This window comes from Equus quagga, chromosome 15 (assembly GCF_021613505.1).
Source record: "Equus quagga isolate Etosha38 chromosome 15, UCLA_HA_Equagga_1.0, whole genome shotgun sequence".
NCBI lineage: Eukaryota > Metazoa > Chordata > Mammalia > Perissodactyla > Equidae > Equus > Equus quagga.
In genome coordinates, this window is record NC_060281.1 from 76,635,184 (window position 1) to 76,706,669 (window position 71,486).

General features: G+C 49.8%; 1 long non-coding RNA gene across 2 annotated transcripts; it reads left to right on the forward strand.

Moving 5' to 3' along the window:
• The first annotated feature begins 26,488 nt into the window (after positions 1–26,488).
• On the forward strand, positions 26,489–42,207 carry LOC124226168 (uncharacterized). Of its 2 annotated transcripts, XR_006885217.1 has the most exons (5): positions 26,489–27,876; positions 28,234–28,337; positions 36,754–37,051; positions 38,430–38,624; positions 42,052–42,207. It is a non-coding gene; the product is annotated as an uncharacterized LOC124226168 (long non-coding RNA). The 2 variants fall into 2 exon arrangements; XR_006885216.1 differs by having other exon boundaries at positions 26,489–28,337.
• The last annotated feature ends 29,279 nt before the right edge of the window (positions 42,208–71,486 follow it).

Below are 71,486 nucleotides of genomic sequence, written 5' to 3' on the forward strand. Positions count from 1 at the left end.
AGGAAAGGAGATGCCTGAGCCCCCTCCCGCCTGCAGCCCTTCTGGACTGCCCATCCTCTCGCCTTCCACGCCCTCTGGATTTCATAACCTTCACGAGGCCGTTTCCCAGAAGGCGCTGACTGCCCGATTCCCATCCTTCAGGCTAGCTGGGCAGGAAGGCCAGAAGTGGAGTTTGTCCCCGGCCTGACGTGGGTAACCTTGACTATAAAGAAACCACCACAATACAGATGGCCCTGAAATTTCAAGCGAGGCGACCGCAATATGCAGATCGGGAACTCGGAGCCGCGCGTCCATTGGCTGATTCCTGCTGTGACGTCACAAAGGGCCAGCCCCAACGTGGCCAGAAGTGCTGCGGGCAAGTTTCTGGACCAGTTGAAAAGCTTTTATTATTTTTGTGTGTGTGCGAGCCCTTTTTTTTTTTTTTTTTTTTTTAAATCAGCTGGTGCTGGTTTCCTGCATTTCCTGTTAGGGGGAAAAAACCGTTTTCATGTACAGCGAGAGCTGAAGGACTCAGGGCCAAAGAGCGTTTTGTTCTCTGTGGGGCGGCTCTGTCTCTTTACTTGGGGTTGACCAGTGTTGTGCACGAAAATGACATGCGGAAAGCTGTAAATTCCGAAAAGCTCTGGGGACCTCAGGACCCTCTTCAGCGTCGTGGTTTCCAAGAAGCTCCAGACTGACCCAAACCCTGTGAGTCAGCTGGTGGAAGTTTTGGGCTGTGATCTTGACCCTAAACCTAGAGATGCAGGCACGGGAGGTTGAGGCCTCCTTCCCGCCCCCCTGAATTTTCCCTACCTCTCTTTGCTAGGTTCGTTGCAAACGCTGAATCAAGTTCCCTGGCTCATGAGCTTCTGACAGTCTCCCACCCAGCGTGAAGTTCCCAATTTCGATGTCTGAAGAGCAGAAGTTTATCACAGCCCAGAGAGAAAGATTATGGCAGGATCACAAAATAGATACCTACAAGCTTTGCACGTCCAAGGATTGTCTTTCCCAAACAGTTGCCCTTGAAATGTCTGGCGGCAACTGTGACTGCCTCTTGGTCCCGTGAAGCCACTGGGAATTTTTCCAACATCTCTCACCACGGGGAATGCCGCCTCCCCAGACTGGCACAGACAGAGATGTGACACAACTGAAACTTTCCCTGGGGGTGGGCTGGGGTGAGGGGACACTCTGCGTTGTTGGTTTGATTTGCCCAGATGCCATGTTACCTCCCGGGAATAGCATCCATTTTTTTCCTTTGGGGAATCATCCCAACCTCATTGTCAGTCTTTGTTGGCATGGAGGGGATCCCCTGTCCCAGGCCTGGCCCATCCCTGTGTTCCATTCTCCTGGATACTCAGTGATTAGATGAGGACCAGGCACGTCGCACACATGGCTGGTGATGGTCAATCCTGGGACCTCATGGGAACTCTGAGAATCGGTGCTCTCTCTTCTCAGTGGGATTGCTAAACTGGTGAGACGTAGCCAGGGAGCTAACGGTGACCATCTTTGCCCCAACAAAGAAGGAGGCTATTCAACCATGAAGTCAATACAAAAAAAGATGGGATAGAAGAGAGAGACAGATTTCTGACATTGTTTGAACACCTGGATCCAGCTGTGCCTGAAAGAAGACCCTGTACCTTTTAGTTAATGGACTCAGTACATTTTCATTTTGATGTAAGTCTGATTGAGTTGAGTTTCTCTTAACTCAGCAAGAGTCCTCACTTGTACATCCAATTGCAAGCCAAGTGTGACCCTCGAGGGTGGGCTTAGGGCCACAATAGGCTCCTCCCTGTATGGTTTCATGCTGATTCACTTCTGCTTCTCTAACACTTGGTAGGGGAGGGGAAGAGTTGGCATGACGGCACATAGATGACAGATAGGGGAGATTGGTTGTTGTGGAGTAGGACAGCTCAGGGATCGAATGAAGAGGATTGGAGTCAGAGCTGGGCAACTGACATCGCCTCTCTGAGCCCTCGCTTCCCTCCTCTGTAACAAGGGGGTAATAAAAGTCTCTGCCACTTGGTGTTGTGTGGAGGTTTTATGCACAGCGTCTGGGGAGATGGGCTCCCTGCTCCTGGCCTCTGGTGCAATGTAGGGGCGGCGAGCCGAGGGCTCTGAAAGCCTTCACTGCGGTCGTAACCAACAGCTCTGAGCCTCTGTTGACACTGCCGGCCACGAGCACCTGCCGAGCCAGCAGCCTGCACCTGCCACCCGCCACTCCAGGAAGGGATTCCGACCCCACCAGAGCAGGCGGCCTCCATTCTAGGCCGGATCTTGGCTGTGTGCAGAGTCTGCGAGCCCGCCCACCTGTTCTGCAACCCCAGCTGGGCTCCGTCTTTGCCCGTCCCACTTCCCCTCTCCAGCTTCTGTCCTTGATCGGACGCCTTCCTTGTCCTGGACACTGTGCTAGGAACCCCAGGGTGGGCAAGGGAAGCAGTCTGCCTGCGTGGAGTGCCTACCACCTGCCACACAATGCTGAGTGTGGGCATTGCACGCGCTTATCCCCCAGCCTCCTGAACCCTGAGAGTTGTGTGAAACACCCATTTTACAGAGGAGCAAACCGAGAGCAGTGCCCACTGAAGGTGATGAGTCGGGGTCCAAATGCTGGCGTATTTCTTCAGAGTGTCTCTTCCCTCTGCTCTAACTTGCTGCCCACCACAAAAGAGATTACGTCATGGCACAATGTTGCATTAAAAACCTGGTGCACAATTGCACTCATGGGCCTTTATCCAGAGAAATAAAAACCTATGTTCCCACAAAGACCTGTACACAAATGCTTACAGTGGCTTTATGCATAATCTCCCCAAACTAGAAACAACCAAAATGTCCCTCCATTGGAGGATGGATTAAAAAACCTGTGGTCCATCCACACGCAATAGAGAGGAATGCATTAGTGATAGAAAAACTTGGACGTATCTCAAGGGCGCATGCAAAATGAGTGAAAAAAAGCCTATTGCAAAAGTTTGCATACTATATGATTTTATTTATATAACATTTTCAAAATGACAAAATAGAGAATAGATTAGTGGTTGCTAGGCACGGGGGAGAGGGGAGCGTTAGCTATAAAAGGGGACCAGGAGGAAGCCTCTGGTGACAGATCAGTTCTGTATCCTGATTGCAATGGAGGTTGCACAAATCTACATGTGGGCAAACTGCACAGAATTATCCACATACTCACAAATGAGTATACTGAAAACCAGTGAAATCTGAGTCATTGGTCAATTGTACCAAAGCCAGTTCCTAGCTGTGGTATTGAACGATGGTTCTGCCAGATGTTTTCACTGGGGGAAACTGGGTGGAGGGTACATGAGACCTCCCCATCCTTTATTTGAAACTCCCTGTGAATCTATAATTATTATTATTTTTTTTAATTTTAAGGTGAAAAAACTCCAGCACAATGCCTAGCACATAGTAAGCGCTCAATAAATAGTAGCTATAAATCCTACTAGGATTCCAGCCCTTATGTAGCCCTGTTACAGAACAGGGAGTCAGACATATTAACCGACTCGAGTACGGGTGAGGGAAAGCGGAGACATGCGATAGAAATACACTGTGAGCCACACATGGAAGTTAACATTTTCTAGTAGCCACATCAAAAAGGTAAAAAGGAGCAGATGAAGTTAATTTTAACAAGATATTTAATTTAACCCAGTAGACCCCAAATATTATTCCAACATGCCATCAATATAAAAATTAGATATTTTACATTCTTTTTAATTTTGTGCTACCACGTTGAAATGTGTGTATATAAGTATAGCACATTTCAATTCAGATGCTCAGTTTTCATTGAAAAGATGATCTGTACTTCGATTTCATAAACTTTATGGCCGGAAAAGTAGATTCAGATCCTGCAGTTGTTCCAAACAGACTTAAAGTTTTCCCATAACTGAATGCAGTCTGAGTTTTGTTTTTAACTTCAATTTCAAGTAATTAAAATTAAATAAAATAAAAAATTCAGTTACGTCGTCGCACAAGCCACATTTGAGCGCACTTTTGGCTATTGTGCTGAGCAGGGCAGAGAAAAGGGGATGTGTGCTAGAGAACGGATTCCAGGTAAGATTTTTAGGGAAGTGGTGGCATTTGAGCCAAAGCTTAAAGGATCGCTATGATTTTACAGGGAGAGACTATGTCAAGTACGTGAAACATCGTGGACAAAAAGAAGCAGATTTTGCTGGTTGCCCACCCAATATCTATACCCCTTTCTCCCCGTACTTACTAGACTTTGATTTTTGGAAGCAGTGGCAATAAACCAGCTAAAAAAATCTACATTTCCCAGCTTCCCTTCCAGATCCCGTTGCCAGGCTATTTCTGGTCAGCAGTGTACGGGAAGTAGTGAGTTCATCTTCCAGGAAGGCTCCTTAAAAACTGGAGTTGACTCAGCTCACAGAGCCTTGTGCCTTTCCCTCTTCCTCTTTCTGCACGCCTGGAATGAAGACCCAATGGTCGGAATCACAGCAGTCATTTTGTGACCTTGGTAAGAGAAACCATGCATTAAGGATAACAGAGAAGAAAGACAAAATGAACATGGGACATCGATGATTTGGGGGCCACACCATGGCAGCCTTGGAGTTCTTTTGAAGTTAGAAGAAAATAAACCTCTATCTTTTTAAACTGCTGTTATGTCAGGTAGCAACCTGGCACAATTCCTAACCAATCAAGGTGTGAAAGTGTCAGGAGAAAAGTGGATAGTTTGGTGTGACTGGCATTTGTTAAACCATCTCAGGAAAATTATTTATTTATTGAATACTACTCACAGGGCTTAAAAAGTATAATTTATGTAACCACTACCACGATAACATTTTACTGATCAGGAAACTGAGACACAGAGAGGTTAAGCCACTTGGTCAAGGTTGCACAGCTAACGGGCGGTGGATCTGGGCTTCCAGTCCAAGCAGTTTGACCAGAAGGGCTGCTGTCTTGAATGGAAATAAAGGAATTACGGCTGAATAATGGGAAGGAGTTTGGTCTGGGCTCACACACGTGAACCTTGGCCTAGATGCTCAGACCCCACTCGCTTCAGTGCCCGAGGCCCGTGTGGGTCTCTGAACACCAGTGGCAGCTAATTGACTTGGACTCACCATGCCAACATGTCCCCCCGCTTGACGGCCCCCAGACTCCAGGCCATGCTCCCGCCGACTGTGTTAACGGCCTCCTGGAGGTGACCTCTTGGCTACATACCGTGTTCTCCTCATCCCAACCCAGCGCCGGCTCAGCCAGGAGCTCCCTCATTTCCACCCCGGGGGGCCTACAGCATGATGGACTCAGGTCAGCCTCGCCGGGGCTGCCGTTCAGCTGGCAGGCAGTGGTCTGCCGTGTTGGGCGTCCACAGCTGGTGTCTGTTCTGATTGGCCACTGGCCATGCCGTGCCACCTATTAAAGATGTTTAATATTACCCCTGCCGGGTCAGCAGTTACGGGATCTTGGGCAAGTCACTTCCCGGCCGAGTTTTAATGTGCTCATCTGTAAAATGGGAGCATAACCCTCCCCTCCCGGGGTCAGGGAGACAGCGAGGTTGGACCACGTCTGTAAAGAACTTAGCAGCATCCCCAGCTCCCACGCTTGGTGACTGGTGGTCACTACCGTCCTGCTGGCGGTGACCTGATGTGGGCAGGACAGTGCTCTCGCTTCCTGGGTCCTGAACCCGATACGTGGGGCATCCTTGACATGGAACGACCACAGTCTCTAGGCTCTAAACCTGTCTGGTGTGATGGAGGGAACTTTTCTTGGATTTAAATGATCTGGGGTCTGGTTCCAGCCCAGCGGCTGATGTGGGACAAGCCGCCACTGCCATCTCTGGGCAGCTGTCAGGGAGGGGGTTGTAGCAAAGGCCCCGGGGCCAGGCGGGCTGTGCAGGTGGGAGAAGCTGGGCAGGTGGGATGCAGGATTCAGACATGGAGAGGGGCTGAGGGAGCAGGCATAAGGCATGGGGACAGAGAGGGTCCGCTCTTAAAGGAGGCCAGTCCTAGCAGCCTGGGGTATCTCCTGGTGACCATGTGAAGGGAAAGGAGGTGGACATAAACATCCATTAAGCTCTTACTGTGTACCAAGCTCTCTCTGTATATGGGCTTATGTAATTTTTATAACATGGTTCAAGGAAGGCATTTTAATCCTCATTTGATAGACAAGGAGATTAAGGCCCAGAGACGGAGGTGAGTTTCCCAAGGGTCACACAGCTGGAAGGCAGCAGAGCCAGAATTCAAACCCACCCCTGACTGTCCACAGGAGTGTCGTTTCAGCTCCTTGAAAGATGCCCAAGTCACCCACCTCGGAGTTTTCTCTTGCGTGTGCCGCTCCTCAATCTCCAGCCTTCTCCCCAGCCCCCACCTCTTCCTAGGCTGGCTCCTTCTTGCCCTGCGGCCTTCAGTTTAAAGCCTTTGGGGAGGATTTCCACGCCCCTCCCGCTGAGCAGGCCGCACCCGTCAGCGTTGTTCTCGCCCATCGAGCTGCTTGCCGCATCCAAGTCCCCATCACTTATTAACTTTCTGTTTGTTTCCTTTATCTAATCAAGGGCTTTCCTCTCAAGGAATTCACATTTAAACGGAGAAGAAAGGCACCGAACCCAGCAACAAATAATTATCCAGGGTGGGAATAAGTGTGAGAAGAAAGTAAAACAAGGCAATGGGATAGAAAGTGACCGACAGAGGAAGGGAAATTCAGATGGGGTGGTCAGAGAAGGCCTTTTGAGGAGGTGATGGATTTTTTCTTTCTTTTTCTGTTTCTTTTTTGGTGAGGAAGATTGGCCCTGAAGTAATATGTGTTGCCAATCTTGCTCTTTTTGCTTGAGGAAGATTGTCAGTGAGCTAACAACTGTGTCAATCTTCCTCTACTTTGTATGTGGGACGCCGCCGCAGCATGGCTTGATGAGCGGGGTGTAGGTCCACACCAGGGATCTGAACCCCGAAACCCTGGGCCGCCAAAGTGGAGCACATGAACTTAACCACTCTGCCACTGGGCCGGCCCCAGAGGTGATGTTTGTTGATGAGATCTGAGAGTTGAGAAGGAGAGAGTCATCTGAAAATCCTGGGAAAGGGTGCTCCAGGCAGAGGAAACAGCATGTGCAAAGGCCCTGAGGTGGGAAATGAGTTTGGTGTGTTCAAGAGATAGAAAGAAAGCCAAGTGACTGGAGCTTCGCAGCCCAGGGGAGGGTGACAGGAGTTAGACAAGGCCAGGGACCAGATCATAAAAGGCCTTAGCGGTTGAGATAAGGAGTTGGTTCATTGCTTACGGTTGTCTCCTAACTAGACTGGGAGCTCCATGAGGGCAGGGCCCTTGTCTGTCGTGTTCATGGCTGTATCTCTAGACTCTTTGTACCTGCAGGTCCTCAGTAAACACCGGCTGCATCAATGAACACAGTGTTAACGCACTGCCTCTTACAGTCTCCATACGTCTCCTGTGTGTTTTTTGAGCACCTTCCCCACCTGCCATGCCCTGGCCTTTCCTTTGGGGTCGCATTCCTCCCATACCCTAGAGTTGAGGATGCACCCCAACCACGTGAGGTCATTCACTCACAAAGGCTCAGGGGTCCCCCTTCCAGGACAGCTGCGTTTGCACAGCATGTCTCTGAGAGCTCCGCCAAACTCTGTGCCATCAGATGGTGGAATTCCAGGCCCACGTGTGTCTGTGCTCATCAGCACGTGTGGACACTTCACGTCCTGGCGCCCTCAGATCAGTGCAAGAAGGCCACCCCAGCTGTTAGGAAACTCGCTCACGTCAGTACCTCGTGGGCCTCTCTCTGCACGGGGCCCGGGGGTGGAGAGTGGACGAGCTTTGCTGGGGAGGCCCAGGCAGGGTCAGGACTCTGCGGCTGGGGGGCCCCCAGTCAGGCGCGGCTGTGCCCTCCAGCCCCGCCTGGGCGCTCAGCGCATCCCGCGCCTGTTCACCGTGTTGGGTGGCACTTACAAACGGTGGACACCCGTGGTCAGTGGGAGAACAGGGATGGGGACAGCCCCTGAGCTGCGTCTGAGTTGTCGCAGAGTTGACTTAACAATCCTCATACGTCCTCCCCTCTCCTGGAGCACAGGTGGCTTCATAAACACCAGGCCAGGCGAGCGAGGAGGGAGTGGAGGTAAGCGGCGCACCCTGGGTGGGGGAGGAGCGCGCGGTCCATTAAGGGGCGCCTGAGAGCAGGAGTTAATGGTCCCCCCAGGCCCGGGAGTTAATTCGGCCTTGAAAATAGTTCTTGAAAGCCATTTGCCGACAACTTCGGCCCAGCCATGTGCTCGCCGGGCGCATGTCCGCCCACCCACCGCCCTCTTGGGCTGCCTCTCTCCAAGATGCTGGCCCAGGAAGGCGCTGACCTGGCCCTGGGCTTCTCGAAGTGGGGAACATACTCCTGTGTCCACCGCAAGGCTGGGACTAAGGGGAGGCGACTGAGGCACCGGCCTCTGGCCCAAAATTTAAGAGGCCGCCAAAAAACTCAGTAATCAAGATAAAATATTTAATGTAGGGGCTGGCCCCGTGGCCGAGTGGTTAAGTTCGTCCGCTCTGCTGCAGGCGGCCCAGTGTTTCGTTGGTTCGAGTCCTGGGCGCGGACATGGCACTGCTCATCAAACCACGCTGAGGCAGCGTCCCACATGCCACAACTAGAAGGACCCACAACGAAGAATACACAACTATGTACCGGGGGGCTTTGGGGAGAAAAAGGAGAAAAATTTTAAAAAATCATTAGAAAAAAAAATTTAATGTAATATTTTTTCAAAAATTAAGATTAATAAAAACCTCCATGATGAACAAATATCAACATTTATAATAAAGACAGGGATCTTATCCTCACTCAGCCGACTCCAACCCTCACTGGAATAAGCTTGACCCCCACTCACGTGACCTTGACCCTCACTCATATGACCTTGACCCTCACCACATGACCTTGGCCCTCACTTGTGTGATTTCCATGCTCATTCATCTTGCTATAGCCCCAGTCTTGACGCAAGATGATTTTTGGTGGTGTCTATGTGAACATTTTAAATCTCAACATTTAGCAGCTTTTTTTTAATTATGGCAAGCGATCCCAGCTTTCCATTCATGGTAGGGAGATGACATTTTTCTTTCAAAATACATTAATTTCAATAAATAAAGAACCAAGTCCATTTAAAGAAATTTCGTGGGTAAATAAGGGCACAGGTGGTCTGTGGATGTCGCTAAGACCCTGGCGGTGGGATCTTGGGCAGAGGCTCCAGCGGGGACCCCCTGAGGGCGGGGCCAGGCCAACCTTCTCTTCTGCTCCTGCTTGTATGAAGGCGACTTCTGATTAAAGCAGGTCCTGAACAGGACTTCTCAGGAGTGTGGGCTTGACAGCGCCTGAACCTCTCTGAGCCCCAAGCGCCTTACCTCTAAAACAGCCCACAATCCTGCCCCAGAGGCCGGGAGGTTTCCGGGTGACGGTTATAATGTGCCGAGCAGGCATGAGCAGGGCCATATTGTGACTTTCATGGCCCCTTTCCCCATAAAAAATGCTAAAAGTTATATTTTATGACCGCAGGGGTATAAAGATGAATACAATCCAGCCTCGATTATATTCACCGTTACACCAATGCAGTCAAAGTGTGCATCTTGCTAATTGCAAGAAGTAAAATATTTTTGTGGGCTCCTAAAAGTACCGTGGCCACAAGCTCTGTGCTTGCTGTGCCTAATGGAGAGGCTGGCTCTGGGCACCAGGGGCAAGCACTTCATCTTTTAATCTCCACAATGCCATAAGGCGGGTGGTATGAGCTCCATTTTATAGATGACAAAGAGAAGGCCCAGAGAGGTTCAGCAAGTTGCTCAAGGTCACACCGCCAGTGAGTAGCAGGGCAGAGATTTGAACCCAGATCCTCCTGCTTCTGGAGTCACCCTCCTGCCATGCCCCAGGAAGTGAGATAAGCTGGAGAGCTCCCTGAGTGATGGAAACTGTGATTATGTTCAGGGCCCTTCCAGGCCCACAAGGTGAAAGCGATCAGCAGGAGGCCCTGGTGTCCTAGCCTCTTGGTCGCCCGCCAATTTGGGCGGGGGCCTGGGTGACACGCTCAGGCTGGTTGTTTGCGAGTCTCTGGGCATTTAAGTGGCCACCCCGAAGCAGCAAGATGTCCTCAGAGCCTTGGAGACACCGAGGACCAGATTCCAGGAAAGCAGGTTGCTATTTGCCTCGTGCTTGTGGAAAAGGACAAAGAAAAAGAGGGATAAAGAACTTTGGACATAGACCAAAGCCATCCAGGTTCTTCGCTGCGTGTCCCCATGCGGGCTCCTCGATGAGGAAGGCCTGAGCGTGTCACCTGAACCAGGGGTCAGAGCCATTCCATTTCCACACACACGACACTGCAATTTCCAACAATTGTGGTCGAGACGAGGATCCTCTCGGGGAGGGAAAATCCAAGCGAGTTTGCAGTTTCCAGCTTTGGCGTTTCTTGAATTATACATGGGCAAACCCCCTGGAAGGCTGCTTTGTAAGCCGTGAGGGGAAGGCGTGTAATTTTGGTCTCTGGCATTCTGCTGGAACACTTGAAGACGAGGCCCTCCCCAGCAAGTGGCATTCTCCTCCAAACCAAACGGCACATTTGATGCCTCTGATGGCTTCAGGCTGCCAGCAGAAAGGATGCCGTGGGGACCGGTCCCTCCTCTCTCTGCCACAGTCTTATCTCCTTAGGGCTTCTGTCCCTCGGAGGCCCTCACCTTGCAGTGGAAGCTGTGACCCAGGCCACAGTGACATTCTCCCCCGTTTTTGGCTGGCAAGAGGAGAAAGTGCTATCTTTGTGCAGACAGGGAGGCAGGGACTAGAAAAGTGGACTAGCCCGGGGCCTGGAGGGGCCGCTCTGGTGTGGACAGCCACGCCACATCTCAGCCTCTTGGGGGAGATGGCAGCTCCAGGTCCAGACGGCCCCAGTGCCACCCAAGGTCCAGAGGGGACAGTGCCATTTCTGGCTTCTGTAATGAGGCAGACTGTCTCCAGTGGTCTGCAAAATGCTACCCATAAGAAGGGGCTCCTCGGCACTCTTCCCTCCCTGGGATTTGCCCGAGGACTGTGGGTGAGGGCATTCGAAGGCTCTGAGTTGGCTGGGGTCCTCTGGGTCAGTGGGGGCTCAGGGTGTGGGACCTGGTGACACTGATGTGTTGGAATAGCATTCTGTAACTTATTAGCCGTGTGACCCTGAGACAGTTACCGCAGCCGTCAGTTTCCCTGTCTGCAGAATGGGCTGATTACCTACTTCAGAGGGTTGCTGTGAAAATGAAATGCATGCTGAGCCCGATCAACTGGGCGGATTTGAAGCCCTCAGAAACTGGTAGCTAGCCTGATGATTCGCATCTTAGATAAAGAGATGACAAATGGTCTTAGTTCCCGCTGGTAACTCAGAGGGAGTGTGCGTGTGCATGTACACATGGGTGAGTGTGCGCCCTGAGCGTGAAAGTGTGCCTGCATGTGTGAGCACGCATGCATGAGTGTGCCCCTGAGCGTGAATGTGCGTGTGCATGTGTGAGCACGCATGCATGAGTGCGCCCCTGAGCGTGAATGTGCGTGTGCATGTGTGAGCACGCATGCATGAGTGTGCCCCTGAGTGTGAATGTGCGTGTGCACACACACACTCCAGAGGTCAAGAGAGGAGCATTCTCTGCCCTCGACGTGGGAACCTGAGAAGGGCAAATACTTCATTATTTAGATTCAACAGCTACTCATTAGGCGAGACCGGAGCACTTAGAAAGAAAAGCTGACCTACAAGTGTAAAATGTTATTATAAGTAATGACAATGATTATAGGATGAGGGTGTGAGCGGAGAGGGCAAGCCGAGAGGTTAATGTCCATTAACGACCACGAATTAGGAGCGGGAACTTCTGCAGAAATGGACGGTCTGTTTATCTACCTCACGGGGAGCTCTTAGCACATCAAAAAGGTATTTAAAACACAACCCCCCAACAATTAGCTTTAGGAAGAAGAGTAAATATGGATGCAATTTATCACCCGAGAGCCGGGCTATCAGAGACCAACGCGTCAGTTAAATAAAACAGACCCCGAGACCCGCCAGCAGGATTGACCCCGAAGGAATTCGCCAATTTGCTCATCAGCGATGGGAGGTAGGGTTTTGGTGACACACGAACAGTTGGTATCTTTCTGCTAATCCTTATAACCTGAGTCCCACATTCCTTTTTGCATCCAGTGGGGGAGGATGACTCAGGAATGGGTTGAGTTGATTTCACCGGCTTTGTGCATCTTTAATTTCAAAAGGGTGAGAGAAGGAAGTTGGACACTGAGAAAGCCGCGGGGTTGGGACTTGATTGCAGGCGTGCCAGGCATCCCAGTTTGCCGGGTTCTGAGGGGTTTCAGGCTAGAGCTGGGACAGTCCCAGGCAAACAAGGATGGTTGGTCTCCCAGCTTAGGTCCCTCCCCCAGGGCCCCAAGAGCGAGCGTCAGTCAATCCCCGTTGGGAGCAGGAGTGGGTAGAAGCTGGCTTGTGGCTTGCCTTTAAGAAATCCTACCTCCCCCCATATGGCCAAACAGCCTGTGAACCCATTAGCAGCAGGAATGTGGTGTCACGTGGGACCCGTGCAGGAGCCGCAGAAACCGAGAGAAACGTCCAGAGAGACCTCGACAGGCGATCGCATGGGGGGCTGAAAGCTGATCAGCGCAGGCTGCTGGTAACTTCCCCGAGAAGCCCTGATGGAAAACTGCGGAGCCCCGAGACGCTGCGGGTTCCAGAACCTCGGCCCTCCTCCGTCTGCATCCCAGCGCGTTCTAGCACCCGGGTGACAATGCATCCTACTGTGTGTACTCGCAAGTCACGTCGTTCCACCACTGCAGCCGTCGCCCCGGCTGCCGAGAGCTCGTATATAAATATCCGTGCGTGTGCGTTTGTGTGTACATTTCTTGACATATTTACGGAGTCTCCGCTTGCCAACCTTGGGGGCATAATGCAGGAACCATCTTTCATCCTAATCTGCTGTAATGACATGTTTTATTATACTATTTCAGCTGTTTCCATTGCCTTCGCTGTTTCATGTTTTATGTATTTTAACTAATGCTTTAATTTTAGGACGTTGTGCCTTAAGGAGATTTCACAAAGGCTGACTTTGGAAAATCGACGGGATTCCCGGCGACAGGGACTGGAGGCTGTACCCCCACACAGCACGGCCCAGAGGAACGAGGGTTCCGAGGGAGTGCTGGAAGGCGGGCCGGGGAGGCCGGCGGCTTTGGGCCTGGTGCTCGCGGCACCAAGATGTGGGGACCCTGGGTTTGCTCAGGGCTTTCGCCCCATTTTAGCTCTGGATGTCGGGCATCCCAGAACCCCTTCCCTTCTGGACAAAGCAGGGTCGTTGGTCCCCTCCCAAGATGACGGGCTTGACACTTGGTTGGGCTGGTTCTCAGGAGGTGTGGGGGGGGGGGTCTCAGAAAGAGCTTAGGGTTCGGAACGCCCTCTTCTTAGTTTCAAATCCAGGCTCTGCTGATGCTATAATAGTCGTTTGAATCTGAGGAGGTCACTGAAACCCTCACTACGCCTCAGTTTCCTCACCTGGAAAATGGAACTGCCACAGGGATAGAGGAAGCCAGGTGTGCTTGGCACAGAGTCACCCCGTTGCCCACCCCAACAATGAGGGAGTGGCATGGACGCTTTTGAGGAGCACTGTGTCCACGTCCTAATGGTAATGATGATTGTAACTGCTTCTGTTCCTGAAGCGCTTCCTGGGTGCCAGGCAAGCCCTGAGTTGAGCATAGCCCTTTATCGCCCCATTTAATCCCCCAGCAGGACACCTGCTGGGTGGGAGAGATCATAACCCCTATCTTGCAGAGGAGGAAATGGAGACTCAGAGAGGGAAAGACATTTACCCAAGACCACACAGCAAGCGAATGTTTGAGGGGGCATTCGGGACCACATCCGTGCGACGCCAGTGTCCATGCTTTTTACCACAATCCCCTGCAGCCTCCTGGAAGGAGTGGAGAATTACTAGGGACTCAGGCTTTGGCGACACCTGGAGAGGCACCAGCAGGGGACAGAGCTGAGATGCCCTCTGGTTGTCGGGCCTCGAGCACCGCCTCCAGCCTGCAACAATCCTTTCTGTTCTGACCCAAGGCATGAGATGGGGAGAGGCCTGACCTTTGACACCTGTCTTTTCCTTCCCCTTTCTCTCCTACACCCCACTCCATACTTACAGCCCCTCCCTCCCGGACCCTCCTGCCTCTGTGTCTATGCACATGCTGCTTCCCTGAGTGAGAATGTCGTTTCTTTCCCTTTATGCTTCTCCCTTCCTCTCTCTGAAAACTCCTATTCACCCTGCAAAGCCCAGATCCTCAGGCCCTTGTCCCCTTAGATTCCCACTAGTGGCTTATTTGCTGACTTAACTGTTGCATTGGCCCGGTGCCTGACGTGAAATGATGGAAAATTGGTAGAAGTCTGTTGGTCAGAAAAATCTCAGCTGTCTTGCTCACCCTACCTGGATGAAAGACTGCCGACGTGTTTCAGACCCCGGCAATGTGCTAACACACACTACCATGTTTACTTCTCCCGGAACCCCAGGAGGTGAGCATCATCATTCCTATTTTCTAGATCATGGGTAAGCAGACTACAGCCCATGGGCCAGCTGCCTGTTTTCGTAAACACAGTTATATTGGCCACAGCTATGCTCGTTCATTTATATATGATGACAGCTGCCTTCGTGCTACAGCAACAAAGCTGAACAGTTGCTCCAGAGACCGTGTGATCTGCACAGGTATTTACCATCTGACCCTTTGCGGAAAAAGTGTGCCAACCCCTATAAATCAAGATGAAGACCTGAGGCTCAGAGAGGCTTAGCAACTGGCCCCAGTTAACTCAGCGAGCCAGGGACAGCCCTGGGGTTCAAACCTGGAACCCCAGACTTCAAAATTGGTGCTCTTTCTATGCCTCAAACGCCATCCTTGCTTTCTTCCAAGTCCCCTTCCAGGGGCGTTCCCCAGTGCTCTGCATCAGACCACAGAGGGGGTCCCTCCCACCTGGCCTGGGGGCCAAGTGCAGCAGTGGGCTGCGGAGCCAGCCGGGCACAGGCGCGGGCACTTAAGACACACTGGGACACAGAGGAAAGGGAGCGGGCTGGGGAAGGTTTTTGTTTTAAATAATGAAAATAGCATTTGATAAGGAATCTCATCTCGCCTACCCATCTCATTTTCCAGTGGTGCAAGCAGGTCAATCCTTGCTGAAGTGCTTGCTGTTTCCAGGTTCAGAGGGGCCATCTCCAGGACATGTGCAAGGGGCAGGCCCTCTCTGGGTCCTGAGACAGCCCCTCATTGCAGGAGACAAAACTTCCCACGCCGGCCCCCGCCCCCAGCCTGCACCCACCTGCCCCTGTTTCGGCGCCCGCTTCCCTCTCCGCAGCATCTCCAGTGGGCTGCTTCCCCTCCCAGCCCTGGGAGCTTTATTTCCAACTGAGATACAATTACAGATCGTGTGCCTTTCCCCCCTTTTTCTTTTTAATAAAGCTGTTTTGTGTCTCCACCCCCCCTTTGCATTCCTCCCATCTTAGTCCTTCCTTTCCCCTCCTGTAGGAAATGTCTCGGATTCTCTCGCTGGGGTGTAATGGTTAAATTGCTACCAGCTGATTAAACAGCAGAAGTCCAGCCTGTAATCCTCAGCGTTCAGGAACCGGGGAGGCAGAGACAGGGCCCTGACCTTCTTCGCCCCTACTGACCCCCCTGCGATGTGCCTGCCCTGGTTTCACTTCTTTCATTTGTCCCGGGCTGCATAGAATCCTCCGGGATGGGGCGAGGGGAGGGGAAGGAGGGGAAAGGAGCGGGGAGGAGAGGGAGGGGAGGATGCCTCCACGGGCTCTGGCCCAACCTCCAAGGAATGTCTGTTCCCACCCCGTCCCTTCCCAGCCCCCCTGTAAAACCACATACTCACAGCCATGCTCACACACTCACATATGCATAAACATACAGGCTCTCACACACACAGCCCGTCACACACATTCACACGCCCAGGCTCTTTCTCTCATCCTCTGCGGAATGAAGACCAGATGAAGGAGGCAGCCGGTCCGCCCTGCCCCCTCTCCTGGGAAACCTTCCCACACCTGCCCCCACACCGGGAAGGATGGGGAGGTAGGGAAGTGTGAGATGGGCCTGGGAAGAGGGGACATCGAGGGCTTTCGGGATGGGCAGCGGGAGGTTTGACTCTGGCTCTGACGGCTGTGGGATCGCAGAGTCAGGACTGTCCTTCTCCGAGCTTCTCTGAGCCCTATTTGCAACTGGGGGCAACAGCCTCTCAAAGCGGGCCACAAGGGCAAGTGAGCTAATGCGCAAGACTGTGCCCAGCCCGGCACAAAGCGTGTGTTAGTGCACACCGGCCGCGAGGAGGGCTGGGGTGCAGGGCGATTGCCGTAACCTTCAAACACGGGCCCCCTAAAAGCTGGGGGTGCCCCGGGCTCCTTACTGTACACCTCTGACCCTCAGCTCTTCCTCTGCAAACTGCCATCCTCATGCTTCCCAACGGGCCTGTGACGACCACATGCCACCCCACACATGCCAGGCTCCATGAACGGTTTCTCTCCCGTTCTGATGGACGTTGCTGTCGACCCAGGTCACGGAGAAAGAATAGCAAGGGCCAGGGAGCCTCCTTGGGAAAGTTTATTTCCATGGAAAGCACAGTTCAGAGGAGTGGAGAATCTGGCCTTGAGTCATCCTCCCCCGCTTACTCAGAAGCCAGAGAGGAGAGCCTGCGGGTGAAGGGGGATTGGCTGCAGGCACAGGGGACGGTCATCGCTCCTCCAACTGCTCTTGGAAGCAACCTTCCTCTTTCCATGGGGAAAGAGCCTCGGCATGAGTCACAGTTCTCCGCAGAAACAGAACTATCCGTGTCCATAGAGAGAGTGCTCTCTCTATAGTTACATCTGTATCGATGCCAGTTCTATAGATAGATAGATATGATACAGACATCACATAGATCATATGATATATAGCTATATACATGATAGATATGATTAGATACAGATATTATATACATATCACGTATACTTATATCTATCTCTATCATCTATCTATCTTCTATCTATCTTCTATCTTTCTATCACTTGAGGAGGAGAAGAAGAGAGAGAAAGAGATTTATTATAAGAAATTGGCTCACGCAATTACGGAGGCTGAGAAGTCCCATGACCTGCTTTCCGCGAGCTGGGGACCCAGGAGAGCTGGTGGGGTGAGTTCCAGGCCGAAGGCAGGAGAAGACTGACGTCCCGGCTTGGAGGCAGTCAGGCAGAGAGCGAATTCTCCCTTCATCCTCTGTTTGGTTCTATTTGGGCCCTCAAGGGATCGGATGATGCCCACTTGCCCTGGGGAGGGCCATCTGCTTTCCTCTGTCTACCCATTCAAATACTAAGCTCACCCTTAGACACCCTCACAGACACACACAGAAATAATGTTTCACAGAATATCTGGGCAGCCTGTGGCCCTGTCACGTTGCCACATCAATTAAACATCACAGTGTCCCCCCCAAATTCATGTCCACCCAGAACCTCAGAATGTGACCTTATATGGAAGTAGGGTCTTTGCAGATATAGTTAAAGTAGAACCGAGATGCGAGCTTACTGGATTAAGGTGGGCCCCACATGCAATGAGAGTGTCCTCATAAGAGACAGAAAGGACACAGACACACAGGGAGAAGCCCAAGTGAGCACAGAGGCAAAGGCTGCAATGATGCTCCACAAGCCAAGGAATACCTGGGACCACCAGGAGCTGGGAGGCAAGGCGGGACCCTCCCCTCGAGCCTTCAGTGGGAGCGTGGCCCTGCTGAGGCCTTGATTTTGAACTTCTGGCCTCCAGAACTGGGAGAGAAAAAATTTCTGTTTCCAGCCACCTAGTCCGTGGTACTTTGTTAGAGCAGCCACAATACCATACAAACTAATGCACCCTGCAAAGCATGCATCGTTGGTCCCATTTTATGGATGGGGAAACTGAGGCACAGAGAGGGGAAAGTCCTTTGTCCAAAATCACACAGCTGGTTGGAAGTGAAGACAGGACTCAAAGCCAGGTCTGTCTAACTCCAGTGCCTGGAGCCTGTATATTTTGTACCGTGCTTGCCTCACCCTCATCCTGGCCGCCCCCAGGCATGACAGAGGAACAGAGGGGATTCCGGGCCCCTGGCAGCAAGTGGGCTGTGGAGCCACACAGATCTGGATTTAAATCCTGGCTTTGGCCACTAACTAGCTGAATGACCGTGGGCAGGTCTGCTCCCTTATTTGAGCTCGGTTTTCTCTTCTGTAAAATGGGGATAAAAGAATGAAACTTACCTCATAGGCTGTTGTGGGGATGAAATGAGAGTCTGCACAGAAAGTGCCCAGCACTCTGTAATGTCATCTATTGTTATCAGTTTTTGCAGCTCAGAAAGAGGAAGTTAGGGGGTTATCAATGTGAGCAATGGCTGCATCTGGAGCAGGTCAAAGGTGGCCAGCCAAGTTGACGAGCCGGTTGGGGATATCTTCAGAGTTAACAGTAACTGGTAATTTCTTGTTTAAGAAAAACCCAGGCTTGGACTGGGGAAGGGCGAGGCAGGGATGCAAGGCCACAGTGCCTGAGCACAGCTGTTTAGTAATCTGCATCCCTTTGCAGGGGGCCACACTCACAAGTCTCTTTCTCCTGTCTGGGCAGGAGCTGTGAAGTTCCTGTGGGCGCCCCAGGTCTCCTGGTGGAGGAGCACTGGAGACAGTGTCTGGACTCCCCGAGATTCAGCCCCTAGGTCATGAACTGGTCACCTCCCAGGTCCTGTGGTTTCTGTCTGAGCCAGAGAGGACGTTGAGCTGGGTCTTTGGCGATAAGGGGAGGTTGGGTTGAGCAACTGAATCTGTTCCTTATCCAGGCGACAGATCTTTTCTAAAGTTCAGCTCTGGTCTGATCCTCTGCCCTCGGCGGAGGTTCCTGCCCCCTCACCGTGAGTTCACAGTTCTCCGGGCTGACGGAGGTGTCTGCGAGGCCCCACAACCACCACCCACTGTGTGAACAGTGCCTCCCGTCAGCTTACCTGCTTTTACCTTTCACCATCAGTGATGTGTCCTCCAGACCCCTGTTCTCACTCCAAGAGAGCGGGACCTACATCCAAGGCCAGGGGCAGGCTCAGAGGGCCTGTTTGGGATTCTTATTTTTTAAGGGCGGTTCTGCCCATCTGCTCAAGGCAATGCTCTCCGGATTTTCCAGCCCTCACTGCAGCCCCTGCCTGCTTCCTCGTGCCCAGCTTGATCCCAGCTTCTTAATCTGCCCCTCCGCCAGGCTCCTTGTGCGCTGCTCACACTTCTCCATTAGCACAATTATCACATTAATAACGAGAGCATCTACCATTTATTGAGCTGTTACTATGTGCCAGGCTCTGTGCTAAAAGCTTTCCCACCTTATCTCATTTAGATCCGGCAATAACTGAAGGGAAGAGGATTACATTATGAATGAGCGTAAAATGATTATTTTACTCAAGAGGGTTATTTCACAAAGAGGGTGAGCCGCTCACCCGTCTGGAGAAACAGGGTTTGAAAACAAGTCTGTTCAGCTTCACCGCCTGGGCCCTGAACTTCGCAATAAGCTATTCTGTGCTTTAGTTACCTGCAGACTTGTCCCCCTTCTCTCAACCTTGGGTCCCCATGTCCCCTAGGGTATAGGATTTGAGAGAGCAGGGAGGCACAGCTATTATTTTCAAAAAGAAATTATATAAACTTACAATTAAATAAATTATATTAAAAGCAAAGAAAATAAGTACTCAAAATTCTTCATTTCTTAATCCATTTACCACATTTTTCTATTACCTGTGCTCTTGAGATTAGATATGTCTCTTGTGTCCGTGTGGTGAAAATACCCTATAATACATCGCCTCCCAGCTCTGTGTTGAGTGACCTCGCCTTGGCAGTTTGAAATTGTTCGTGGCGGGAGTATTGACACCGTGGTAATTGTCAAATGCTACTAATCAGGGTTTCCCCCTAAAGAGCCAATTATTAAACAGTTACCTGTACACTGCTGATCACGACATTTGTGGTAGGTCTTACAATTCCCTTTGAGAAATGAAGCAGTTGAGGCTCAGGAAGGCTGAGTGATTTTTCCAAGGTCAACTGCTAGGAAGTGGGGGTGCTGAGGGGGCGGGATTTGATCCTACTTCGTGCCAATTCCCCTGCTCTGATACACCTTCACATCTGCTGAAGACGGAAGAAAAATCCAGAAGCTCACTCCTTCCCAACCCCCTGGAGCCCTAGCCACTGCCCGTGTTTGGTGAGTAGAAGCTGAAGGCGGTCGGAGACTCCAGCCACGCAGAAGGCCTCCGATTCAGAGAGGCGAGTGGTAGATTAAATCCTTGACCTGGGAAGGACGGAGAGTAAGACAAAAAAAAAAAAAAAAGCAAGTTCAAGTTTTACACGGACTGAATTCTCATTGCACGCACTTGAGCATTCACGAGCTGGGGCTAAGTTGACCAATTAAAAGTAATTTCATCTCTAGCACCTCTTTGAGGGTATTTAAAGAAGACTTAAAAATTAATCTTTCATTTATCCCAAGAATGAAAAAACATTCCCGCCTCCCCCTCAAATCGGGCTACTCTTTTCAAAATGATGCGGTGCGCTCTTCAATTAACCTTACTGACCACAGACCGGAGCTGCAGCTCTTCCGAACTCTGTGGACCGAGCGCAATTTGTTGCTTCTTTCATTTACACGTGTCTTTTTACGTAGATTCAAAGTCCCTCTTGTGAAAGAACCGTGAGCTCAGCAAATATCAGAAAAGCCCAAAACTCACGGATTGGTAAATATCGTTGGCTCAGTCTTTGGGAGGGCAGAGAACCCGGCTTCGTGCCCTGGAGGGACGTGATCCTCACTCCTAGGAATCTTATGATCTTGTTGGGGTTTTGAAGACAAGCATCTACTCAATGGTTAAAAAACAGAGAGAAAATGCAGTTACAAAACAAGTCTAGAGGGCCATGGGACAACGATTATTGGAGCGATGCAAGCTAAATAGCACTTAGAAATTGTTTTTATAAACTTTCGTACTAGCAAAGTTGAGAGAAAAATAAAACCCCGATAGAGTTCAGTGCTGGTGAGAATTTGGTAAGTCAGCTGTCTTTCATTCAGGGTAAATAGTACAATCTTATAGAAACAAACCAGGTAGCTAATGCCTATTCCAATCTTGGTGTTCGCTACAAATTTCCTTAGTTGCTGTGTGGAGGCCTTTGCTGTTTGGCCATCTGGGAGGCATTCTCCTTTCTTCCGGTAAAAGCATTCCAATCTTCCTTGGAGGAAGTGCCCCCTCCACTCTCCGTCCATGTAGTTCAGGAGGAGTTGATCTCACTTCTGGCTTGTATGGGTGTGTGGTAGACAGACTTCCAAGATGGCCCCCGTGAGCCTTGTCTCTTGGTGTCCACATCCTTGAATAATCCCCTCCTTCTGTGTGTGGGCTGAACCTAAGAATTGACTTCTAAAAAACAGAATACAGCAAAAGTAATGGGACATCACGTCTATGATTAAGTTACAAAAGATTGTGATTTCTGTCTTGCTAGTAGACTCTATTCCCCTCACAGGTCACATGCTTTGATGAAGTAAGTTGCCATGTGGGAGGACCCACGGGCAAGGAGCCAAGGGCAACCTCCAGCCAAGGCAATAGCCAGTGAGAATCTGAGGCCAACAGTCCAACCCCCTGTGAGGAACTGAATCCTGCCAACAACCACTGAGTAAGCTTGGAAGTGGATCCTTTCCTGGTAGAGACTTCAGATGAGACTGCAAACCGAGGGCTAACACCTTCATAGCAGCCTTGTGAAGCAGAGGATGCTGCTAAGCTGTGCCTGGATTCCTGGCCCACAGAAATGATGAGATCATAAATGTGAGTTGTTTTAACCTGCTAAGTTTGGGGGTAATTTGTTACATAGTAATAGCTAACTAATACAGGGTGGACATGTGACCCAGGTATAACCAATCAGAGCATTGCATCCCTCAATGATTAGCTCAGGGATGTACATGTGATTCAATCAGAGCCAAACAGAGCTAATCCTGGGACTTTTGTAAGATCAGAACGTGGAGAGATGCTCTATCCATTGGTCTGGACTTGGGAGATGCCAAAGGCTGCCTTGTGAAGAGGATCTATCTGAAAATGCAACAATGTGGCACCATGAGATAGAGACTGCAAGCCCTAATGACAATGTTTGAGCCCCTGGATCCAGCCTTGCCTAAAACTTTACCTATGAAACTTTTAGTTCCATAATCTAATAAATACTGTTTACTACTTAAGTCATTTTGTGTTGGGTTTCTGTTATTTATTAAAGCCTGTTTTAATCATTCGGTTGAAAGATATTCATTGAGGTTTTACACGTGCCAAGGGCTCTGGGGGTATACAAGGATTAGAATTAGTTTTTGAACCTGGTCTCAGGGGACTATGGTTCCTTAAGGCCAGAAACTACATCTATAATTATAACATCCTCTTGAAAACATAAGATCCTCAATTTCGGGAGCACCATTCTTTGTTCATGTTTGTGCTCTCAGCATCCAACACATTGTAGGTGCTCAAATAAATACTTATTGATCCTAAAAGTACACATCAGATGCTCTAGAAGTGCAGAGAGAGGGGAAATCACTTTCGAGGGGGTTGGGAGAAGCTTCACGAAGGAGAAGAAACTTGAGCCACTGAGTTTGAAAGGATGCATTGGATAGACTTTGCAGGGATGGGGGAGAGAACATTCCAGGCAAAAGAAGCAGCACTGAGCCTGGAAGAGTATGATGTATATGGGCCAGGTTGGCTGGACTCTAGGGCGGATGAAGCTTACTATGGGAAATGAGGCTGGGAAGGCAGGATGGGACCAGACGAGAGATATTTTTGAGTGACAGGTGTATTAGTTATCTAGTGTGGTGTAACAAATTACCCCCAGACTTAGTGGTTTGTTATCTCACAATTTCCGTGAGTCAGTTGTTCAGGAGCAGCCTGGTTGGGTGGTTCTGACTCAGGTTCTCTCGGGAGGTTGCAGCTATGATGTCATCTGAAGGTTAGACTGGGGCTGGAGGATGTGCTTCCACGATGGCTCACTCGCATGCCTGGCAAATTGGTGCTGGCTGTTGGCAGGAGTCTCAGTTCCACACCACGTGGACCAGCCTTGGAAGTCATATCCCATCATTTCTGCAATATGCCATTGATTATGCAGCTTGGCACTTTTCAATGTGGGAAAGGACTAGAGAAGTATCCACAGAGGGGGTGTGACTACCAGGTGGCAGGGATCATTGGAGACCATCTTGGAGGCTGGCTGTCACTCGCAATAATTAGTTATCTATTTGACTGCATGTCACAGAAAACCCCACTGATAGTGGCTTAAGTTATATGAATTTTCATTATTTATTTAACAAGGAGTCAAGGGGAACATGGTCCCGTTACTGTCAGGGCTGAACAATGTCATCAGGGACCCCAGGCCATCTCCACATTTTTACTCTGCCAACCTCAGAGTACTGACAATATCTGTTCTCATGGTTGCAAGAAAGCTGCCACAACACCAGGCATCACATCCTCTCACGATAATGTCAAATGCAGGATGAGAGACAAAGGAGAAGAAGGAAAGAGAAGTGGTATTCTCATGCAATTCTTTTTCCCTTGGGAGAGAAAGTATTTCCCAGACTCTCTCCCCCAACCTCCCAATGCCCCGGAAGAATCCTCTTACATCTATTTGACCAGAACCAGGTCACCTACCCAGCCCTTAGACCAATCACTGGTAAAGAGGAACAAACTGCCTTTTTTTTTTTTTTTTTCAATTTAGACATGACCCATTTGCTGAGCCTTGACAGACCACCGTCCCGAACAACATTAGGGGAATTTATCAAGAAAAAAGAAGGGGTCATTGGGTGAGTGATCACGACCACAGCAATGAATATCTTAGGTCATCTTTTCTGGACGCATACAACCCACCAGGCTCTGGACTAAGCCTTGACAAGCGTTCTGTCACCAATCTTTGCGGCCGCCCTATGAGGTGAGATGGGTCTGCTAGGTACCCACATGTTATGGGGTGAATTATGTCCTCCCCAAATTCTTATGGAGAAGTCTTAGTCCCCAGCACCTCGAAATGTGACCTGGGTTGGAAACAGGGTCATTGCAGATGTGGTTAAGATGAGGTCATTGGGGTGGCCCCAATCTAATATGACTGGTGTCCCTATAAAAAGAGAATTGGGACGCAGACACAGACATGCATAGATGGAAGAAGGTGGAAAGAGCTACAGGGAGAAGACAGCCATCCACAAACTAAGGAGAGAGGCCCAGGACAGCTCCCTCCATCCACAGCCCTCAGAAGGCAGCCGCCCAGTGACGCTTTGATTTCCAACTTCCGGGCTCCGGAACTGTGACACAGGAGATGTCAGTGGTTTAAGCCGCCCCGTTTGTGGTGCATAGTTATTCCAACCCGGGTCTCTCTGACCCCAAAGCCCTTGCTCTTCACCACGACTCTAAAAAGGATTGTATCCTGCAGGCAGTAGGGAGCTAGAGAAGGTTTGAGCGAGAGAGTAAAGCCATCTGAGCCATGTTTCAGGGGGAACGTCATCCTTTCAGAGATCAAAAAGTCCCTCTTGGTGTCTGTCGTCGATCTCTTTTATCTCAGCCTCACTGCCTCCGGCTCGGTTTCCAGGAGACAGGCAGAACCTCTCCTAGAGGGCTCCTCATAAAACCCCCGTGTAGACAGAAGTAGATAATCAAGTCCCTTCCTTTCTAAGACCTGTGGTCTCAGTCTTTGATCTTTCCTCCCTCGCCCTGAAGCTTCCCCAGCCACTGAAGGTGGTGTGAGAACGGCCAGGTGAGGGCAAGCGTAGCAGGCACTCAGCACAGAGCCAGCGGGATCAGGAAGGAGCTCTGGCTGGAGGCGAGGCGGCCTGGGGCTCCGGCCTGACCCTGCGCTGCACTATGCGGGGGCCGTGTGAGCCCTGGATCCCCATCCACCCCATACAGCGGGGGGCTGATGATGCCGTCTCCAAGCTCCCTCCTCTGGTCCTGATGTCCAAAGCCACCTGATGGCTCGGAGCTCTACTTCCCCTTGAAAAAGGTTAAATGTGTACATCGGGGCTACTTTTTCAGTTAAAAAGAAAGAGAGAGGGAGAGCAGGCGAGCGAGAGTAAGAAGCCGGCTCTCACATCTTGAGTCATCACCGAGCTCCTCCCCCTCCCTCCGCCCTTCCTGCGGCCTCTTCCCTCTCCCCTCTCTGTTCAGTTTGCAAGGCTGTTATTCCTGCCAAATGAGTCACTGATGTGGGAAGGTTAATTTATCTTGGCAGACTTCACCCTTGCTCCGAGAAATGGAAACTGCACCTCCTGCCTCGGAAGCCCAAGCGACTGTGATGTTCATTCGTTCCTCCCTGCATTCATTCATTCATTCTCAGAGCATGTGGTTGCTTGCTTCGCATTCACACGTGGGCAACCTCACCTACCGTTTTCTGTCTCCGGGAGATGTGAGGTGTAATTGAGGTAATCTATGTAAAAAATGCTTATATAAAAATAGAAGAAGCATAATAGCTAATCCTCACTAAGCACTTACTATGTGACGAGCCGCACAATCAGCTTTTTATCTGCTGTCTTTATTGTCTTAATCCTATCGCTGCTCTCCGGGGCAGCACGATTGTTATTTTCATTTTAGGGATTCAGAGACTGAAGCTCAGAGGGGTCAAGGTGACCTGGCCACGGTCATTACGTACCCGTAAGTGGCAGAGGGAAGTCAAGCCCAGCTTCCTCTTATCGTGACCCACATTTATAAGGTGTTGACCACACAGCGGGCTCTGGAGTTAGAACCTGTTTCTCCTCTCTCGTCTCACTTGTTCTTCACACGAACCTGTGACGCAGAGACTGAGATTAGCATCTCTGTTTTCCAGCTGAGCAAACTGAGGTTTGGAGAAGCGAGGCAGCTTGCCCGAGGCGGCACGGCTGTCACACGGAAGAGCAGAGCGGACAGCAGGCGGTCTGGGCGCAGAAGGCGCTCCGTCTTCACTGTGGGCAGACAGCCTGGCCCTGAGCATGCGGGTGCCCCGTTCTTGTCACTCACACTCACCATCACACATGCATGCTCCTTCTGGTGTCCTCACATGGTCCCGGCACATAGATCCTGTGACACAGACAATGCTGTGCATTCACCAAACCCCATGTCCTCGTTCTCTGAGACACACAGATGACCCTGGCACTTAGGTGGGTTGACGTCACTGAATTCTGACCAATGGAACATGGGAGTAAGTGATGAAGGTCACTTCTGGGCCTGGCCCTGAAGAAAGCCCATGATCCTCGATCTGCAGACCAGATGCAGAGGACCCCGTGGAAGAATCTGGGACCCTAGGGGATGGTGGAACCACGAAATGGAAGCTGTCTGAGTCCCTGAGTGATACATGGAGCCAAGCTCTTTCCAAGCTCCCAACTGAACTGTGACGTGGACCTCAACCTTTATAGGGGTACCACTGAGATGGGGCTGTTTGTTACAGCAGTCAGCCCACCCTCACCCATACAGATGTTTCTGGAAGGGTCTTTTTGGCATAATGAAATTCTGGTCTAGGGTTTCCTTGGGAAAGGGCTCCCCTCCATGCCTCGAGCTTCATAAAGGGAGAGTCTCCCAGGGAGAATGCAGAGCCTCACACATAGTAGGTCTTCAGTTAATATTTGTGGAAGTGGCTGAATGAACCTCCCATCTCAGAGGCCCTTGGCCCACAGGGAAGCTTCCTGAATGGAGACGTGGGAAGAAGGTCTTCTTCAAGCCACTTCTGTCTCCATCCTTCCTGGATACCCCCACCGTGACCCTCATCCTCCTGCCTGCGTGTCTCCGGTACGGTGCTGGGGAGACAACATCAGCGATAACATCTGGAACCTGCTCGTCAAGTCACACGTCACTATACAAATATCAAGCTGACTTCATTCTGTCCCGACTGGCTGTAAAATCCAGGAAAAACCCAGTGGCATGGGCCCCAAGCTGCACACACTATATTCAGATGTTTACAGAAAACCAGGGCTCAAGGATTTGCTCGAAAGCTAAATTTCCTCTTAGCCAAAGCCCAGAAATGCCTTTTAAACCCTGAGCAAATAAGCCGGAGGAGAAGGCATTCTCCCTGTGCCGGAGCCCTCCGAGCTAGGGGATCTTCAACTTTTCAAGGGAACAAGCTTGCTGCAAAAGACGCCGCACAGAGGAGCCCCTCGCCACCCGCAACCACCAGGCTTCCAGAACTTGCCCTTTGGTCCTGGGGCAGATGGTCCGAACAGCCACAAGCCCCAGGCCTGACTTCAGGCTGCAAATGGAAGAAGCTTGAAGCATACATCTAGGTCCAATTAGAAAGACAGCGTTGGCTCAAAATAGAATTAAAATAAGCCATTGTTTTAAAAAAATTAACCAACCAAACAAAACCCTTTCCCCATGGAATGTTGAACTGAGTTGGGTGTACCCTGAACAAAAATTTGCTGGAACAGCACAGACATTGGGCATCATCTCAGTGCTCAATTTACTGAGCACTTCCTGTGTCCCAAGCCAGGACTTTCTACAGGAAGCCCCTTTAATCCTTACAACAAGTTTCTGAGACAGGAATCATTATTACTCCTCTTTTACAGATGCGGAAACAGAGGTGCAAAGAGCGTGTTATGTAAGAGGTTCAATTTCATAGAGCCCATGAGTGGACGTGCCAGGATCCTAACTCGGCATGCCTGGAATCAGCCAGGGCCCAGCTCGAGGCCCAGCTCAGCTTGGCTATGTGACCTTGGGCAAGTTATTTAACTTCTCTGAGCATCTGAAGACAAGAATAGGAATAGTACCTATTTCCTAAGATTAAGTGAGACGGTATATGCGAAAGTAGCAAAGTGTTCTTTTCCCCTCCTTGCATTTTGCCGTGTGTGTTGTTTTATTTATAAGGCGTTGTTCAGGCTGCTGGTAGCTGGAAGCAGAGCTCGGTTGTCCACGTGCGAGTGGGGAAGAGCTGTGGAGAGTTGTGGCCAAGAAGCAGCAGGCACATGGGGGCCGAGTGCATTGGCAGGGGTTGCAAGAGGTAAGAAGCGGCCACAGAAGGGAGAAGGGGGTTTGGCAGGATGAGCAATGAGACCTCCAAACCCAGCAGCAAAATGGGTGAAAATGGCCGCCTGGATAAAAGACGACGTGGCCCCCTTGGGTATGGCCGCAAAGGCACCCCTGCTTTCTCCTTGCCACGGGGAAAATGATTTGGCTGAGCAAGGAAATGGGGGGAGAGGAAAGGCTGTGGATGGCTGGGATGGACGGGGCAGTGCGTGGGAGAAGGAAGGCATCACATGAGCAGGAAGAAACAGGCCGTGTATGAATTTCCTGAGGCTGCTGTCACAAATGGCCACAAACTGGTGACTTAGAATAACAGAAATTTTTTCTCTTACAGTTCTGGAGGCCAGAAGTCTGAAATCAAGATGTCAGGGCCACACCCCCTCTGCAGGCTCCAGAGGAGTATCCTTCCTTGCTTCTTCCAGCTTCTGGTGGCTCCAGGTGTCCTTGGCTTGTGGCCGCATCACTCCAGCCTCTGCCTCCGGCTTCACATGGGCTTCTCCTCTCTGTCTTCCTCCTTTCTCTTCTCTTATAACCACATTTGTCATCACATTTAGGGCCCATCCTAATCTGGGATATTCTCATCTTGAGATCCTTAACTTGATCACATGTGCAAAGACCCATTTTCCAAATAAGGTCGCATTCCCAGGTTCCAGTGGACACATCTTTTAGGGTCCACCATTCAACCTGCCACAGGCTAAGGAAATAGAAGGGTTCATTTGCCCCCTGAAACTTATAATCGATAATGATTTCAAAGGTAAAAAAAAAGTACAGAATATTAAAATAACAGACACTCTTGTACCGAGAACCCAAATTTAATAGATGTGAACATTTTTTCATAATTACTCCAATCTCTGTCTTGGGGAAAAAAAAGGAAATGAAGATGTAAAACATACAAACACATCACTTCCCCTCCTTCTCTCCTTAGAGATAACCACAGTCCTGAATTTGGTCTTTCATTCTCGTGCAAGTTGTTATACTTTCTCTGCATGTGTATCTAACTTTAAATAATTGATGGTATTAGTTCATGTGTTTTTAAATTTTACATAAATGGTATCACTCTGTATTTAGCCTTTTTAAAATTAGTAGTTTCATAAAGATATAATTCCCATATGAAACTCATGCTTTTAAAGTGTAAACTTCCTTGGTTTTTAATATATTCACAGAATTGTGCAGCCATCACCACTATCTAATTCGAGAACATTTTTGTCACCCTGGAAAGACGCCCACACCTATTAGCAATCACACCCCATTCTCGCTCCCCCCACTCTCTGGCCACCACTAATCTACTTTCTGTCTCTATGGATTTGCTGATTCCAGATGCTTCATATAATGAAATACATGTGCTCTTTCGGGACTGGTTTCTTTCATTTAGCTAATGTCTGTAAGGTTCATCCATGCTGTATCTTGTGTTGGTACCTCGTTCCTTTTTATGGCTGAGTAATATTCCATTGTATGGATGTGCCACTTTTTATTTACCCATTCATTAGTTGGTGGACATTTGGGTTGTTTCTACTTTGGGGCTATTATGAATAGTGCTGCTATGAATATTCTTGTACAAGTTTTTGTGTGGACATACGTTTCAATTCTCTTGGGTGTATACTTAGGAGTGGAATTACCGGGTCATATGGTAACTACGTTTAACTTTTTGAGGAACTGCGTAACTGTTTTCCAAAGTGGCTGCAGCATTTTGCTTTCTCACCAGTGACGTATGAGGGTTCCAGTTTTTCCCCATCCTTGCCAATACTTGCTATTGGCTCCTTTTTGATTGTGTCCATCCTAGTGGGTGTGAAGTGGTATCTCATCGAGGGTTAAATTTTTGTATTTCTTATAGCTAATAATATCGAGCTTCTCATCTGCTTATTGGCCATTTGTGTGTTTTCATTGGAGAAATATTTATTCAAATTCTTTTCCCATTTAACAAATTGGTTGTCTTTTTGTTATCGAGTTGTATAAGTTTTTAAAAATATATTCTGGGTACAAGTCCTTTATCTGATTGCAAACATTTTCTCCCATTCTGTAGGAGAATACACAAAAGTTTTAAATTTTGATAAAGTCCAACTTATCTATTTTTTCTTTTGTCACTTTTGCTTTTACTTTCGGTGTCATTTCCAAGAAACCGTTGCCTAGTCCAAGGTCATGAAGATTTATGCCTATGTTTTCTTCTATGAGTTTTATAGTTTTAAGCTCTTACGCTTAAGCCTCTGATCCATTTTGAGTTAATTATTATGTATAGTGTAAAGTAGGGGTTCAGCATTATTTTTATGCCTGTGGATATCCAGTTGTCCCAGCACAATTTGTGGAAAAGATTATACTTTCCCCTTTGAGTTGTCTTGGTGCCCTCGTTGAGAATCAACTCGCCATATATAAGGGTTGATTTCTGGACTCTCAGTTCTGTTTCATTGGTCTACATATCTATCCTTATGCTAGTATCATGCTGAGTTGATTACTGTAGCTTGGTGGTAAGTTTTTATATTGGGAAGTGTCAATCCTCCAACTTTAATCTTCTTTTTCAAGATAGCTTTGGCTGTTCTGGGTCTCTTGCAATTCCATGTGACTTGTAGTATCATCTTACCAATTTCGGCGAAAAAGGCAGCCGGAATTTTGATAGAGATTGCATCGAATCTGTGGGTGAATTTGGGTAGTATTGCCATCTTCATATTACGTCTTCCGACCCATAATCATGGTATGTTTTTCAATTTGTTTAGCTCTTCTTTACTTTCAATGATGTTTTGTACTTTTTAATGTTCAAGTCTTGCATTTCTTTTGTTAAATTTATCCCTAAGTATTTTGTTTTTATGCCATTGTATATGGAATTGTTTTTTAAATTTTATTTTTAGATTGTTTGTTTCTAATCTATAAAAATACAATAGATTTTCGTATATTGATCTTGTGTCCTGCAACTTTGATTAACTCATTTTTTAGTTCTCATCGTTTTTTTTGTTTTTACCTTTTGCATTTGTGGATATCCTTGGGATTTTCTGCATACAAAATCATGCCATCTACAAATAGAGACAGTTTTCTATCTTCCTGTCTACTCTTTGCCTTTTATTTCTCTCTCTCACTTAATCGCCTTAGCTAGAATCTCCAATACAATGCTCGGTAGAAATGGTGAGAGCAGATCCCTTGTCTTACTTCTGATCTTAGAGAGGATGCATTTGGTCTCTCATCACTAAGTGTGTGCTGTTAGCTGTGGGTTTTTCATAGACGCCCTTTATCAGATTGAGGAAGTTCCCTTCCATTCCCAATTTTTGAATGTTATTTATCATGAAAGGCTGTTGGATTTTGTCAAATACTCTTTCTGCATCTATTGAAATGATAATGTGGTTTTCCCCCTTTCTTCTATTAATAGGGCATATTACAGTGATTGATTTTTTTTGTGTGTTAAGCCAATATTGCATTACTGGGGTAAATCCCAGTTGGTCATGGTATATAATCCTTTTCATATGTTGCTGGATTTGGTTTCCTTTTGAGAATTTTTACATCTATATTCATAGGAGATATTGGTCTGTAGTTTTCTTTTGATGTCTTTGTCTAGTTTTGGGATCACAGTAATATTGGTCACATAAAGTGATTTGGGAAGTGTTCTCTCCTCTTCTATATTTTGGAAGAGTGCTTGAAGGATCGGTGTTAATTTTTCTTTAAATGTTAGGCAGAATTCACCAGTGAAGCCATCTGTGCCTGGGCTTTTCTTTATAGGAAGTTTCTTTAATTACAAATTCAATCCTTTAAAATTTAATGAGGAGTTTTCAGTGGCCTAACATATGGTCTCTCCTGGAGAATGTTCCATGTGCACTTGAGAGGACCATTCTCTTCTGTTGTTGGGTGAAGTGCTCTGCAGATGTCTGTGCCACCTAGTCTGCTCAGAGCACTGTCCAAGTCTTCTGTCTCCTTGTCAGTCTTCTGCTTTATTGAAAGCACAGTCTGGAAGTCTCCAACTATTATCATTGAATAATCTAGTCCTTGCAATTCTGTCAGTTTTTGCTTCACACATTTCAGGGCTCTGTTATATGTTTATAATGATTCTATCTCCTTAATTGGTTGACTCCTTTATCATTCTGAATTGTCCTTCTTTGTCTCACTTCCAGTTTTTGCCTTCATGTCTATTTTGTCTGATATTTGTACAGCCATCTCAGTTCCGTTTTAGCTACAGTGTACGTGGCATGCCTTTTTCCCTCCTTTTACTTTCAATCTGCTTGTATCTTTGCATCCAAAGTGTGTCTACTGTGGTCAGAGTATAGTTGGATTATTTGTTTTCACTCATTCTGCTCGTTTCTACCTTTTGATTGAAGTGTTTTGTTCACTGACATTTACTATAATTACTAAGGTGGAGTTTAGTGCAATTAATGATAAAGCGTCTGCAATTTTGCGATTTGTTTTCTGTGTCTATGTCTTGTTTTTCCTTCTATTCCTCTGTTACCGCCTCTTTTTGTGTTAAATAGATATTTTCCAGTGCACCATTTTAATTCCCTTGTTCGTACTTTTTTCTATATTTTTTGAGTTGCTTTCTTAGCGATTGGCCTGGGGATTGAAAATAACACCTTAACTGAAAACAATATAGTTCAGATTAATACCAACTTAATTTCAGTGGTATACAAAAACTTGGCTTCAGTATAGCTCTGTTCCTTCCCCCCTCCTCTGTGCTACTGCTGTCTTATAATGTGAAAAAAAAATTACCCCTTTCGCGTTATCAACCCACCAACACGGGTTTGTAGTTATTACTTGATGCAGTTGTCCTTTAAATAAGAAAGAAAAAGAAAAATGTATTTATGTCTCATTTTATATTTACCTATGTAATTATCTTTATTTATGCTCTTTATCTCTTTGTGTGGATTCAAAGTACTGCCTAGTATCCTTTCATTTTAACTGAAGAACTCCCTTTAGTATTTCTTGTAGGGCAGGTCTGCTAACAATAAATACTCTTAGTTTTTGTTTATTTCTCAATGTCTTAACTTCATCTTCACTTTTCAAGACTAGATTTACTGGATACAGAATTCTTGGTTGGCAGTTTTTTTCCGATCAGTACTTTGAATACTTCATCCCACTGCTTGCCGAATTCCGTGGTTTCTGGTAAGAAATTCCCTGTTAATCTTATTGAGATGGTGAGACACTTTTCTCTGCTTTCAAGATTCTCTCTTGGTCTTTTGCTTCTGACAGTTTGACTGTCTGTGACAATCTGTGTCTGGATATGGGTCTCTTTGAGTTTACCCCACTTGGAGCTTTTCAACTTGGATGTGCAGATTGATTTTTTAAAAATCAAATTTGTGATATTTTCAACTATTGTTCTTCTTCAAATATTCCTTCTGCTCCTTTTTCTCTCTTTCCTTTTGGAACTCCCTTTACGCATATATTGGTATGTTTGATGGTATCCACAGGTCTCTGAGGCTCTGTTCTTTTATTTTCATTCTTTTTTCTTTTGGTTGCTCAAATTGGATACTCTCCATTTTTGTGTCTTCAAGTTTGCTAATTCTTTCTTCTGCCTGCTCAAATCTGCTGTTGAGTCCCTCCATTGATTTTTTTCATTCTAATTATTGTATTGTACTTTTCAACTCCAGAATTTCTATTTGGTTCTTTTTTCTTTTCTTTTTCTTTTTTTTTGTGAGGAAGATTGGCCCTGAGAGAGCATCTGTTGCCAATCTTCCTCTTTTTGCTTGAGGAAGATTGTCACTAAGCTAACATCTGTGCCAATCCTCCTCTATTTTATGTGGGATGCTGCCAGAACATGGCTTGACGAGCAGTGCTAGGTCTGTGCCCAGGACCTGAACCAGCAAACCCCAGGCTGCTGAAGTGGAGCACATGAACTTAACTACTACACTGCCAGGCCAGCCCCCTATTTGGTTCTTTTATATAATTTCTGTCTTTTTATTGATAACTGCACTTGGTGATACGTGATCTCCTACTTTCCTTTAATTCTTTAGACAGTTTCCTTTGGGTCTTTGAATATATTTAAAATAGCTGATTTAAAATCTTTGTTTAGTAAGTCCAATGTCTTGGCTTCCAAGGGGACTGATTCCTGTATATAAGCCATACATTCCTATTTTTCAAATGCCTTATATTCTTATTGAAAATTGGACATTTTTGGCAATGTAATGTGACAGCTCTGGAAATCAGACTTCCCTCCTCCCCAGGTTTGCTGTTTGTTGTCGTTACTGTTTGTTTAGTGACTTTCCTGGACTAATTCCGTAAAGTCTTTATTCTTTGTTGTGCATGGCCACTGAAATCTCTGCTGGGTTATCTTAGTGGTTAGCTTTTTATTGGACAAAAATTTTATTAAATGCCTTGAACCGGTTGGTCTCCCAGCTTTTGCTGAGTGCCTTTGTGTGCATTGGGGCATACTTTCCACGCTGTGGCACGCAGTTTATAACTGTCTTAGCCTTCACTGCTGCTCCTGTGGATCCTCGAGGTCAGGCCGAGTTGAGAGATGAGGGTCTTCTCAAGTATTTCTCGGGCATACGCACAGCCTTGCATGTGTGCATGGCCTTCTAGATTTCCGGGACTCTATCAAAGCTTTTCCAAGCCCCCTGTGGACAGCTGATAGCCCAGTTTTTTCTTTCCAGTTGTTTGGTCAGCCTCTGTTAGCCCCAAATGGGAAAACCACCTCAGGTGATTGTGATGTTAAAGAATTGCTGCTGACGGCCTTTGACAAATACCCTGGGGGTGGAACTGGGTGAGCTCTGAGTCAGGTCGGATAAAGACAAATCCTGAGAATGGAGCTTTCCCACAAGTTGCCTGACAAGTCAAATGGTGACAATTCTCTGGGGATGTAAGAAGAGACTTTTGGGGAGTTCTGAACCCATCTGACCGCTCGGTGGCTGCTAGACTTCTGGTCTTCGCAGCTACCACAGTTGTAAGGCTGTTGGTTTTCAAGGCCACCACAGAACTGGGGAGGAGGCTGGGATTAGGGTAAGTTAAAACATTGCAAAGCTCACTATTCTCACTGAGATTCAGCCATTAAATAAAAAATTACCCTGAGGTTGTTGTAAGCCTTTGATTAACATCCGGAGATCTAAAAAAGTTGATTTTGACAATTTTCGATAGTGTTCTCATTGCACTGATGGAGAAGCAGAATTTTCGAGGCCTTTTCTCTCCCATTCTGGAAGCACTTCCATATATATAACATTTGGTAACTTGCTTTGTTCTCTCATAATTGCCCTTTTATATGTGTTTTGAGACCTAGTTTATTCATGTGAATGGTTGAAAAGTATTCTAATTTGTGAATAAATCACAGTTTATTAATCTACCCTCTTAGTAAGAGACAGTGGTTGTTTTCTGAGTTTTGTTCTTATCAAGAACACTATAACAAACATCTTTGTGCATGTCTCTGTGTACACATGTGAGGTTTTCTCTAGGGTATCATCTAGAAATGCATTTGCTGAGGGTGGGGTATGCGTATCTTTAGTTTTACTTGATATTTCCAAGTTCCTAATCTGCCAGCAATTGCCGACCCCCCAGCAACGAATAAGAGTTCTAATTTCATCACATTCTTGCTAACACTTGGAATCATCAGATTTTGTTCATTTTTGATAATCTAATGAGTATGAAATAGTATCTCGTTGTTTCTTAACTTGCATTGGGAGGAGGATATTTTGTAACGTAAGGCAAGGCCAGGAAGGAGATGAGGGCTCTTTTAGCCCGGTAAAGTGTAGAAAAGCCAGTGGGAGTTAGGATTCTCAGTGAAAAGTGTATCTTCTAGCTATTCTCTCTGAGGCCAGACCCTAATGGGCACCTCTGCCCCCTCCTTCCACACGTGCCGCTCTTTGCCCATTTGAGCCTCAGATGAGGTCGCAGCCCCAGCCAGCCGCTTGGCTGTGGTCTCGTGAGAGATCCTAAGCAGAAGGCCAGGATAGGCCTTCGCTGGACTCCGGATCCACAGACACTGTGAGATAATAAATATGTGTTGTTTGAAGCCTCAAGCTTGTGGGAATATTGTTATGCAGCAACAGATAGCTAACATGGGAGGGAAGGACAGATTGCCAAGCTTTGGGATTTTATGGGTCTCCTTTGGTGGGTGTGGGCTCGACCCCACGAGACAGCACAGGGCCTTGGTCCCAAAGACCATTGGCTGTTTGCTTTTCTGTCCCTGATGTCACGCCCCTGCAGGCAGGGACCATACTTATACTCCCAACGCCCTGCACAGTCTGTGGCACAATATGGGTGACCCATCATTATGCGTCGAATCCTAAATTTAAGAGTGAGGTCCAAGGCCCCTCAGAGGACCAGGGGGAGCCCAGCTGCAAAACACAGTGAGCCAGGCTGGGAAATCCTCAGAAACGAGGTCAGAGTCTCGGGTTGTCATAGCTCATTTTCTCTCTTTTTAAAAGGACCAACCTGGGAGTCCCATGGGAAGTGTGAGCATTACCCAGACCATGACAAAGTGACCACGCATGTGCACCAGGTCCTGAGAGAGGCTTAGGCATTAGGGGCAGTTCAGGGCAGTGGTTAGCACAAGGGAGCCTGTCAGATTTGGCCCAAGAACCTGGCTCAGCCCCTTCCTGGCTCCCTTTCATTTCTAAGCCTCAGTTTCTCATCTGTAAAATGGGGTTAATAATGATTTTCGTCTTGCAGAGTTGTTATGAGGATTAACAAACAAACGTAAAATTCTTAGCACATAGTAAATGCTCAGTTAATGCTTCTCACAAGAAACATACTTGAATAGATCACCTATTGTAAGCTGGCAAATCCCGGGCAGCTAAAATTGCATAGACTGGAGTCCAGTTTTCCTTTTCTGCAGCCACAGGAAGTTGGCTCCACCCAACACAGGCCAAGGAGAGAAGGAAGCTTGGAGGGGGGCTGGGAAGTGGGGTGCGATGATGCTGCCTGAGAAGTCACTAGTTCCTCTTTCTCTTTCTTGGAGAAGAACTGCAGCATGGACCCAAAGAGTTATGGACACGGGACTCGTCTGCCACAGAAACACAGTAGTAACCGTGCAACTGAGCTAAGTGGAGGGGCGCAGAGAATGGCCAGTGTCGCACCCCTGAATCACCCACAGGCCTATCACTGCGCCTGAGATTTCCACCGTTCGATCTGCTCCTGAAGCTCCCTGGGAAGCAAGATCTGTCAATTTACTCACATTCATCCAACATCTATTTAGCGCCTACTACGCACAGACCACTGTGGGAGGAAGATACGCATGCGTCTGTTTTGTACTTTACAAGGTAACTCGATTGCTCATTTGATCATCACAACAATGCTGCCAGGTGGGCATTCCCGATGAGCTCCACTTTGCGGAGGGGGACTCTGAGGTCCAGCAAGGTTAAGGTTTGAGGGGCTCACTACAAGTCAAGCAGGTAGTAAGAGGAGCAGCCAGAAAGTAAACTGAGTCTGGCTCCAAGCTCTTGGTGTTTCCTTGTTCATCCCGGCCGTTCTCAAGAAGTTCATAGAAAACAGATGCGTCAGCCGATTGAGAAAATGGTCGAGGGCTTTTCAAACGTGGCTCCCTGGTGCTCTCGGGGTCCGCTGGATGCTGGAAGGTGAGAGGGGATGGACAGGGGGAGTGGCCCTGGGCCTTGGGCTGCCCACACACCTCCGCCAAGTCCTCTCCCTCTCTTCTGTCTCTAGAGGTACACAGTGTTCCATTTGCCAGGGAGATGATGCAGCAGTTAAACCAAACAAGAATTTCTGGAATACCTATTGAGCATCAAGCCCAGAGTCGGGGCGGGGGGGTCACTTCGGAGAGTGTAAGAGAAGCTTACAAAACAACCCGCTTGTGAAAACTTGAAGGACAATAAAAAATTAAATAACGGCTGGATCCAGCAACAGATGAGCCGTCCCACGGCCACGTCTGGTCCCTAATTAATTGCCTCAGCAGTGACTTGGGTGGTCAAGGGACAGTGCAGCCCTGTTCAGCTGAGTAACCCAGCACCACCCATTATCAGCCGCAGAGGAGGAGCCCGGAGCGATGAAACCCGGGCTGGGCAAGTTTGCACAGAGCGGAGGCACGAAGGAAGGGACTCGGTGGGAGGCATTAAGGCCTGGCAAGGCCCCGCCAGGCCCTGCCGGACAGAGACCGTGTGACGGACAGTCCTACAGACTGGGGTTGAAACCCCAGCCTTGCCTTTCTGTAACCTAAACACATGGGTGAACACAACACCCACCTTATAGGGCTGCTTGGATGGTGAGCGAGCTCATGCACGTGGAGGGCCTGGCACCATTAGTCCCTGGCACATGGCAAGTTCTCAATAAATGTTATTGGCTATTATCTGCAGCTACATCCAACACGGGCAGGCTGGGAACAACTCTTCCTGGTTTTTATTCCCTCATTTAACAAGCATTTAATGGGCACCTACTCTCTGCCAGCCACTGTGCTGAGAGCTGAGGCCAGAGGTGGAAAATTTCATCTTCCTTAAGTAGCTCCCAGTCTGCTGGGGAGGGAGGAGGAAAACGATTCCAGTTCTGTGTAAGGATTGGAAAGTCCGCTTGGTAACAACGAGGCTAGTTAACGTTTATTGAGTCCTTGCCATGTGCCGGCTACAGGGCACTTCACATGTGTTATTATCTCATTTGATCCTTAGGACATGATCGTTCCTTCTACAGATGGCGAGGCTGAGGCTCTGGAAGGCCGTGTCTTCTGCCCAAGATCACGTGGCCAGTAGGTAGCAAATCTGGGCTTCCAATTGAGGATGGATGGAGTTTATCAACAGGGACAACCAAGTTTTGGAGGTTTAAAAGATCATGGAGAAGTCAGAATGGATAAGACACAAAACGCCCGGCACTATGGGCCCCTGGCAGGTAATTCATGCTGTGAGGTAGAGCCACAAGGATGAAGCAAGCAGCTGTCTCTGAAGCTCTAGCCTCGTCCCTGCTTGTTGTTTTTGTCTTTTGGGGTTTTTTTTTTGGTGAGGAAGATTGGCCCTGAGCTAACATCTGTTAGCTCAGCTTCCTCTGTTTTGTATATGGGATGCCACCACAGCATGGCTTGATAAGTGGTGTGTAGGTCTGCACCCAGGATCTGAACCTGCAAACCCCAGGCTGCTGAAGCGGAGTGTACAAACTTAACCACTACACTACGGGGCCGGCCCCGTGACTGATCGGTTTTAGCATTTTAAATCTCTTACATGAGTTAATACTCGTGAAGCCCTCGGGCTTGGGATCAGGGGTCAGTGTGGGTTTGGCCTGATGCCTGGCCGGAAGTCAGGGCTCCGAAGTGTTAGCTGTTGTTTCTTACCGCCTCAGTGCTCGCCTCTGCGTGGTTCGGATATGCATGCATTTCAGTCACCATGTTTAAAAAGTAACACGGGCCCCCAACAACATCGTTCAAATTTCACTTGTGTCAATACTTACACAAAGCACAAAGTTTGCTCCCAGCTCTTCAGCCCACAAATCGCTGGGTAAATAACAGACGTGCGTCACGATCAGTGACCAACTGAGTCACTTCCTTCAAAGGCGGCTAGTGAGTAGTTCCTGAACAACTGCTATTCAGTTCACACATGGACAGTGAAGTGTGAGCTGTGTCGCCTCCTTGTCTTTCAGTGACACCCCATGTGACACTTTATGCAAAGAGACACTAAAAAGAAGGAAGTGGCCAACAAAGATGAAAGTGCAGCATAGCCCAGAAATGAAAAATGATGCTGGAAACGAAATTTGAATTGAACATCAATGGTCTTCGTATCAGTCAGGCTTCTCCAGAGAAATAGAATCAACAGGCCATCTATCATCTATCTATCTACCATCTATCTATCTATCTATCTGTCATCTATCTATCTATCCATCTATGATCCATCTATCTATATGCCATCTATCTGCCAGTTATGATAATGCAAATAAAAGTTATGATGCACACATATGGTATGTATACACGCTCTCTAGAAAGATAGACAGACAGACAGACAGACAGATAGATAGATAGATAGATAAGTAGATAGATAGACAGGTAGTGGAGGCTGGTAAGTCAAAAATCTGCAGGGTAGGCTGACAGATTGAAGACCTAGTTGATGCCACAGCTCGAGTCCAAAGGCCACCTCTTGGCAGAAATCCTTCTTCCTCAGGGGAAGTCAGTCTTTTTCCATTAATGCCTTCAACTGATTGGACGAGGCCCATCCATCTTATGAAGAGTAATCTGCCTTACCCAAAGTCTATTGATTTAAATTTTAATCTCACCTAAAAAATACCTTCACAGAAACATCCAGAATAATGTTTGACCAAATATCTGGGTACCATGGCCCAGCCAAGTTGATATAACCACTTATCAGAGGATCACAGGCTTACAGAAGAAATAGATGATCGTGGGAATGTTGACACCGTCTCCACTTAAAAGGCTCTGGATCTGCCACTGGAGGAAGACAGATTTACTGACAGAAATGAGGGAAGTCATTGTGATGAAAAGGATGATGACTGTCCAGAGTAAGTGAGGCCAGCAGGAACTCTCGGAGATAGATTTCATGACACTGAGAGCACAAAGGAGAAAATACTGGACACAGATCCAGTCTTCGAAAGGAGTATGACAATTTGCCAAGGCTTATAAAAGATGCTCCCTCTGTAATATCAGTTAAACAGTGAGAAGAAGGCGGCAGGCACTGTTCAAACTACACTTGATGATTTTATACAAAGAAATACGATACTTCAATTCTCAAGGTTCCTAATGTTCTAAATTAAGCCATACTAAATACATGTTAGTTTTACTATTTTTAAAATTTCTTTAAACATTCATAACCAACAGTAAGAGAGTTTTCAGTGTTTTGATGGAAAATTTTAAAGGTCACAAAATAATCTTATTTTATTCCATTGATTGTTAAGATCGGTTTGCACAATTCCAGCCCTCAAGGTCATTCTTACAGTCCACAGAGCAAGGACTGGCTGCCTTATTGGTATCGTCAGCCTTATTCTCATCATTATCATCATCACCATCATCACCTCCACCAGGCAGGTCTGGTAAACGCCCAGGATGCCAGGCCAGGGGTCAAACTCAGGATGCCAGGTCAGGCGCCAAGCTCATTTTGACACCTTTTTCTGACTCTGGACGCGGGGCTCCTTGCAAAATCCAATGCCGAGGCCCCGCCCTGCTCTGGCCAGCCATGTCGTCCCTCTGCAGGGGCTGCAGAGCTCCCTACAGCCCCAGGAAGTTCCTAAGTTGGAGAGCTCGGTTAACAGACCAATAAAAATAACTCAGGGGTGATAAACAGCCGCCTGTCTCCAGGGCAAGCCACTCTTATGCAACCTGCCTTGATTTTGCAAGCCCCACATGGCACTGGGAAGCTATGTGGATGTGGACCGAGATGGACGCTCCGGCTGACACCTCAGGTTAGGGTCCCCTCTGGCCACAATGTCTGGGGATGAGTGACTGTGGCTGTGACATGGGGTGGTTCATTCACAACAGAAGACATGCTGAAATAGCACAGCCAATTGACTGATTGATTGATTTCTCTTTACTTTTTATTTTGGGCAGGGTCTGTAAGTAATCGATGGTCTTAGAAACTCAGAGTAAACATAGGCCAAACGAAAAAATCAAACCCACCTGTAATGCAGCGAACAGAGTCCTGCTGTTGCCTACATCCTTTCAGAGTTTCCTAGAAGCTTGTCCTAAGAGTGTATGGTGCAGAGCTTCAGGCCACAGACTCTGGAGCCAGCCCACCAGCTTGCTTCTCTTGCACAATTTCCCCATCAGTAAGTTGGAGCTCACAACAGTAGCCGCTTTGTAAGTTTTTGCACGGATAAAGGTTTTCCATTCTTCTCCCCTGTGAAAGAGGTCAAGAGGAAGACCTTTGTGGTTGAGCCTTTGCGCGTATTCTTAAGTGTCCCTTTAGGATAAATTCTTGGGAGTGCAACGATAGCATCAAAGAAGATGCACATTTTTGATGGTTTCGTTCATCCCTTTCCAAGTCGGAAAACCGATTAAAATGGGCTACCTGGGACCTCCGTTGAAGTAGGAATTGGCATCATGGCCAATGGTGTCTCTCCTCTCAGAAAGGAGAGGTCCAGAAGGGTTATGCCTCCCTCCCCAGGCTCACAATAATTGTCATAATTAGAAGGTCAGCCCCCACGAGGGCAGGGATGGTGTCTGTCTGTTCAATGCTGTGTCCTTGCTGCCTCCCCCAATGACTGAATCAACTTAGAAGAAGAGCCAGAACTTTCTGGAACCAACTGGAGTCCTAAGGTCTGTCTACACAGTTATGTTAACCAGTGTATTGTCGACACCAACCCAGATTCTTTTCCCTTGCAGGCTTCATTAAATTCCGTAATGAATAAAATATCAGCCAACCCAGTTCAAAGAGAAAAGGAGGATTCAAGAAACCCCCCAGAAGGAGAAAGTTGGAACAAAGCAAGCCAGCTCGGAGAGGCGAAAACAAATAAATGCATCATTTGTATTGTCGTTTGACTGACGCGTCTTGAATCATTTATGGCGAGCCCCGCCTCCCTCTCGTAATATGGAAATCGGGAACATGTTGCTTTCAGTCCTGATTATGGATGATTCCAAGGAATGCTCGCAGGTGAGGGAGACAGTTGGTGGTGGTGGCACAGCCACTAAGGTGCGTGGTGATTTCTGGGTTTCAGTGGGTGACCACCGTGGGCTTCCTGTGGTGTGGTGGCCTCTGACACGTGGTCAGAGAAGGAAGCGTCACTTGTCCTTATAGAAATGATCACCTAGTCATCAAATATTTATGGAGCACCCACCATGCACCAGGCACTATGTTAAATGCCAGGGCTGTAAAGGATTGGTCATTCCCCTCGCTGGGATAAAATGCTGCATGAACACCTGCTGTGCGCTGGGCACTGTGTTGGATGCCATGTCAACAGAAAATCAACAGAAGAGTCTGGAGAGGGAGACAGGTGCAGAAGCAAGTAGCCACCTCTTCCATCGGGAGAGGACTTACTGTTTTTAAATAACGTTCCTGGGCATCAACTACTCCAGTTCTCCCAGAAGCCTTAGAGGCCACAGGGTTAAGGAATCTTCTAGACTCAGACTGACCCACCTTCGGCTTCTGGCTATACCACTTACTGGGGAAAGTGATTCACCCTTCCCAGCCTCCTTTTCTTCATCTTTAAAAGGGAGATGAAGATAAAACATAAGACACCTTGTTAGTATAAGTACATCCCAACTATAGAATGGGATATACTTATACTAAACATTATTGTTCATTGTTCCTCTGAAATTCCAAATAACAAAAGACACTCTTTCCACCTTCATCACTCTGGAGCTATTTCAGGAACTGGGGACAGAAACCAAATATTCTAATAAAAGATACTCTTATGGCTCTTACCACTTAGGAAATTACAAGAGTTTTAGGAGCTTTGTGCCAGGAATAGGACGCAGGACAAAGACCAAATATAGATTTCTTATTATTTCACAATATCACAACTTCCCTTTGCTGAGTCGTGGTGTTCTCTCTTGGGATCATATTAAGCCACTTCCTAGGGAGGGTTGTCATAGGATTAGCAATAATGTGTGAACAGGGCCGGGCACAGTGTCTGATACTCATCATAAAGATGTTAGTAGTAGTAATTAATTATTCATAGTAACTCAGAGGGAGATGTTTTCACACACACACAGAGTCTTCATTCAGCTCACTGCAACAAGCATTTCTCTGGTGCTTAAGGTGCGTCAGGCCCTGTGCAAGGTGCTAGGAATGAATGAGACACAATTCTTGCCCTTAAGAAGCTCACAGTTTCGGGGGAGCCCCAGGAGAAAGGCTCATTGTCACAGGAAGAGTTACGTGCAGTGGTAGAGATAGACTCAGGTTGTCATGGGAGCCTGGGGTGAGGGGCATCGATTCAGGCTCGGCACGTGCCTCCCAGTGATTAAGGACCAGCTCTCACACACGGGATTCGGGCACACGTCATTTATGGGGGATGTGGGTTTTGAGGGACACGCTCTCATGGGAAGGGAGTGAGGGAGGCAGGACAGAGCCTCAGAGGGCACGGAGTAAGATGGTGATGTTGGAGCCTTGGCCTGGTCCCTTGGGGGCTCTGGAGCGTGAGCTGCACCACCCTCCACTGAGGCAAGCTGGCAGGTCCTTTACATCCTTGTCTGTCCGTCACTGGCTGAGGGCTGCTCTGGGAGTGAGGACAGACCAGGCGAGGCAGCCCCCACGTGGCTGAGGACGCTTCTCCAGAGCAGGCTGCAGCCGTGAGCCGTAAGCAGTCAATGCTCCCAAAGCAAATGCTTCCGCATGGGCCCCATAAAAGGGTTCTAGGTGAGGCATGGACAGTATTCTCGAACAACTTCTCAATCTCTATCCCAAAACCTTCACATCAGGTGGATTCCCAGGCCCACCAATGTTGCAGGTAGAGAAATCAAGTTTGCAGCCAAAAATCACAAACTGTCAGCCGAAAACGAAAAGACCCTTCAAGATCGCCAGTCCACCTCTCTGATTTTGCTGACAACACCTGGAGAGATTCAGTCATTTGCCTAAGGCTGAGGTCATGAACTCGAATGCTGCAGGAGCCAGCCAGGAGAAACAGATGCCATCTAAGACTATAAGGATTGGTGGGGACTGTGGCAAACTAGAGAAAAGGGACTCCTCTAATGGGGCAGCAGCAGCCGCCTGTATCTCACAGCCATGAGGGAATGAGGACAGAGCGTGGTCCGTGCCTCTGAAATTCTCCAGGGAAGCTGGAAATCAGGGTGTGTGTTTCATGTGAAATCTATCCGTTTTGAAATGTTGGCAACTAACTGGAAATTCTTAAGAACGCTGTATGGGCCAAGGAAAATATGTCAGCAGGCCAGCCTGGGCCCTGGGGTCTCTAGTGGGCAATCTCTGGCCCAGGGCCCCGCAGCACGTCGGAAGCGTAGCCAGGGTCCTGGGCCAAGGGGCCTTCTATCAGGCCAGTAAAAGGACAGAGGAGGACGGAGGCGAGGGCCCTGGAGGAGGGAAATGGGAGTGGAAAGTGCGGCAGACCACCAGTGGTTCCCACCCAGAGTCTCCAGTGTGTGTTGGATAGGGAAAGCCACGGCTCACGGTTATTTTAATTGAGGTGAAATTCACATAATGTAAAATTAACCATTTTCAAGTGTACAATTGGGTGGCATTTAGCACATTCATAATGCTGTGCAACCACCACCTCCGTCTAATTCCAAAACATTTTCATCACCCCAAAAGGAAACTGTTCAGCAGTGACTCCCCATTGCCCCTGCCTCCAGCCCCTGGCCCCCGCTAATCTGCTTCCTGTCTCTATGGATCTGCCTATTCTGCACACTTCGTATAAATGGAACGGTACAGCAGGTGACTTTTTGTGTCTGGCTTCTTTCAGCATCGTGCCTTCAAGTTTCATCCATGTCGTAGCATGAGTCAGTAGTTCATTCCTTTTCATGGCTGAATAATATTCCACTGTCTGGATAGACCACATTTTGTTTATGTGTCCGTTGATGGATAGCTGAGGGTTTCCACCTGTCCGTGACGGTGAATAGTCTCCAGGCTCACTCTTTAAGAGGAAGTAAATCCACCCCGGTGTTTGGGGACACGGGGCCGACTGACCCATTCTGTACAGCAGGCACAGTGCCTACGGCCCGTGAAAATGTCTTATTTTTCTTTTAAATCAGAAGAAAAACGACTTTTAGGGTCAAAGATAATGTTTGAATTTTTCATTTGGCCTGGATTCTATTTGCCTTTATACCAGGGCCGCCCTAAAGTATAACTACGGAGGAAGTGGCCCACGAAGGACAAAGGGCCCAGGGCGCACACAATGGCTCTGTAGGGGCACAGAAAAAGCCCTGGGGACTCCTGGCTCCCCCACTTACTGGCCTCGTGAACATAAGCGCAGGGCCAGGTCTTTGCCCTGCTCAGTGTTGCCTGCCCCGCTGCCAGAACAGGGCCTGGCACATAGTAGGCGCTCAGTAAATAGTTTTTGAAAGAATTAACTGTCTGAGAGGAGTCACTGAGCTGCTCTGGGCCTCGATGTCCTCATCTGAGACGTGGGAAAAATAGTCTTTATCTCTCAGGGTGGTCAGGAGCCTCAGAAAGCTTTGCCCAGTGCCCAGAACGGAACGGAGAAGTCTTCAAGAAGCTACTTCCTCCTCTTTGTTTTTCGACAGGGTGGGGGCAGGGCGAAGCTGGTGGCCGACTTACCAGAAGCAAATTTCCTACAAACCCGAGATGTATTTAGAGACTCAGCACCTCAGGGATTTCAACATCTTGGCTGAGGATCCCAGGGTCTGGAGAGAGGGACTGACAAGCAGGCAAACCCACCAAGAATATGACAAGGAAAACGACACCAGAGAGAAACAAGGACCATCAGGGAAGGGCCAGTGGGCGAGAGGGTGTGTGTGTCTGTGAGAGTGTGTGAGCATTGTGTGTACCTGTGTCTGAGTTTGCACGAGTGCCCATGTGCAGATGTGCATGTCTATGTGTGTGTGGGTGTGTGAATGTCTGTAAATGTGTTGTGTGTGTGTGTGAGAATTGTATGTGAGCACACGTGTGTGAGTGTCTGTGCAAGGCAGCGGAGAGGGTAGAGGCCGTGGAAGGGCGTGGGGGAGGGGGTGGAGGCAGAGCAGTCCCGTGGCCTCAGATCCTCAGATCCGAGATTCCACTCTATCTTGAGTTGGCCGCACATTCCAGCTGGATGCTAGGGGCGGGCGGCGGGGTGGGGTCTGAAAGGGGGGAAATGACCGTATCTGGGTTTTGTCTGGATGAGAGGAAATTCTTTGCCCAAAGCAACAGTCCCCCTGGGGTGTGCCCTCCTCTGTGGGTGACTGGGAACTCTAGCGAGCCCAGCCATCCTCTTCAAACCCAATTTGCATTAGAAATCAATGTGGGTTTCTCTTTTTTTTTTCTTCTTGAGGCCCTGAGATGCCAAGACCCTCGAGCAAGTAATAATGATGCTTTTCAGACCAGGACTTCAAACCGCTTAGATGTGATTAGTCTCCTTTTAAACACAAGAAAACTGGGGTGACTTGAAGGAATTCCACTGACAGGTCAAAGAGAGGCTGGTGCCTCCCCGCCAAGGTGACCCCAGGGGTCACGGAAACCACGGCCCCACTCTGGGTCCCACTTACCTGGGGGCCACCACACAAGGAGGCCCTGCTGGTTTCTGGACAGAAGTAAATTGAGTCTCTTGTTGATGTCTGGAGGACACACCCCTGCAGGCCAAGGAGGCAGGCTACTGTTAGAACATTCCGGAAGACCCTTCTGAAGTCAGCTCTGTCTGCAAGCAGCAGAGTGTCAGGGAACAAGAGGCAGCTTATTGGTCAGGAATGGACTGAGTCCTGCAAGAGTGACTTCAGTTTCCTTGCCATTAAATGGGGCTAGTGTCCTTCTGCACAGGGGCACTGTCTGAGGACTAAATAGATGTGGAAACATTTAGCACTGCGTATGGCACAGACCCAGCAAGCGGCAGTCGCTGGAGCTGTAACAGCGTCTTCATTGTCATCTCCCCACGAAAAGCCTATCTCCCCAGCTGTGGAGATCCTGAGGCTCCCAAATCTCACAGAGCTGAGAGGACTAGGGAGACTCATGCCACACTCCCGGACCCTCCAGGCCAGCACTGCCGAGGAGTCACATCAACTCTGCAAAAGCAGCGACAAGATTTCCTGGTAGGAGGTCGCTGTCCTCTGGCTTCCTAGGGAACTTTGGTGCCAGGGGCTGAGGAGATTCTAAGAAACCCAGTCTCAAGAATGTTTGGCTTCAAGATGGAACTTTTTTCGATGTACGCTCTGCAAGATCTGGACTAAGGCTGTGTGTCCACAGTCCCCAAATAGATGACTGGCTTGGAGCGAGTAGGTTTCCTGAAAAGAGACTAGTTTTGGAGGGAATTCCAGAGTTCCACAGACCCATATTCAAATCCCAACTCCACTACGTCTCAGCTATGTGGATCTGTAGGAATACACTCTCTTGGACCGACAAATATCGGACCAGAGGCACACAGTAAGAGGTCCAAAATGGCGGCTCAGTTGGTCAAATCAATTCAACCAACGAATGGGCTTGTTTGAGACAATCAAAATAATTCTCCATAGTGAGTTGGGGGTTTCTTCAGTCCACAAACGTTTACAAAGACCCTGTTAAGTGACAGATCCTGGGAACTCCAAGGGAAATGAAACAGGGCCACTCTGTCATGAGGAAAGAAGGATACAACCCAGGAGGGTAACAAAGTCTGATCGCCACGCCTCTCCTGAGAGACACTCTCTCAAGCAGAGGGTGACACGCTCCTCTCAGGTGCTTCCCTGGCAGATGGGCCTCCTGGGAGGGTGGACCCAACCACAGAGTCTTGAGGGAACTGCTGTGGTGGTCCCCAGAGACACAGGGTGACAGCAGTGAGCTTTCCGATGCTAAACAGAAAAAACAGAAGAAAAACGTTGCTGGGAGGCTGTCCCCAGACACAGAACTGTGTTTTGGACTCCTGAAGTACGGCCCAGTCCCTCAGGAGCCCCAAGAACACATGGTGTGGCCTGGCCTCTCTGAGGTAGAGTGACTCTCCCAGCATGCCACAAAATTGACCCCACGGCCACCGGGCCTCCCGCTACCAGTGAAGAAGCCCTCCGAGTGTCAATGACTGACAGAAAGGGGTCATTTTTTTTCCCATTTTTTCCATGACCCCTGTCAGTCAGTAACACTCTGAGGCCCACAATCTTGGTTGAGGACAAGTTCCTGAGGAAAAGGAAGAGGGAAGAGAAGGACTGGTCCTTTTGGCCTTGGGTCTTTGGGCCAACTGAGAGCTCAGTTTGGTTTCTCTCTGGTCCCACAGCTTTCCCGGCTTGGTCCTGGCAGAGAGGAGATGAGCATGGATGAAGTCAGGACAGTGGAGGACGGGGTGTGTGGAAGCATCCTCCCCTTCCTCTCCCAGGCCCCCCGGCGTGATAGTCCGTTTTGCCAAAGCACCTGTATTTGGTACTTCCGGGGTCTGCTGTAACAAAGGCCTGCCAATTAGGTGCTTTAAAACAACATAGATTTGTTATTTCACAGTTGTGAAAGCCGGAAGTCTGAAATCGAGGTGTCGCTAGGGCGGCGCTCCCCCACAGTCTCTGGGGGAGGACCTTGCTTGCTTCTTCCAGCTTCTGGCGGTTGCCTGCAGCCCTCGGTGCTCCTCCGCCTGGAGCCGCTCCTCCGCCTGGAGCCGCACCACTCCCACCTCGGCGCCCCCTCCCGTCACCATCCTCCCTGTGGTCCCTGCGTCCAGATCTCCTTCTCAAAAGGACACCAGATTAGAGGAGAACACGTCCTACCCCAGTACGAGCTCATCTTAACTAATTACAAATGCAAAAGCTCGTTTCCAACTGAGGGCACGTTCCTAGGCGCAGGGTGGACATGAACTTAGGGGACACCGTTCAGTCCTGTTCCATACCCAAGCACGGGAATCATCGCGTCCTAGGTTCAGATCCTGGCATTGTCACTTCCAGGTTGTGGAGTTCGGGTTTACTTAATCCAGCCGGGCGTCTGTTTCCTAATCAAAAAATCAGGGTATAGTGCACGCCCAGCAGGGCTGTTTTAAGGATCTGAACTAATGTATGTAGAACACGTAGTAGGTCTCAGAAAACGGAAGAGGTCTGATCTTTACTCCTGTAGGAATCTGTCTCAGATCTGCCCACCCCCCGCAGCTGCTGTAAAGCTCCGGCTCCAGGTGTTTCCACCTCGATACACGCCAGTGCCCCCTGCACCTCCTGGGTGCCATCGCCGCCAGCTTCCCTCGTGCACCTGCCTGTCTTCTTGGCAGTGGCCAGAGAGGGCGTTCCTCACAAGAGGCGAGCACGTGTCCGGGAAGCCAAGGGGACAGAGTGGTGTGATTCCAGCAGGGGGACATCCACAGGATTCCTTCCCCAGTCCCCAAGGTCCGGGCTCCCAGGCCAGGCGGGCAGGAGTGAGGACGTGTCTTCAGACAGGAAGCCTCGCTCCCAGAACATGGTATCTGGCTGGAGCGGCACTCAAACAGCTGTGGAGGCATTATAAATCTCTCTCCCGGAGCCGAGGCCCAGAGGCTCTCCACGTGTCCCGCTAACGGTAAATCTGTCAGCGCCCACAGCGCGGGCCCTGGACTCGGCGAGCAGCAAGGGGCGACTGTCTGCCTCCCTCAAGCCTGGTAATTGCACCTGCAATCTCTCCCCTCCCATCCTGGAAGGCTGCCTCTTGCTTCCTTGAGAACATCAACGGGCTTTAACTGCAGAGCAGACCGTGCTTCAAATGCAGTCTGATTGCCTCCGAACCCAAGGTCCGACCTGCCGACTTTCTGCCAGGGGGTCCTCTCTCCTGCAGGACACGCGGCGATACGGTTGAATCCAGGCCGGGCAGTGCCCCTTGGGTGTGGCGGAGGTTTACGTGGTTTTCTTATGGTTTGTTTTTTGGTGCAGTCTGTCCTTAAATCTTCACCTTCAAAAACGTGATCATTAGTCTTCTTTTGATTTAGGGGATGTGAAATCAGAAGTTCAGGCCCCCGATTTATCACCTTGTAGATGTGTGACGTTGAACAATCCCTTCATCTCTTTTAGATTCCTCAGTGTAGACAGATGATTGTAAACCCTTATCTGCTGGATACGAGGATGAAAGGAGATGTTCTACGGCTATTAATCAGAAGTTGAGTTGGAAACAACCAGTGGTGTTGCCGATAAATCAACTCTTCAAAAACGAAAAGCTCTGATTTGTAGCACTCGCCATTTTCCGTGGTGTAAACGCTCACATCACGACTGATTTGGAGCGATTGACATGACGTCCCTAAAGCAGGAGCCGGGTAGAGGGGTGAACAATGCGTTCTCCTGAGCCGAGATGAGCCAGCTCCAGCACAGGCCGGAAGACAACAGACGCCAACTCTGGCTAATTTTACCGGGAAAGAAATGTACCCAAAGGACATGGGGGAGCTTGCAGAATTTCCAGCTGGCAAATGAGACTTGGAGTTCGTGCAGCCAGGAGTTACACCCCAGAAATCATTGAGCATTGAAGAGGCTGCTGCTGTCCCCTCTGGCACAGACACAGTAACGTGCTCCATCATCACCAGCAATTATGGACACTGGTCGATGCCTACAAGCTGCAGCCACTGGCATCTCTGAAAACACCACGGCGCTGCTGTTGCTGCGTCCTCACCAGCGCGCAGAAGGCTCGCAAAAGGCGTGGTTTTGCTCCCTCCCACCATTAGCTTTCCTTTAATCTAGGAAGGTGCATCTGATTGGCAGACCTGAGTCACTTATCTGTGTCCTCGCTACAAGAGAAGCCGGGGAAGTGAGGGTATTCGTTTCTTGTGCTGCTGTAACAAACTACACCAACCGGGTGGTTCAAAACAACAAAGATGGATTCTCTCATGGTTCTGGAGGCTGGAAGTCCAAAATCAAGGTGTCGGCAGGGCTGGACTTCCTCTGGAGCCTCTGGGGAAGAATGCTTCCTTGCATCTTCTGGCTTCTGGTGGCTGTCAGCATTCCTTGTGGCTGCATCCTCTCACTCTGGGCCTCTGTCTTCGCATGGCCTCCCCGTCTCCTCTCCCTGTGTCTCTTCTCAGTCTGTCTCATATAAGGACACTGGCTATTGGATTTAGGGCCCACTTGGATAATCCAGGAAGATCTCATCTGAGATTCTTAAGTTAATTACGTGTGCAAAGACTCTTTTACCAAATAAGGTCATGTTTACGGGTTCTGGGGTTTTGGACATAGACATACATTTTGGGGCCACCATTCAACCCACTGTAGGAAGTATCTGCATGGTTAGGTTCTGGAGTAGACAGTGAGCTCCACCCCATTAGATCGGAGATTCCTCAATTATAAGAAGGGGGTTTGGAGACCGAGCAGTCACAAAAATGTCCAATGTCTTCTAGAACCGGGGTCATAGATTTTTTCTGCAGAATCAGAGGGTAAATATTTGTGGCTTTGAGAGTCGTATGGTCACACCCGCTCAACTCTGCCCATTGTCACCAGAAATAGCCGTAGGCATCCCGTAAACAAAGAGGGGTGTGTTCCAATGAAACTTTATTTACAAAAACAGCTATCAGTCCAGATTTGGCCCAAGAGCCATAGCCCACTGACCCCGGTTCCAGAGCATGAAGGAGGCCAGCAGGAGGTGAGGCGCCCCGTATGCGCCGCTTGAATCTTTACTCCTCAGCATCTTTGAAATGTATTGAACACGGAAGACCAAGCCAGGGCGGGAATTAATAAAAAATGAAAACATCACTGATGCTCTGTGATCCATGCTCTTGAATAAACTACATAAGGGTGGAAAATTGTGGTGTTTAACCGAAAAAACAAATTGAGTTTGTGAGATGCGTTTTACCCATTTTAGAGCCAGAGCTTTGCTCCCCGGCTTCATGCCTAGTGACAGTGCCCTTGAGCCAGCAGACACCCGGGTACCCACGGTCACCAGGGGACCAGAGAGGCGTGTGGAGGGATGTCCACCAATTAATTCCTCGGAGGAGAGACGCAGGCAGAAGCCCAGCGGGTCCCACTGGTAATGGGGAGGAACTGTCACCTGCCTCCATGGGGGGCGGATCACTCGAAACCCAGATTTCTGCTCCCCGGATTGTGGAACAGCACAGGGAACAGCATCCAACGGGCAAAAAGGCAAAGCCATGTTTATAGTAAAAAACACATCGGCTTTGGAGGCTGACAGATCCGGGGCCGAGTCTCAGCTCCCCAAGGACCCGATAAAGTAGCAGCTTCGATTTCCCCCGCGGTGAAGTGGGGAGAGTCAGCTCCACCCCACCGCACGGTGACGAGGACTAAAAACCAGCCACGGCCCAGCACGCACTGCGGGAGCCAGTGTCTGCCGAGCCCTCGGCCCTGGGGCAGCTTCTCCTGACTTTCCTCGGGTTGGCAGGTCCTGCTCCTGGGAGAGGGGCCTTGATTTCTGGACGGAGCCCAGAGTTAGATGGAGCCAGGTCTGAGGAAAGAGGTAGGAGACGAAGCTGGCCGGGCTCACTTCTGGTGAGAAAAGACCTGTGATTGCAAAACGATGGGCAGGGCTTCTTGGCGTGACCTGGCACCTGGCTCTGACGGAAATCCCTGGAGACGAACTCCAGAAGGGCTTTGAGCCTTCGTGGCTTCACTGGAGTAAGTGACTGAGCCCCCGAGGGGCGGCCACGGCGGGGGAAACACTTGTTTGGAAGGGCAAGTTCTGTGGTGTTTGCAGTGTCTGGATGTTATAGTCATATCTTGCAGGATACCCTCGTTCATTCATTCATTCAACATTTATTGAGCATTAGGCACTGGGTGTGGAGCTGATCTTGACTTTATCTCTACCCTCAGGTTTGTAGCCATAAACAGATATTATTGCAATTCTAATGCAGGAACAACTAGACCTTGCCACTGTGGTCTATGCAAATGGTGCCTCTAGTGTTGTGCAGTGCACAGCCTGTACAATGGTCTGTGGCAGCCTTGCTTTATGGGAGAAAACATAAGGATGTGAGTTATCCTTGTAGGGTCAGGAAGAGATTTGATCTGAATCATTAAGGAAGTGAAGGAGTTTTCAAGGCAAAGGGGGTGGGGAAAGGGAATACGAGACTCAGAAACAGTATGCATCAAAGCACGGAGGAGAAGTGCAAGGTACGTTCCGTGAATGCCGAGACATCTGGCGGATTTGGGGAGGAGGCATGCAGGCTGGGGGCAACGAGGCTGAGGGGACTGATTTCCTGAGCATGAGTCAAGATCTCCCACGGGCTCCTCCGGGAGTCAGAGAGGCCCCTGAATGTCAGGCATTCCATTCCTCTGAGTTGGCCTCACAGCCTCCGCCTGAGAGAAAGATGTGAGAAAGAACACCGGTCTCGGCACCGCACAGGATCCTGGCTCTGCAGCCCGCAGGCTGCGTGTTCTCCAGCTAATCACTTAACCTCTCTGAGCAGGAGTTTCCTAATCTGCATAATGGAGGTCACAGTAATGCCTACCGCTGGGGGTTGAAAGATTTGGCAGGACGCAAAGTCAGAGACACAGGAGGTCTGGTAAAGGTTCTTTTCTTTCCTCTCCAAGCTCTGGTCTCGGTCAGCCTTTGTGTAGGGGACGCAGACCAACAGTTAGGGTGTGACAGCCCCAGCCCTCTGTAGGTTGAGTAAGCAGACGATTATTCTCATTTCTGAAAGTCTCTCTGGATAGTTGGTCCAAGTCTCCACCTTTCTCTGTTGCATTAGCATCAGTGAGAACTTTCTGTGTTTGGTGTCGCCCTTGCTCCTCAGGGGTCTTTAAAATGCAAACCTGGCCATTGGAGTCCCCAATGCCCAGAGGTAAGTGGCTTTATCAGTGTGTTCCATCTGCCCTGGGTGGAAGCGGGGCACACTGGGGCTGCAGGTGTGCTGGGAGGGAGGGGCTGGGGGCTCACCCCCGCCCCCCGGAGAGACGGGGAAGCTCCCGGGATTGGAACGAGGAGGAGGAAGGAAAGCTCCCCGAGGGCCGATTGCACGGGGTGTCGTGTGGGGTCCATCGAGGACATCCCACACTCACTGGGTCTGCTCTGTGCGAGAGGCCGGACTCGGAGACACAGCCCTGCCCGGGGACTTGGATCCAATGTAAACAGATGAGCCAGGCCCAGAGGGGCGCGGTGGTGCTGTCTGTCATCGCAACCTCCTAGGGAGCGTTTCCCTGTGCCAAGAACCTTCTTACCTGCAAGCTCCAGCTTGAGGTGGCTGTTAGAAACGGCTTTTTACAGATGAGGAAACTGAGGCTCAGAGGGGCAAAGCGTGCCTTCCCCAGCGTCTGAAAGTGGCAGAGACTCCAAAACCCTCAGCTGCTGCATTCTTGGTCAGAACGGGCAGGTCAGCCCTCGTGTCTGAGTCCAAGCGAAGGGCTGTTCCCTTGGTCGCCTTTCACTGCAGCGTGTGGGACACACCTGTAACCTCGGGCCCTCCAGGACCGGTTCAACGGACTCCGCCGTCTTATCAACAGATCACGAAGAGTGGCTTTCAGGAACTGAGACCCCTTGTCCAGTTCAGGCCAGCTGAGACCACCAACCAGTCAACTGGGCCTGCGCAAATGGCCGGTAAGGGACCTATTTGACGTCAAGGAGATAAAAACTCCACCCTCAGATCATGGGAAAGCTGCCGTTTTGTGAACATGCATCCGTTGGAGAGCCCCGAGGCTTGACCAGGCTCGCACAGCTCAGCTAGCTCACCTCTCCCACCTCCGCTCATCCGTCTCCACCCTCCACATCCCCCGCCCTTCATCCCGTAAGTTGTGTCCCGAACCCTGGGTCAGGGAGACAGATCTGAGGGCACATGCCCCCATCTCCTTGCTGATGGATAAATAAACTACATTTCTTTTCCCAAAAGCGGATGCCGTAATGAATTGACTTGCGTCGGACAAGAGAACCCCAATTTCGTGTGGTGACAGAGCCGAGTGCCTCTGAGCCCCTGTTGTCTCATTCACGAAGATGGCTGTGCCAGAGACCTCTGGGGCCCCATCGCAACCACAGAATTCAGGACGCCCGACCTACGGCAGTGTCTCTTTTTCTATGCGCGTGTGGGTCTAAGATGGGAGAGGGGCAAGGTGAAATGAGGGAATTGCAAATTCGAAAAATAGCGCGATATAAAAACATGTGCGAAATAAAGCTTTCCTTTCCGTGCAGAAAGAGGAATAATGCGAATGTCCTCAGTTTCAAAAAAGACATCGAGAACTGCATCATTTCAGCGCCAAGTGGTCCGAGGAAAATGCAAACCGAAGTGCGCTAATGATACGTGTTAGTGACGTGCTAATAGACAAAGAGTCACGCTCAGCGCCCCTTTCAGAGGTACACTTGGATTATTCGAGATTTTAATTATGTAAAGATCTTCAAGAATACATTCCCTTTAAAACCATGACCTCCCTTATGACTGTGCACGGGTATAAAAATATGTAACCCATATACATTGTGGGTGTCCATATGGCTGCTTCTGCGGACTCAGTTGCGTGCATAGGATGGTCTAGCCTCAAACAGTAATTAAGATCTTACTGCCTGTGGTGAATGCGTCCGTGCCCTCCTTCCCGGTCTCTCCCCCCGGTTCCAAACTCCGAAACTCCCAGACTGCATTTCCTCTCTCTTTATCCCAGCTCCTAGCCACACAGATGAAATAAGTTCCTCTGCGAGGTCCTCCCCGCCTTTCTCACCTGTCTCGTGGCTTGTCTGTGCTGAGTGGGGATTCTGCTGAATCTGTTGGACCTCCTGGGGCTGGGGATTGAGACCGGGCCTGGCAGAGACTCTTGGGGGAGAGAGGGAAGGAGATCAGGACCACCAGCATTAGCAGACTGTAGAGTTTCAGTCCATGATTACCCCTGGGTCTTAGCTCTTTGCCCCTCTTCCCTGGGCCCTGCCAGACCTTGTTGATAGCCACTCCCGGCTAGGGTAGTTCCCAACACACCCACTGCCCACCCTAGGCTGCCCCCTCTGCCTGGCCTGCCCATTTCCTGCTTTAGGAGTCAGCTCCTCCATTCTCCCTTCTCTGTCCCTCCCCTGGAGCCCCCAGGCACCCTAGCCACTCCTTCCTCTGGATTCCACCCTCCGCACACCTGTGTCCTTGACAATGACCCACAATGGTTTGTATATAAGTCAGTTTTATCTCTAGGCAGTGAGCTCCCAGAGAGCAAGGACCAACTCATTTTCATCCCTCTACCCTCAGCTCTGAGCCCCATGTAGACAGTGGGTGCTCAGTAAATCTCACTACATAGTAGACGCCTAAGAAAGGCTCTTGGAATCAATTACACAGAATTGAAAAGGAGAGGGAAAACGAAACACTCCAGGCATGGGGACTGATAGTCACGGGGAAAGGCGCAGCAAAGGCTGACGGCCCAGTTCCTCCTTTGTAGCTGTCTTATACGTTCCGGGTGAGCATGCAGGCCCCTGTGGGGGCTACTGTCCCCAGCTGGTGCAGATTGTTCCCAAACGTGGCTCAGAAAATCACTCCCGTCTCACATGCTCTTTTGCAATGGATGTTGCCCCTGCTGCCATCCAGGGGAGGGTTACTCACCCTGTGCTTGAATCTGGGCTGGCCCTGCACCTTGCTTTGAAAACAGAACAAGTGAAAGTGAGGCTGGTCAACTTCGAGGCTTCAGCCCTAAGAGCTCTGGCAGCTTCTGTTTTCATAATGTAGGTAACCCCAAGCCAGCCTGCTGGAAAGGCCACACGGATGAAAACCAAGCGCCTCGGCTGACAGCCAACACCCACTACCAGTCCTGTGAACGAGGGCATCTGGGATCCAGCCACAGTCAGGCTCCCGGCAGAATGCAGCCACGTAAAGAATCCGGCTGACACCACGAGGAGCTGAAGAACCCTCCAGCCGGGCCCTGCCTGAATTCCTGACCCGCAGAATCAGGAGCAATGAAATAGTCGTTATCTGAAGTCACTGTGTTTTGGAGTGGTTTGTTACGCAGCTGAAGATAACCAATACGTCGACATTTTTCTGTATGAACAAAAAAATGGGGGAAGGAATGTGTGTGGCTTCTGAGCTGGGAGTGAGAGAGGACGTGACTAGGATTCTAGCTTGTTTGTTTTTCTGTTTGTTTTTAACTTAAAGTATCGCAGCTTCCCTTCACCGAGTGATCAAAGTTAGCATCACCAGAGTGGAGCAAATCGATAGCATATCCCATCTGACAAGATGCCTTGAGAAGAAGGCAGCACCTTTCTGCGATGATCCAGCTGAAAAGGTAGGATCTGAATATAATCATGAAGAAACGTCTGACAAAGCCAGACTGCGAGACATTCTGTGAAATAACTGACCTGTTCTCTCAAAAAATGTTGATGTCATGAAAGACAGAGAAAGTCTGAGGAACTCTTCTAGATTAAAGGATGCCATGGAGACAGACAACTGAATGCCGCGTGTGATCCAGATTTTCCTTTAGTCATGGAGGACACTGTAGGGACAAAAAATGGCGAGATCTGAATAAAGTTTGTAGATTGCATGGTAATGGTGCATCGGTGTTAATCCCCTGATTCTGATAATTATATTGTAAGATAGTCTATTGCAAAAGAATGCCACTTGTTTTTAGGAAATAGGCGCTGAAGTATTTAAGAGGTAAAGAGGTGTTATGCCTGCGACTTACTGTGAAATGGTTCTGAAAAAAACATACACATCTTTCTCTTCTTTATATCTATGTATAGAGAGAGAAAAAGACAGGAATAAAGCAGATGTGGCGAGGTGTTAACATTTGGGGAAGCTGGGGGAGGGGTAGCTGGGAATTCTTGGTACTATCCTTGCAACTTTGCTGTAAGTCTGAAATTATATTAAAACAAATGTAATTCTTTTTTTTTTTAAAGAAAGAAGCACGTGGCGGTGTGTGCCTGGTCGCCCCCAGAGAGGAGAGAGCCACCCGCTGCCGGGCAGGACTTCCCCCGGACATGCCTGACTCAGAGCTGATTTTGCCCCTTTCTCATCTCCCTCTGGCCGCATGCATGTGACCGGGAGCCACTGGCCGGCCTGGGCTGCCTGTCCCGTGTCCCACAGGCAGCCTGGCATCTGGAAAGGATCCACGGCCACGGCTGGACTCACCCCCTCCACCCTCGCTCGCTCCCAGCCTTCGGGGTTTTTCACAGCGAGAATCCGTGGACTCCAGGCAGGAGACTGTCGGGAAAAGGCCCCCTCGGGAGAGCTCTGGAGCACTTTGCCAAGGCCTAGTGACAACGCCATCTTCCTCATTCATCTGAATTTGGGAGATTCCTGTTCAGAGGCCACAAAGCACAGGGCACCGGAGGGGAGGGGCTGGCGTAGCCCCCTTAGGAAGCGTTGCTGGGAGCACAGACCTGGGGGGTTTTGCTGTTCTATCTGCCTGGACCAGCGGCGAGGGTGAGAGAGGAGAGGGCGTCCACGTCCACGGAGCCAGCCACCCGAGGCTTCCAGGCTGAGCAGCGCCAACCGTGCATGTTTCTGGGTAGAGCTTCAGGAGGGGAGCGGGCTGGGTGGGAAAGAGTCAAGTCTTTGGAATCCGAGAGACCCAGGAGGGTGGTCTCTGACTCGCCACTTCCTGGCTGGGTGACACTGGCCTGGAGACCTCGCTGAGCTCTGATCTTAAGGCCCCCATGCACAGTGGAAATGGTCAACCATCCCTGAGAGGTGAACGGAGCGTTGTGGAAGGGCTGGCATGAAGCAGGTTCGCCCACAAAATCAATGCTTCAATTCCACGTTTCCTGGGCACTGACCGGGAGCCGGGCACAGGGGGGTCCTAGGGGGTGGCCCCAGAGGGTGGACACGAAGCCTTCCGCTCGGTGCTCCTTCTCTCTGGTCTCCCTCTCCTGTGACATCGTGACCGAAGCCCAGGTGTGAGCATCTGGGTTTGAATCTGCGCCTCACTTCCGAGTCACTGAGCTTAAGTTACCCAATGTGTGTGTGCCTCAGTTTCCCCACCTGGAAAAGGGTCTCGTAAGAGCATCCACCTCTTAGATTGCTGTGGAGATCAGCTGAATCCATCCACGCAAATTAAATAACAACAATGAGTGCTTATGTAGCAGTTACTATGTGCCAGACACGGTCAACACTCTTCGTTAGTACTACCCCCATTGCACAGATGGGAACTCTGAGGCTCAGAGAGACTGCATAATTTGCCCAAGCTCACAGAGAGAAGACCCAGGAGTCTGTGTTCCCAACCCCGGAGCTCTGCGGCCACTGGCATGCAGGGGGTGCTCCATTCATGTTTGTTGTTACTGACGCTCACAGCCACGGCCGGCTTCACAGGTGTTTGACTTGTGTGGTTGCACAGGGCCTGGCGCTTAGAAGGGTAACGCTTTGAACGCTCTGCTGTCCCTGTCTTTAAATTCTTAATTTTACCGAAGGGACCCATATCCTCATTCTGTTCTGGGACCTGAAATTTCATAGCTGGTCTTGCTCAGAATCTTAAAGGGGCCAATCACCTGCTTGTCTTCCTCCCTCCCTCCCTGGGCTGTGAGCTCCTTGGGATTTCAGATAACAGCTCCCTTATCTCTCCATCCGACCCCTAGTCCCTGCCCAGCAGGTAGCCGGTGTTCACATTCTGGCCGGAAAGGACAGAGGTGGCCAGAGCCACAGCTGTTGTCCCAGCCTCCACTTTCCCTTGACACCCCAAGAATACCTTCCAGCCCAGGGAGCCTCAGAAAGCTCCGGAGAAGGAACCTCTCCAGAAGTGTGCAGAGACTCTGGCCGATGGCCACCCAAACCAGGTCTTTCCAGAACGGCAGGGAGAGAGCGGGATAGCCCGGAGACACTGCGTCTTGGGGAATCCCAGCCAGGCCCCAAAGACCCTCCTAAGCAGTTAATTTGGACGCTGGCTCTGTAAATGGTGGCAGGGAGACCCGGCGTAACGTGTAATTATGCTGGTTGGAGCTGGAGCAGGGCGGGTTCTCTCCAGCCTGCGATGCTGGAGGTAATGCGGATCCCAAAGTGTGGCTGTGGTCAGGGCTCAAAGGCAAACAAGAGCCTCCCTAAGGACAGACATCATTCAGTCTAAAGGTTCAAGGCGGCAGGTATGATGGTTGGAAGAGTTTTCTCCCCTTTGCACAGGGAGCAGGTAGTGCGGGGGAGGGGGAGGAGGAAGAAACATTCGTCAGCACCCACCGTGCGTCACACTCTGCAAGACGATGTTATCAGAAGGGGCTCGGGCAGGCGGGAGGTGGGCGCCGCATTTCTGAGACTGGAGTCGGATGCCACTCCTCTCCCCTGCCCGCCTGCCCGCCCCTCCTCCACATTTTTCTAATTACTGATCATTTAAAAACGAAGGTGAGATTCACATAACATTCAATGAACTGTATTGGAGCACACAACGCATTCAGCACGTTCACAATCTCGTGCAACCACCTCCCATATCAAGTTCCAAAAGATCGTCATCACCCCAAAAGGAAACCCTGTAGCTGTTACTCATTTACCACGCCCACCCCATGTCCTCCTCCCACAGCCCCTGACAACCACTCATCTCTTCCTGTCTCTGTGGATGCACTTATTCTGGACATTTCGTATAAGTGGAATCATCGCATATGTGACCTTTGGTGCTGGCTTCTTTCTCTTGGCCTCATGTTTTCAAGGTTCGTAGCATGTATCAATGCTTCATTCCTTTTCATTGCCAAGTAATATTCCATTGCCTGCACATGCCTGCCTTAGTTTGTTGATCCACTCATCCATTGATCGACACTGGGTTGTTTCCACTTTTTGGCTTTTCTCAACAATGCTATGAGCATTTGTGTATAAGTTTTTGTGTGGACACATTTTCAATTCTCTTGGGTACATACGCAGGAGTGGGATTGCGGGGTCACATGGTAATTCTGTGTTGAACTTTTTGATGTTTTCTACAGCAGCTGCACCATTTCACAGTCCCACCAGCAGCGCACAAGGGTTCTGATTCCTCCACACCCTCGCCAACACTTATTTTCTTTCTTTTTTTTTTTTCATAATAACCGATTTTTCGAGCGGGCCGAGGTAAGCCCCTGTCTGCCACTGGGGCTTAGACACAGAGCTGAGTCTTTTGGACTGACAGGAAAGTCCCTTAAAGCCAGAGAGCAGAAGTGGCAACGTGGGGCCCCCCAGAAATAATTCTAGAAAGATCAGCTCCAGGCTGCACCAGGTCTAAAGGGCCTGGTGATGGTTTCAGCATTGCAAGCTGCCTCCGGGTGGCATGTGGGTGCGTTGGGGGGAAATGGGTGTGTATGGGTCCCTTGGAGCCCATACAGCTTGCCATGGACACCTCTGCCTGAGTGTCACCAAGGGGGACAGCGTTTTGCCAGCTCTGCCAGAGCACTGACAGCCTGAGTGAGCTGGCAGAGGGCAACAGCAACAAAATGAGGGGCCACTGAGTCACCGGGAGGGGGGAGCGGGGAGGAGCAGGGCCAGCTTGGGCGAAAGGTCACATGGCTTATCCCACCCACAAAGGGACTGAGAAGTACAATGATATTATGCTTGGAAGGCGAGAGACCCAGAAATATTTGGCAGACAGCGCTGATGACTACCACATATAACTGACTGTAAATAATATATTTAATCTCTAATGATGCTCATCTGTTATTTAGGCTGCAAGTTACAGACAACACAACTTAGACAGGTTCCAGCGGCCTGAAACAACAAAAAAGTCATTATTTCACATAATAAGAAAACTGAAGAAGGGCTCCCTCCAGGCCTATAGGTCATGGCTACATCATATCATCAACGTCGCTGGTTCTTCCCATATCAGGTCTGACATCCTCGGTTGACTTTGTCTCAGGCTCAGGATTCCCAGTGTCACATTCAGACAGAACGATGACCGTCCAGCATCTTCTTAGGAGCAAGGAGGGCTTTCCCAGAAGCCCCAGCAGACTTTCTCCCATGTCTCCTCGGCTGTCACTGGCTCACGGGACCTCCAGTGAACCAATCCCGGGCAAGGGAAATGGAGGTCCCATCCCTGGTGTCATCATTTGGGTAGAATAGACAGGCGCTGGGGACATGGGAGGGGTGGGGTCAGCCACAGTGAGCCCAGAGCTCCCTGCCTTCTTCTTCACCTCCCGCATGTTCAGGAAAGTAGGTCCTGGCAAGGGTTGTCCCCCCAAACCTCCAGGCCAGTCCGCCCTACTCCCGACTTCCTCTCTAATCGTGGCTTCCAGCACCTGAGCATCATCGCCTTTGATTTGCCCTTGGCCTCCCCAGCATCTACCCGACCAGTGACCCTGCATGTCCATTCCAGTCAGCCAGCCCAGCTCAGAGCCGGGCCAGAGAACTTTCCATTCTGCTCCTGATCATGTGTCCACCCGCATCAGCCTTTCCCAGCTGCCTGCAGGGCCGAGGCCTCTCAGAACAGCTCCTGTTCAGTCAGACATATCCGACTGATCAGCAGTTCTGGGCCTGGGGCTGGCCGGGCAAGGACCTTTCAGATCCCCTGTCTGCCCAGGCGCGTCAGCTGTTCCCAGCACCCCCCACCCCCACCCGGCAACGTGGCCGGGCCTGGCCCCATGAGCGGAGAAAGCCAGAGGGGGCCGTGCCAGGAGCACGCGGGCTCTCCTGCTCAGGAGGCTGACGCCTGAGATGGGACATGGACGGGAGAAATGGACGATGGTGGTGAGGGTTTGAGAGGAGCAAGAGGGAGGAATGACAGAGAAGGAAAAAAAGAAAAAAGAGAGAGAGAGAGAGTGTACACAAGGACACTCTGAGACAGCAAAGGGCCCTCCTCTCCTTCCTGTCTGCATCCCCAACACCTGATATAGTGCCTGGTACAAACGGGGAGAGGCGGTTGAACTGGCCTGAAAAATTGGGGAGATAGAGGAGATCCCAAGAGGGAGCAGGAAGTTGAAGGGAGGAGGGGAAGGAAGAAGAAAGAGAGACAGAGAAGAGAGCAAAATGACAGGGCAGGAGGGGTGCATGTAACTCCATCTTGTCTGTCTTGACATCTCGTCATTAGCACAGCCCCTGATACACTGCAGTGGCTCTGTAAGTGTTTGTCTTTCTGACCTAAAGGAAGAGGAGGAAAGGAGACAGACATGGAGAGGAAAGAAGACAGAAGGAAGAGAAAGAGAGAGATCAGGGATGATGAGACAGAGAAAGAGAGAGAAGTGAAAGGGAGGGGAGAGGAGGGAGGGGAGGGGAGAAAAGGCATGGGGTGGGGGCAGAGAAGAGGCAGGACCAACCCGCAAAGGAAGTGGGAGCAAAGAAGTTAGCCAAGCGATGGGAGCTGGAGCGGCTCATCCTTTGATGAAAATGCACATTAGCAAACGTGCTGGGATCTGACAAGTGCCAACAGGCCCATCGCAGAGTTAAAAAGTGCTACATCTGTCAGGGTTTCAATTTTTAAGTCAGCACTTTCTTTCTCCTCCTCATGCTGGGGTTCTGCAACTGTGGATTTCCCCTCGTGTCTCCCACAAGCACGCGGGCTTGTCACGGAGCCGTCAGACCTCCAGGGAGCCTGGGAGGGCAGGGCGGGCATGTCAGGAGCGTCCATGGGGCCGGGGGGTAGCGGGCGCGTAACTGCCTCCCAGACAGCAGCTGTGACAGGGGTATCCTGTGGAGGCGACAAGGGAATGCAGGTGAGGTTTTCAGTCGATGCTGGGAGGCCCCAAGGCAGCGAGCCTCCGGACTGGGATGAATAGCGTCCCCCCCAAATTCATGTCCATCTGGAACCTCAGAGTGTGGCCTTATTTGGCAGTAGGGTCTTTGGAGATGTAACTAGTTAAGGATCTCGAGATGAAATCATCCTGGATTTAGGGTGGGTGCTAAATTCAATGGCTGGTGTCTTATAAGAGGAGAGAACACAGAGATGAACAGAGAGAGGGCCAGGTGACCATGGAGGCAGAGAGCACAGTGATGTACCTACAAGCCAAGGGACAAGGATTGTCTGGAGCCACCAGAAGCCAGGAGGGACGCCTGGAACAGATTCTCCCCTAAGGTTTCTAGAAGGAGCCAACCCTACAGGCACACTGATCTTAGACTTCTGGCCTCCAAAACTTGGAGAGAATCATTTCTGTTGTTTTAAACCAACCGGTTCACGGTAATTTGTTACGGCAGCCGCAGGTTAATATGAGCTCCTGGCCTTGGGGGACCCATTTTGGCTGTTCTTGGGTCTGATTGGAAGACGGCAGGGCTGGCAATACGGGAGGGTTCCACGCCCTCGACCCTGATCCTGTCGAATCTCCAGAGCCGAGAGTGGCTGGTTCTCTTGCCACCTGGCAGTCGTGTTATTCTCTTCTCTCCAGAACGCGGGTCCCTGGACCAGCCTGGAGGATAGGGCCATGGGGGGGGCTTTCATCCAGCCTCACACTCAGGGGCTAAAGGCAAGGCGGGGGCTCAGGAGACCGCCAGACCCCACAGGACCTGGACCCCGGGGTTGGATAGGGGCTACCCCTGGGGGCTCCTTCAGTGTAGTCTATGACCCCTGCCAGTCCCGGGTTCAAATCCTGTGACAAATTCAAATCCAAATTCCCAGGTGTGCAAGCTTCCCTTGGTCTGGCCCATCCCTCTGGTCTTTGACAGCCTCAACTGTAAAATGAGAAAGAAAATCCCTCCCTCGTGAAGTCATTGGAGAATTAAAGAAAAAATGTACGTGGAGACCTTAGACAAGGCGTCAGTGAATGATGATGATGGAGACGAACATCCTTCCAAGCCTGTTTCTGTCCAGCCCTGGATGGTCATGACAGGCCGTAAAGAAAGATGGTGTCTGCCCTCTAGCAAAATGGGAAGACCGGATGCAAATGTGTGAAATTATTAGGAAGCCATAAAATCCACAATAATAGTGAGTGACTAGGATTACTGCTGCCCGACTAGTAGGGTGTCACGGAGGGCATACGTAGGGTAGGTGACCAGCTCGTCCCCGTTTGCCTGGGACTTGCCTGGGTTAAGCATTGGAAGCCTCGATTCCCGGGTGAAGTGGGCCAGTTGGCCAGCCTACATGGAAGAGGCAACTTCAGCTAGGCCTCAAAGGAATCATTTATTCATCCATCCAATCATCCATCTACTCATTCATTCATTCATTCGCCAAACATTTATTGAGAGCTCACCACAGGCCAGGGTCTTAGGCAATGGAGACACAGGACACAGCCCCTGCCTGCATAGTGCTCGCATGCATGCTTGCATGCATTCATCCGCTCATTCAGGAAAGCATCTATTGAGCACCCACTGTGTGCCAGGCACTCGGAGGTGCAGTGAACGCAGACAGATGACATCGTTTCTGGTCTCAAGATGCCCACATCCAGTAGGGGAGAGAAGATGGCGGGAAATTCCCTCCGGTGCAGGAAGGGCTGCTGTAGCATCCAGTAGGCAGAGAGACCTCAGGGAGGGAGAAGGACTCCCAATCCCACCTTAGGGAGGGGGAATCTTCTGGAAAGAGGTGGCACTGAGCTGACTCTGAAGGGAGAGCTGAGAGGAGTCAGTCAGAGAAACAAGGAAGGGTGTTGAGGCAAAAGCGTCGGCCTGAACGCAGGCAGCCCGGGAAGGTGCCCATGGGAAATGCAAGTCTGGCGCTTTGGTGCAGAGAACACAGCCGCAGCAGGGGGCAGTCCAGAGGAAGTGAGGCAGGACTGGGCGGGGGAGGGAGGGAGGGAGGAGCCGGTGGGACCTGTGGAAGGGACAAGACTGAAGGGACGGCCCAGTATGGACCCTGGCTGGCGGTCAGGACCGAGGGCCTGCGGAAGGAGTGGAGGACGGAGGGACATGCTCGGCTTCAGGACCGACAGGAGAAGAAAGAAAAGTCAGGACACACCGGACCCCATCCTGAGCTTGGGCCCTGGCTTTGGGGACTGCATGGTGGCACTGAGTCTTCCTCGGTGTTTGGGTCAAAGATGCACATCGTCCCTGCTTGTCCTGTGATTGTTTCTGTCCAACGAATAAACACTTAGGGAGCATCTTGGAGCCGGGCCCCTTTGCTGAGAAAACAAAACTGAATATTGTGAGGGAGAGAGACCTGGGGGTCTCACCTAAGGGCTGCAGGGGGTGCGAGTGGCCAGGGAAGGTCTCCCTGAGCCGACTCCCAGTGATCTGGAAGGGCTAGACCTGGGAAGATGCAAGGAGAGGAAGAGTGTTCCAGGCAGAGGGAACAGCCTGTGTAAATGCTCAGAGGCAGGATCAAGCAGCTTATATGTAAGGACCGGAAAAGCCAGGTAGGATGGGGTGGCAGATCGGGGGACCTGGGAGGCGCTGCAGGTACAGAAGTGAGCCAGGGTCGGATCAAGCCTGGCAGAGGTGAGAGGTGAGCAGAAATGGGCTCATTCTCGTTTGACACCAGCCCCAGAGAAACAAGCTGCCCATGGCGACACAGCTTGTTAGCCTCAGAGCTGGGGTGAGGACTCAAGTCCCCGCCTTTCTGATTTCCTCTCCATCAGACCCTGCTTCCCCTTCTGGGGAGGTGAAGACAGAGACTCTGCAGGCGTCGGAGACTTTTCAAGGTTCTGCTGCCGCCTCGAGAGGCTTGGCTTGTCTGGGCTGTGGGGCACTGTCCCCAGAGCTCGGAGCCAGCCCGCACCCTGTTCCAGTCTTTACGTCTGCCCCTTAATTTCCAGGCCCTTCAATTTCCTGATCTCAGAGAATTTTACAGACATAGCGTGCGTGGCTGGCTGTAATCACCGTCTGTTGAATAAATGACCCCTTCTGTCTTGACTTGCAGGTAGTTAAACCTCATGCGGAGAGAAAAGGTGAAATACTCAGGGCAGGAGGGGGGTTGCTCTGCCGGTGACCTGCAGGCTGTCTTCGCTCTTGGGGGCTTCAATTTGTCATCGACAGAACATGACTAACAATGTTTATTTAACTCCTTCAGTGTTTGGAACCGCTTGAGCAAAAATAGTTGGTGTAAGAAATGCTTCCGGAGTTCTGTTGTTGGGTCCCCCTGGTCCAGCGTCCCGATTTTCCTCCAGGGAGCCGCCTCTCCCCCTGCCAACCCCATGCACAGTCTCCAGGGGCATCCTTCAGCTCCAGCAACCTATGTGACTCCGGATTGGCCAATCCGAACACTGCATTCCCCTGGCGACAGGGATTGGCTCAGAGATGGGCATGTGGCCCAGGCAGAACCAATGGAACACGATAATTTTTGCAACAGCCTTCAGAAAAGGCTACTCACTATTTTCTGCTGGTTTCAAACCTGGGACAACATGACAGGAGCTGCTGGTAGCCATTTTGTGGAGACTGAGAATTTAAGCAATAGAGAGTTCTGGTGATGCTTGCACCCCTAGATCCAACAGTGCCTGAAGCCCACATATCCCCTAGACTTTTCAGTCATGTGTGCCAATGAATTCCCCATTTTGCCTAAACCACCTTGAGTTGGGTTACTGCCTACTTGGAATCTAAAGTTCCTGATATGTTCATCAATCAGACTAGGGGTCAGCAAACCAGGGCTTGTGGACCAGATCCAATCTACCACCTGTTGCTTCCCGTTTCTTTAAGAACTTTATTGAGATGTAATTAATATACATTAAGTCACTCATTTATGCTTTTGCGAATGTATATAGTCATGCAACCAGCGCCAAAATCAAATTTTGGAACACTTCTATCCACACCCCAAATTTCTCTCGTACCCTTTTTTTTTGCTTTATCAGTAAATAAATTTTTAAAATAACAGCTTTATTGGATATGATTGATATGCCCTAAAATTCACTCACTTAAAGTGTACAATTCAAAGGTTTTTAGTGTAGTCACAGATATGTGCAACCATCACCACAGTCAGTTTTAGAATATTTCCAGCACTTCAATAAAAGCCCATACCCTTTAGCCATCACTGCCCCGTCCCTTCATTCTCCCCACTCCCGTCCTAAGCACCCGCCAGTCTACTTTCCGTCTCTGTGGATTTGCCTGTTCTGGACACACCAAATAGAGGGGATCACGCAGTGTGCAATCTTCGGGTCTGCTATCTTTCACTTAGCATAATTTCAAGGTTCATCCGTGTAGAAGCATGTTTCAGCACTACATGCCTTTTGACAGCCAAATAATATGCCACTGGATGGACAAACCACATTTTGTTCATCAGTCGATGGACATTTGGGTTGTTTGCACTTTTTTTTTTAATAAGTTTTTTTCTTTGCTGGGAAAGATTCACCCCGAGCTAACATCTGTTGCCAGTCTTCCTCTTGTGTTTTTCTTCTCCCCAAAGCCCCAGGGCATGGCTGTGTAGCCTAGTGGTAAGTCCTTCTAGTAATCTTCTGTGTGAGCCACCGCCACAGCCCGGCCGCCGCTGAGAGACGGGTGGTGTGGATCCGTGACTGGGAACAGAACCTGGGCCGCCAAAGTGGTAAGAGCATCGACCTTTGACCACGAGGCCGTCAGGCTGCCTCTGCTTCCACTTTTTGACTATTGTGAACAACGCTGTCATGAACATCCATGTACACGTTTTTGTGTGGAGATGTGTTTTCAGTTCTCTTGGGTGCACACCTAGTTATCGTCTGACCTTTCAACGATAGCCATCGTAGTGGTGCCGCCTAGAGATGCCGCCACCCGTTGTTGTCAATAAAGTTTTATTGGAACACAGTCATGAACATTTGTCACTTACAGATTGTGTGGCTGTTTTTATGCTACAATGGCAGAGTTGAGACAAAGATGACACACCTTGCAAAGCCTAAAATACGTACTCTCTTGCCCTTAATGGAAAAAGTTTACCAACCCGGATTAAGAGGGATCCTCTCAATTCTCATAAAAGGAAACTAAGACCCAGAGACATTATATCTCTACCTAGGAGCACACAGCCAGGACTGGAATCTTTGTGGGCCTAGTTGCTACATCTATAAAATGGGATACGATAGCACAAGAGGTAGGGAGAATTAGATAAAGTGAGGTCAGTAAAGTGCTTAGCCCAGGGGTAGCTGTTCATTCAGTGTGACACTGTCCCAGAATCTGGATGCCTGATGCCCAGTCTGCTGGTCCACCCACCCCCTAACTCCCAAGATGGATGGTTTCCTACCAGCCAGCTAGACCCAGCTGAGTTCCTCATGTGTGAACCGAGCCTTCCGTACCCTGACCGGAGAAGCCTGAGATGTGCACTGTCCATAAACATCAGGTTCACATGTCTGGTGACATCCCTCAGCACGTAGGATGGAGTCCTCTCTTCCCTTCTACGTCCTCTCCTCTCTCTGGGTCCTGGGGGTCCCTGGCGTGCCATCACTCTTGCCAGCCGGTAAGCCGGCTCTGGCAGCAGTGCGGGCTTCATTCCTTCCCAGCTCCGAGTCAGAGGGCCAGTACAATTTGGGCAGCCCTCCCCTGTCCTTGTCACCACTCCTTCCTCCTCCCCTGCCTGCAGCCAGGCTCCACAGGACCGGCCAGGCCTCGTTGGTTGAGAACACGAGTTTGGTTTGAAGTCAGGCAGGCCAGGTCGAGGTCTGGCCCTAGGACCTGGGCACATTAACCTCTCTGGGCCTCCGTTTCCTCATCTGCAAGTGGGGACAGCTGTGTCTACCTCTCAGAGCTGCCCTGAGCGTTAAGTGAGCTAAACATATGAGCAGTCCGAAGCACACGCCTGGCAGGGTTTAATAAATGTGTTCTTGGAAAAGGAAGGGTAGAAAAGAGGGACTATGTTGCAGCCGTGCAAAGTGCTTTATGAGTACTCTTCCCATTTTACAACGGGGATGGCAGCTCAGAGATGTGAAGTGAGCTCCCCAAGGTCGCCCAGCAGTGAGGGGCAAAGCCCTGCACCTAACTTCCTGTGTCATCTCAGGCCAGGCCCTTCCCCTCTCCAGGCCTCTGCATCCCCATCTGTCCCCTTTGTTGGGTGGATGATCTGGAAGGTCTCATCCTGTTCTTTGTCTGTGTCCCCGCTCCCTTGAGGTCCACCTCCTGGGAGGGGTAGGGATAGCTTACCCCCTGCCCCTCATCTGGGCTCCTGACAGGCTGGCAATGCCCAACTCTGTCCCACAGGCTTCCCTGTCTCATTTCTGCAGCTTCAGAGCATCATCTGCTTCCTGCACGACTGACTCAGCCACGGCGAGCGGGCCTGGGGTCCCCCAGGTGTCTCTACTTCTGGCTAATTTGCTTCGCAAGCATCCCCCCGACAGTCTGCAGAGCTCCCCGTGAGCTGGAAGTGGGGGTGTGCTGGCATTGCTGCGGCAGCATCCAGAAAGCAGCTTTACTCATCCCGGACTCACGGAAGTGACTCCTCTTTACCAGCCCTCTCATTTGAGTCAGCTGTCCAGAACCCTATAAAACACGTGGGAAGAGACCCCCGGTGGGAACTTAGATCTCCATAGTCACTCTGCCTGGATCGGCTTCCCTGCTCACTTCCTGCCCTTCACTTCCTGTTCCCACCCTTCATGGCCAACGCTTCCGTCAGGTCTAGTCTAAGATGTCACCTCCTCAGAGAGGCGCTCCTGGATTGCTCATCTGAGTCGCCTCCTCCCTCCACTCTTCTCATCTCCATTTCCTGTCTGCCTCCTTCAGCACACTTAGCCCCAATTACGATTTTACACATTCCTGTGGATGCATTTGGGTCTTTGTGGAGCATTGCAGGTTCGGGGGTGGGGGGGGGAGGGACTGCGTCTGTGCTTCTCATCCATCTGTAGCCCAGCTCTATGAGTGCCTAGCACATAGTAGGTGCTCAGCACACTTTTGGTGAATGAATGAGAAGCTTGTTTGGACCTGTGTGGGAAGCCTGGGGAAGCTGCTCTTGGCAGTGAGAAGGCACCGAGCCGGAGGGTCCTCCTGTAGGGAGGTGACTTCATTCCTCTTGTTCCTGTCCCCAACCTTGTCCCCAGGCTCGGGGGCTACACAGAGCAAACTCCGTGTATAACTATTTTCGCAGCTTTTCAGACTTCCGAACAAGCTGCCTTCTGAAGAAGACACATTACACAGAGCCTTTCTTCCCCTCCTGCTCAGCCAGCCAGTGTCCCAAGGAACAGCCCTTTGTTTATGATAATAAAGCAGCCACCATGGCAACGCATTGTGATGTCATGGGAGTGTGAGGTCATAAATCCTTCCCGAGGAAGAAGGGGACAGAGTGGACACAACGGATTCCGGCCTGCAGGGGACTGTCGCTGGATATGTTTTTCTTATCCCAGGTGGCTCGTTTCTTTTCCTTTTTTCCCTTTTTTCCCCTCTCACTCTCTCTTTTCGTCCCTGAAAAGAGGAAAATGAAAATAAATAAATAAAAGTTTTAAAAGACTCCGAGTGGAAAGATTTGCCCCAGGAATTTCCTGTTGGCCGATGTCCAGTTAGCAGGGAATGCCAGCAATAATGTGAACAATGCTCGCTCGGCCCAGACCTGCAAGGAGAAAACTTGCCCAATTCGCCAGTTTCGTGGCGAGAATATGGCAAAGCCTTGGAGAGTTAGGGCTCTGGACCACGGTGTTCATGAGGAAATATTTTTCTTGCTCACTCTCTCCGTCCTCCCTTCTGCTGAGTCCTTCTCCCTGTTGCTCTCTCTCGATCCGTTTCTCTCTTTGCTAATCTCAATCTGTCTGGCCTCTTACTCTGGTTTTCTCT